The following is a 72,089-nucleotide window of genomic DNA, read 5'->3' as shown; positions in this document are numbered from 1 at the left end:
TCATAAACTAATGCTTCAGTAGATTTCCCATAAAAATGCACGAGTGGTTTTGATTTTCAACTGTAAGAACTTCCCCCACCATAGACAAGTTGCCTGTTTTCAGATACAATCTTAATTAAGTAATTAAAAAGAGGTTCCGTACTCTTATGCGGGCGACATAGTTTTTTACGTGTGTAGCACCATTTTGAATTAGATCTTTGGCAGAAATGAACTGCAAACAAATATGTACCAGGTGTCTCTGAGAGAAATTGTTATTTTTTTCACCCCCCCTCCCCCCCCCCCCCCCCCCCCCCCCAAAAAAAAAAATAAAAAAAAGGAAAAAAGAAAAAACCATGTATTGTTAAAGTTGCGGTTTGGAACAGATGACAGAGTTTCGGAACTTTTCGTTACATGATTTGAAAGGTTCAAGCGAATATTTATATATTTACACTGAACAAACAGGGCAAGCTTCTTGTTTTGGTCGACGTATCGGTTTATCAGGCCTTTATCAGGATGGTGGACTGACTCAGGCCGAAACGTCGTCTAATAAATATGTTTTAAAGCGCTTACCTCTTTTTTACGAAATATATATATATATATATATATATATATATATATATATATATATATGTGTGTGTGTGTGTGTGTGTGTGTGTGTGTGTGTGTGTGTGTGTGTGTGTGTGTGTGTGTGTTTGTGCGCGTGTGTGTGTGTGTTTGTGCGTGCGTGCGTGCGCCGTGGGCACAATGTCACGGAGACGGGTACACTTATTCAATCACGGGACGCTCTACTATGTATGTCCAAGACAGCTTGAACAAAATTCGTCAAATAAGAAGCACTTCCTAATTTCAGCAAAGCACAGGAGCGATATCTATCTGCGCTGCAGCGATGGCAATGGCAACAAGTGAGTCATATTGTGCGCCAGTCAGTGAAGTGTAGCCACTTCGTAATTGTGACCTTTCTTTTGATATATTTCTGTACGTAGTCTTCCACTTCCCGTTCTTGTGGAGCTGCCTTGCGATGGGTCTGACAGGAACTGTCTACACAACTCTTGTAAGTATGCCTATATTATTATTAAATGAAAGGATGTCTTTATTTTGATTTTTACTATAGATCAGGCGCAATTGGGAAATCGGCTTCTCCTCCCCAATTTTTTGTGGAGTGGGTGTTTTATCATATTTAGACATTTCTGCAATCCCAGCATGGTGTAAGAATCTCTCATCCCTAAATGGGTGGCATTGTCGTTTTGGCAAATGGGCAAAGCACAGCCCATGTCAGACATCTCGAAGGAGACGATCGATTGAAGCCCTTGATTGAATGTTCAACAAACCAAATCCACAATATATTTCGCCCTCGTCAGCAGGTCGGTTTAGTGATTTACGCCAAAATGCACCTCGGGATGGTCCATCAGATATAATCGCTGCACAGGCACCAGGGCGCTAGGACATGTGATTGTTTCAGATGGTTGCTCAGATGCACGACTACGAACCTCGTTGACAACATTCATGAACCAACTGTGGTTCACTGTGTCTAAACAAAGCTCTTTGCAGTGAGGCAATGAGGATATGCCAATACTTATGTGCTCTACGCAAGTCCTCGCAAAATAATCATGCGCCAACTTTGCGTAGAGTTAAAGCGGCTCAGATCACATATGCATGCTTCAGTCTTAATAGACATTATTCATTATTAGCACCATCTCTTGGGGGCCGCGAGAACTCTTGAGGCTCCTCGCCATCTTTAAGGCTTTCAGCCGTCCCCGAACTGCCTAAATAGCGTTCTCCGCGCTAGATCGTATGTTTATTGTTTTACTGCGAAAGCATTAACTGTCCCATGGAGCGAACCGACGTCATCAGCTTCGAAACCACGTCAAACGTTGGACAAAAGGCATCTAAAATCCCCTTTCAAAATGGAGCGAAGTGAAACCGATTTCCGGTGGATTATGCTCCCAGTGGTTGGCTCGCGTTGTCAAGGTACGAGGCTCCCAATGGCTCTCGTGCGGCGTAGTTCCAAAGAAAGCCACCAGAGAAGCTCTCTTCATGACGGCACAGCGCACGCAGCGGCCCCGCCGCCGGTAAAAGCCGTGCGGGCCTGTCGGCAGAGCCCGCTCGGGCAAGCTCCGGGGAGGGTGTACGGCCAAGCTCGGCACGGCGCGGCCACTTCACGAGAGCGCGCACTCGGCCGGCAGCCGGGGAAACGTGGCCGTTCACGCCACAACGCCGCAAACGAATTATGGGAACGGAAGAACGACATTTCCGCTTTCGCATTCACGACACATAAGAAGTGCTTAGATGTCCTCGGACTTTTCTTTTTTGGATATGGTGGTGGTGTATTTCTAAATTGATAATATCAGCAAGCCTGGTTCAAACAGTGGCATTGGTTTGTTTTTAAAGTGACCGAAACAACATCGACCCTATATTCGCCAGAAAAACTGCTTGTCACGAGAGTGACAAGCGACAAAGTGACGAGACAAAGTGACAAGCGAAGCAAGAAGAAAGAATTCAACTTTGGCTGGGTATAATTGGTTCATACCATTTAAAAGGTTGAAAGCGCGAACTACACGGATGAAATAAAAGACACATTAACGGCAAGGACAGGCGCTACTTGCAACTGATACTAGCGAAAACATATTCACTCAGCCCAGTCTGTCGTTTATCATACCGATAAAACATAAATTAAACCACATATCGGCAGTCTTATATGAAGCCATCTCAAAAAAATACATTTTCATATTCAGCAGAAAAATAAACGACATGATGTATACCGCGTAGGTAGACATAGAACCGCGTAGGTAGAGTGCAAACCTTGGGTAGAGTGACCCGACGCTGTACACTTTCCATTAAGGGATGCTCGGACTCCTCGCGTGAAGTTGGTTCGGAATGGCCATTTTCGACATCGCAAACATGACTTGCATTCTCGTACCGGCCTACATTGGCCCTTATTATCGCCCTTTCTATCAGCTAAACAAGAATTTTATAAAACATATCTTTTTAAACTTTAATGCGAGATCTTCATAATTTATTTCCTACCTTCAGCATTTAAATAACTCTGGGTGTTATAAACTCTCAACTTTTTTTTTTTCTTTTTTTTTTTTAGGGAGGACTGAGAGGCGTTGTCTGGACCGACTGCATGCAAGCCCTCGTTACAATATTTGTACCAACAACACTCGTCATCAAAGCCATGTACGGCTCCCAGAGTGAGGATTTCAAACGTCGCCCTCTCAGCGACTTCGATGTTGGTACCTACGCCCTGAAGTAAGATCGAGATATATTTATTTTGTTATTTAACTTCTATTTTAGGAAAAGAAGACTTCGAGCTATTTATTATTGCACGTTGGCATGAGTATTTCTGCGAACCGGCTCGTGTGTTATATAGAATGGTTTCCAGTCACGGAGATTATAAGAAACGGAGAGTGTGGCCATGTCCCGGGCATGTCATTATCATTCGGCAGCCAATGAGATTGCAAGATTAGCCGATCAGATGGCCGAAGGAGTAACTGTGAAGTAATAAACGTGAATAGAATAAGCGACGCCCTTCGTTTCATAAGTTGAGAGTGTCCATAGGCCAAGCCGTAAAAATTAAATCATTTCAAGAGACATTCGATCGTCGAGAAGCAATTCCTCAAATATGTCAGACGTCATGAAATAGGTCGTAGAAGGACAGTTCTTCATAAAAACGGCCCCCTTAAAACTTAAAAAAAAAAACATATAGTACGTATGCGGCCGTGACAGCTGACCTTTCAACCTGCAATTTTGCACGCGGAAGTAATAGCAACTTTTCAGCATACCCTACCAAATGCGCGTCAACACAAGGCGTAAAAAGAAGGCTTTAATTGTTTTTAACAGGGGGCCACATTGGCTGATACACTGCCAAATGCCCGACAGATCGTTCGACGTGCTGGAAAGGTGACGGACGCCGACCAGACGCAGGTCATTCACGTGAGGTCGTGATTGGCCGACGACCGGCCGGATTCGGGCATCCTCCTGACGCCTCGTACGACCTGTGGAGGGTTTCATAAAAAGAGTTTAATGCGTACTTCCCACCCACCTCCCCATCCCCCGAGTAATTGTCGCCTGTTCGTGGCCATGAAAAAACCCCATGCGAGGATACCATTTCGCGATCATTGATATTTTAATATGTATTTTTAAATACCTATTTTGGTCAACAAACAGAACTGTAAAATATGTTACATTTTATTGTATCTTTATTTTCGTATAATCATGTTTTTTTTTCCTCCTAGCACTACTTTGGACTTCACAAAAGACGAGAATATCTGGGCCTGCCTAATAGGAGCGTTCTCGCATCATATGTACCGATATTGTATGGATCAGATGGTCGTTCAAAGATACCTGGCATCGAGGACCCTCGAAGACGCCAAATGGTATTTCTAGGGGTTGAGAATTCCGAATAAACGGCCACTTGGCAACAACTAAGGTCAAGGCCCACACGCACATTCGCGTTTGAACGCGTTTTAGATTCTTTGCGGCGACCTTGCGGCCAGTAGCGGGCACTTGCGGTACGACGCGCGCCGTCCCGCAACGCTCGGTAGCGCGATGCAAGGAGGTAGAGACTCGCTCAACTTTCCAAAGTGTTACGGTGCGTTCGACCAATCAGAAGCCGAGGTAGGAGAGAAGGGTCACGTGGTCGCTCGCACCACTCGACGGTGCGTATCCGGTCCTCCGTTCGCTGAACCGACTTTTTCGTTTTGGGTAGCGGGGGGGGATGCGCGTTCAAGGTGTTCAAAGACTGCGACGGTCCAAGCCCGATAGAATGTCGGGAAAGTCAGCAGGATTGATCCAAGATAGACCACTTCGACGCTGTCGCCGGGCGCCGCCATGTTGCCGTGAACTTCGCTCGCTATTGGTGTGCCGCTAGCGACGATAACGCGTTTTCGTCGGCTCTTGACTGCGCTCGAATGCGCGTCAACGCACCTGCGTGTACAAGCTTGGCGCAAGCGCTCTCCGCAACGCAAGGCGTGCTCTTGCCGCTACGGAACGCACCCCGCTCAAACGGAAATATCAGTACGGATCTCCAGCCTTTCCACCCAGGGCTAACAAGCTAACGGTGCCATAGAAACACCATTAGACTGTCGGTCTTGTTCAGAAACCTTAATGTTCTTCCAACGCGGTGTAGACATTAGAATGAGAGGCATGACATTTTAGAACAAGAGGATGCACCCGAACCAAACTTCGATTATTGTTGTTTCGGTTAACTTGTTTTTGTGCGAATGCCACCTTTCTCAATCAAATTGCGAAGTAACAGGAGTTGAGGCAAATCATGGAATCTTTGAATATTGGCATCTGAGAAAGAGAGGACGCAACATACTGTAACACATTCCTCTCTAGATTTTTAATAAAGCATCGTGACATTCAGTTTCAATTATGCTCGCGTCGGAAGACAAAACTAATATTTCATGGGTTGTGTATGCAGGACTGCAGGAGTTGGATTAACACTCTTATCATTATTCCATCTGAGCCTAACAGGCATGGGAATATTGCTCATATACTGGTTCAGGGACTGTGACCCTCTGTTATCGGGTTCCATCAAGCAACTGGACCAGGTGGGTGGGGGTTAATGTATTTAATCATTCGCAAACTTTGCACGCGAGAGCCAACTTTTGCGTTGCCCCCTTTTTACGTGAAATGGCTGGCGAATGTTCGCACTTGGTTTCTGTGGTTGGGCTGGTCTTACATTGGGAAGACGAGCGTTGATATAACAAGCTTTCACTTAATTTGATATATATATATATATATATATATATATATATATATATATATGCATGTATAAAGTCGGCTTAACGTTCTTATTCTTCACTAAGCATGAAAGCTATATCAATCATAAAGTTCTTATATTGCAATGTTACTTTGAGTTTTAGCAGTAGTTACTAAAAACTTAAAAAGCGCAGGGCGCGGAAAATCATGTTCACACTCTCAGCTTCGTGGTGTGATTGGTTCTTTGGCGTGTCTATCGGCGAATGCCACGATCTCATTGGCTGCGGAGAGGTAATGAGGTGCACGGCACGCTCCGAGTTTCTTAAAGAGGCCATGAAATTATTTTTTAACTTCTTCCTTCTAAACTTTCCTCCTCAAACCAAAAGCGAAATGAGAAACCACGAGGTTGTGAGGTGCATGAGTACCAGTGCGATGACACCAAGCTTCGAGCGTGCTTTTTAAGCACACCGTGGAAATTGTCATTCGTGAAAAGAATGGGAGTACGCAGGCGAGCTGGTGGTAGCTAATCATCTCGTTTAACAGCTGAGACTGTGGTGCAGAAAAAAAAAAAAAAAAACTTGGATAACTATTAGATAACACTTTTCGAGATGGAAAGAGATTTTCATGTCATAACTGCTGCCGTGAGGAAACTAGAAAGGAGATCGCTTCAGTTGCTGCAAACGAACAAAAGTGGCATGTTCCGCATTCTTCCGGAGGTAGTGTTCCAAAAAACGCCAGAGCAGGCCCTCAACACGGTCTTTGTTGAGTGTAAAGGAAACATTAGGAACATTAGAGGGGAAATTGTTACAATCATCAAGGACGATGACATGAAATCTCTCGCAAAACAAGTATATAATGGGCCAAGCGAAATCTTCGTTAAGCCTAAACTTTTTTTTAAAGATCCTAAGCCGGATATGCCCTTTCGCAAGGTGATCAATGAACTTGGAAAGTGGCAATGTAGCGTCTCAAAGTTTCTACTAAGAGGGCTGAATGTAGTTCAGTTGGAAAAGAGCAATTCACTAAGAAATTTGGAAGCACCAATCAATGTTCTAGAGTGGTTTTGTAGAAAACAGTGTTCTGTATGGTCCATGGACATCAAGGATTTATACAATTCACTAGAGAAAGCCCGCCAGTTGCAAAGAGTTAGGCAAGTGGTAGACTTGAATTTGGTAAACTTCCAGTCTAGGATAGGTATCGCCGTAAACAGTTTCCTTTCTATTCTTGAAGTGTGCCTTCAGGACAAAGTTGTTGAATATAATGGTCTGAAATGTTTTCCGAGGTATGACGTGTGCATCAGATCCTCCATGGTTCCGAAGTTAGCAGAAATCTAACTAATTACCATAGATAGTGCCGTAACTGACCAGCTACACGAAAAAACAACCTAATGTCAGAAGGGAAAGAGTGCAGGCGAGCTGGTTAAACGACATAGTTGAAAACCCTGAGAAAAGGAGAAATGAAAAAAACGGACAAGACAACACAATGGTTGCTTAACAGGGATCATAAGAACAGCAGACACATTAAGTTTGCAACAGAACAACCTGAAGATGGGATCCTACAATTTCTTGATTTACGCATACATATAAAACAGGGTCTTTGCTGGGAGTATTGAAAATAAACGCCGAACCTGTGTTAAGTAGAAATAGTAGTCGTGCTAAATAAGTAAAGCCAGGGGTTGTAAAATACCTAAAAACAAACGCATAAGTGCATATTTTTGTGAGCAGTGCTGTGAAGGCACAATAGATGAGGCTGGAAGCTGCAGGATGTGAAGAGAAATTCATAAGGAGGCAATTGGATTTGAAGTTTAAAGATGGCCGTCTGCAAAAGGAACAAACAAGAAAGAGAATAGCAGTATTTCCTTGGGATTTCCGATAACTTAATGGCTTGCGACAAAAGGTTTGGAGTAGACGAATTATTCTCCTCAGATTTCAAAATGAGCAGGTTGACGCCATTTCAGTCAAACCATAAAGGTTGCCAGAAGGCTCATCGGGAATCTTCAGTTCCTTGCGTAGAGTGTGTGGTGCATGATACGTTAGCATGCAGGTTCAAGTACGTCGGACAAACCTCGAGGTACGTAAAGACAGGCTATTAGATATTAGAACATAAGATAAATGTAAGCACAAATGCGTCGAACTCAGAAATCGCAAAGCACATTCAGGAATGCAACAATTGTACTGCGGTCAGAGACGTAAGTTCTGAGGAGCGGAATGATATAAAAAGAGTCGTGAAAGAAACAATAGGGATAAGGTCTGTCGGAAACTGCGTAAGCCAAGCCTCGATGCAGCATGGAAGCCACGTTAAAAATTTCCTCAAATTAGAAACAACATTTTGGATATTTTTTTTAAAATAAAGATTCTTGAAGTGGTGCTAATATTTGCGAAGCTTTGCCCGGGTCCGTGTACAGAGCGCAGCAGTCGCCGTGTCCCTGAAGTGACCCAGATGTAGGTGTGCACTACATGTGCTGGAACCCTCTTTCGTCATCTTTGATTGTATCTACGACAGCGTCTCGTGTAAAATAGGTGCTTTATTCCAGGAAATCAGCGTTCATATAGATCTCGGAGGGGGGCGTAGTTTCTCGACTGATAAGTGCGTGTGCGTGACTGTGCACTACGTCACATCTTCCTTTTTTTCTTTGAGTTTAATTATTTCATGATTAGAACTCTGGCATCGGGTATCTTTTTGGTGGTTGACGCAATCGGTCACTTCTGCGTAGTTGTTGTTCTGGTCTCTCAGATCGTTCTGGGGGGTCTATGGTTGCCCTGGGAGGTGGTGGTGGTGCCGGCCTGAGGTGTTCTCTTGTCCACTGCAGCTGTTGTCCCTCCTCAGTTTCCACGATCTACGATCGCGGGGTGTCTGCCGTTTGTACGACCTTGACAAAGGACCACGTCCTTGTGGGCACGTTGTACACCATGACGGGAGAGCCAACAGGAAGCTCTTGAAGTGATTGTGTCCCTCTGTTGTAGAAGGAACGTTGTTTCTGTCTGATGTTTTGAAGACGCTGGCGTACCTCCTTGGGTGGCACGATCCTGGGCTGTAGGTGGCCGGCTGGCACAGGGAGCAGCGTTCTGGTCTGGCGGCCCATTAGTCGCTGTACAGGAGATTTCAGAGAGGAGTCACGAGGAGAGTTCCTCCATTCAAGCAATGCGGCACAGAACCCAATGGTACCGTAACGATACCTCCCTAGGAGCTTTTTAGCTCCTTGTACATTGCGTTCGGCCATTCCATTGGAGAGAGGATGGTACGGACTAGAACGGACGTGCTGCATGCCGATCTCACCGACAAAGTCCTCGAACTTGTGACTGCTGAATGGTGGGCTGTTGTCGGTGCATAGTTGCATCGGGAAGCCATGTGTTGCTAAGATGTCGGCCAAGGCTGCTATCACCTTGTCGGCTGATGTCGTCTGAACCGCTCTGATTTCAAAAAAGAACGAATAAAAGTCAACAACAATCAAGTAGTCGGTGCCTTCGTGATGCCAAAAGTCGGCTCCTACAAATTTCCAAAATAGAGATGGGACATCGTGGTTTACCAGTGGCAGCCTTGCATTTCTAGGCCTGTACGTTTGACAGGTTTGACTGCGTCGAGCTACTTCTTCGATGTCGCTGCTTATACTCGGCCAAAAGACTACGGTTCGAGCACGTGTCTTCATCTTTTTTGCTTCCGCGTGTGCGGAATGATGACAGCAGAGTACGTCGCTACGTACATCTGCCTTGTTGTCAGGCCACTGCGTGCTTGAACACTGGCGAAGTTGAAACATGACTGGATCTCGGTCTGTTTCTTGCCGGACTTGACCCAGGCGCCTGTCAGAAACTTGGAGAGGCGATGGCGTTAACATGAAAATGCGCACACTGCTCCTCCAGCTTGGCTGTATTCGGAAAACGCGATGATGCATCTGCAACGAGGAGCTGCTTTCCGGGAGTGTATTTGACGGTCATGGGATATTTATGCAGGTTCAGGCGCATGCGCTGCAGACGGAAAGGGCATTGACACAAGGGTTTTTTGAAAATCATGTCAAGAGGCTTGTGATCAGATTCTACAATGACCTCTGGTTGACCAAAAAGATAGTCCTGGAATTTCTCACAGCCATGTACAATTGCGAGCATCTCCTTCTCTATCTGTGCGTATCTTTGCTGAGCGTCTGTTAGCGATCGTGATGAATACGCCAGGGGGTGCCCGTCTTGCAGTATCACTGCGCCAATTCCAGCTTGGCTGGCGTCGACCGGTAGTGTGATCGCGGCTTGCCCTTATTGTAGTAGGCCAGTACCGGAGCTTTCGCGAGGGCTTCGCGCAATGCTTCGAAACTTGCCTGATGCCCGTCTTCCCAAACCCATGCGACATTCTTTTTCAAAAGGTCTCGAAGTGGAGCTGTTAGCGCTGACACATTCGGTCAAAAGCGGGACACAAAATTCGCCATACCTTCGAAGGTCTGTAGCTCTTTCCGGTTGTGCCTCCCTGGATGAAGGCTCAGCCCGTCCCGTGTCAGAATATGTCCGAAATACTTGACAGCTGTCTGAACAAAACGGCACTTCTTGCTGTTCAGCTGGAGGTTGTGCTCTTGACATCGTTGTAGTACCTTTACTAGATTTTCGTCGTGTTCGTCTTTAGATCGTCCCCAGACGAGGATATCATCCATGACTACTGGGACGCCTTCAAGACCCTCTAGTACTTTGTGTATTGCACGTTGAAATATCTCGGGTGATGAGGAAATACCGAATGGCATGCGTAGGAATCGGTAACGACCAGACTCATGGTGCAGATTTTGGAGCTTTCCTCGTCCAATTTTAACTGCCAGAAACCCGAGGAGGCATCTAAGGTCGAAAAATACTGTGATCCACTGAGTGAGGGAGCGATGTTTTCTAGCGCAGGCATCGGGTAATGTTCCTTTAGCAGTGCTTTACTCAATTCCGAAGGATCGAGACATATGCGTACCTTGTCGTTCTTAGTGACTACGACCATGTAGCTGGACCATTCCGTGGGCTCTGTCAGTTTCCAGTTCCACGGTCCAGTTCCGCCTTTACTTTCTCCTGGAGTGCAAATGGAACGCGGCGTGCTGGCTTGACCAACCCTTGAGAACCCGGCTTGAGCTTCAGGTGGTAGACGAACCCTTTGAGCTCGCCTAAGCCACTGAAAACGTCTTCGTAAGGGACGGCCGCGGCGTAAAGGTCTTTTTGCTCCACTGAAGCTATCCGACGAAGCGAACCCAGTTTTTCTGCAGCTGCGCCGCTCAAAGTTACAGGTACGTTGTTTTCTACTACGAAAAATTCTGCATCGAACGTTACGTCGGGACCGGTCACGCGTAGTTGAATACGTCGTGTTGCTTTCTTCTGAAAGCCAAAGAAAGTGTTCAAAACAACGGCACAGCTTTCTGGTATCTCCTTTGTTATCTCTTGCAGCTGAGCGCTTGACATGACTGAGCAGTTCGCGCCCGTGTCGAGCTTGGAAACAATGGGCGTTCCCTCGACTTTCACGATTGCTGTCCACTAACGCTTCTAACGAGAAATCGTCCGTCCGGGCTTCAAGTGACGCAACTTTTTTCTCGCTCGCGGGAAGCTTCGTGGTCTTAGTTTTGCATGCTGTCGCGAAATGATTGCGTTTGCCGCATTTCTTGCACGTCCGTCCTTTTGAGGGGCATGCTTCGCTGTTGTGATGCTCCCTCGCGCATTTACTACAGCGACGGCTTTTAACCTGTGAAAGTGCGTTGACTTCCGCGTGACTTTTCGTACGAGATTAGATTTCGTCGCTTTGCTCTTTGCCATGTTCGCGTGCGCGGCACGTCTCGACAGTTTTAGCGAACGACGCAGTCTCAGAAAGAAGCTTTTCTTAAAGTTTCTTGTCTCTTGGCCCGAGAATAATTCTGCTTCTAAGCATGCATCCTTCCAATTCGCCAAACTCGCAGCTTTTAGCGAGTACCCGCAGCTCCGTTAACCAGTCGTAAAAGCTTTCACCGTCTTTCTGGTCAAGCTTTGCGAAACGGAACTCGTGATAGGCTAGATTTAGCGCTGGCTTGTAGAAAGCTTCAAATTTTCCTTTAAGTACTTCGACGTCGCTTTTTTCCTCGTTAGCTTCAAACACTAAGGTGCTATACGTTTTGCGTGCGTCTTCTCCAATACTGATAAGAAACGTGGCTGCCTGTACCTCTTCGGCTGCTGGTCCAAGTAAGTTGCAGTTGCGAAGAGCTTGAACTCTTGCCTCCACGTCTTCCAACTCTGCCAGACGTCTCCTGTTGTATCCAGGGGTTTCAGGGGAGGCAGTAGACTGGCAGCTGGCGACGTTGTTGGTCTTCGAGCGCCATGTCTCTGGTCCGGTGACTGCTCCGCCCGGGCTAGCGTGCTACCCGGTGGCTCTTTCGGTGTCGGTTCCGTACATTGGCCGTGAACCGCCTACTTCTGACACCATGTATCTACGACAGCGTCTCGTGTGAAATAGGTGCTTTATTCCAGGAAATTGGCGTTGATACAGATCTCGGAGGTGGGCGTATAGTCCCTCGACTGATAAGTGCGTGTGCGTAACTGTGCACTACGTCACATTGATGATAAGGACATTGTTTTGTGGGTTTGACCACGTGTTCTCTTGTATATGTACTCTGCATTTGAAAATGCTTTCAACAAAGGAGATATCTGCGCAAAACGTCGTTGACAATGATGGTATTGGGGGTTTGAGCGCTCGGTCTCTTGTGAATGTGTATTGTCTTTGTATTTCAAAATGCTGTTAACAAGGGGGCTATCTATGTGTGTGGGTATAGTATATATAGGATGCTGGGTGGATATAGTATATTATGCACTATACCCACACACATGTATAGGATGCTAGTGAAATGAACCAGTTAGTTGTGTTTGAGACGTTCCCTTCTGTGTCTGTTCCTTCGACTAAAAGTCTTTCATTTTCTGCACCACAGTCCCAGGTGTTGAACGACATGATTGTAACTCGCTTTGATGATAAGCGCCTTCACGGCACTCATTGGCCACGAATGCGATCCCAAATATTCATCAACGGATTGATCGTTGGCGAGCACACACGTCTGAGTGACGCAGTGGTCGTTCCCAATGCGTGAGCTCGCTTCGGCTGACGTGCTTTGGGTACCGCGGATGTATCACAGTGAAAGGGCGGATAGTTTTCGAAGGAAAGAAGGTGCGAAGTAGTCCGCTATATCTTCAAATTTAGTACCGATAAAAAGGCTATGGCTATCTACCGTCTTCCTCTCGGCCCACTGAACGTTATACGATTAGTAAAATCCCAATCTAAAACTATTCATCCCAGCCATTGCCTGGCCTTGCTGTCAGTGGCCATAAGACAGCGCGTACAGCGAATCCAGGAGGAAAGCTCACTGGAGAAAAGATCGCCGGAGATAAGCTCAAAGGAGAAAATCTCACACTTTTCTGCGGGTCCGCAAAAAAGCTCACCAGTGATTTGACAGACACGGATAGAAGCTCACCTCGAATTATAATTATTATGTGAAGTGCTCGTTATCATTTATATGTAATATATATATAATAGCAGTAGTGCTGATAAGGTTTTACGCTTCTCTCACGCAGACGGTACACCGTGCCAGAGAGCTAACGCGAAGCGATATCTCGCATTGTACTTAAAGAAGGAGTTGATCAGCGTCAAGCGTTTATCGCCTAAGTTTGTGCTCCGAGTCAGCAATTTCCACCGCACTAATAGTTTTAATAGCAACCCCTAAAATGTAAGAAAAGAAGTTCATCGTTTGTTTATGTTAACGGGTCACGCAGCGTACAGACTTCACATCAGGTCGCTATGATTTGGACACAATATAAAATAATAAAAATTATTACAAATAAGAGTTCTCGTTTTAAATTAAGATCAGACTAATACCCCTGTTGCTAAAAATATTGATGATTTATCACACTATGCCTTTTTAAAACACAGAAGGTTTTTCGTAAATTTTTTTTAATCAGTGGAAACAATGCGGAAAGAAGAATTACCCCAAATATCACAACTTTTATTTTTGACATCGGCTCCGATTGGACTTGAACTGAAACTAAATATAGAACAAAATCAGCTTAATTGTTTATAGCAAAAGCTGTATCGACTTCTTTTTTCGAAATTTGATTTTCCAGCAATACAACATTACTTTCTAAGTTTTCGTTTCCATCCTTTCCGTTCTAAATTCATTGTAAAAAGATGTGACGTAATTGACGAAGCAAATTGGAGTTAAAAATAAAGCTCAACGCATTGATTTGCTCCAAACACCACTGCTTTTTGCTCGTGTTCAGTACGATATAAATCTTTCTTGTGTTCTATGATTTAAATAAAAAAAAAACATATGGCATTTAACAAAGCATCATATTATATATATATATAAAAAAAGAAGACAATTTTGAGATTGTTTTTGCGGCTAAAGTTTGATTTTAATCATCATAGTGAAGCCGATCTGTTTAAGTCATTTTATTTTCGTTCTTCACCCTGGCTCTCGCCCTTTTTCCACTTTTATGTCGACCCATTTTGCGTGTGTGCTAGCATATTTATTTTGACCTAGCCGCGATAGAGGAAGTACGATCTTTTGATTTTCCGTTGAATAAGGCAAGAATCAAAGCGTCTGCTTCATAAATGGCGAAATGTGGATATTTGGCAATGCGGTGTTATTATGCTACGAAAATTATCTCTACAGAAGAGAATATCTAGAAACTACTTAAGCTGCAGCCCTCTACATCGGTTATATTCCCAACCCCCTTAGTTTTTTGTTGTTTTTTTGTTTTTTAATTTGCGTGCTATTGAAATTATTTATTTTATTTTTGTCTGGCAATACCTGACCTGCAAAAGGATGTTTTTATATGTTAAAAATATATTCTGCTATACTCTGTTCAATCTTAAGTTGTAAGTAAAAGCTCCGCCTTCAGCGCGAGCTTGCTGGCTTCCGCAGCGCTTTAGTTGCGTGTACCTGCGCGTGCACGCTTCTGTTGGCAAAGGCAGAAAGCTCGCGCTGAAGGCGGAGCTTCAACATTCAGCTGAAGGGTGAAAGGAGCCTATTGAAGTGCAGAATGACCCTATGCGTATGATGCATTCCCGCATACTTCAGTTGAGTGAACGTATTTCACTTGAGTAAACGCTCGATTCTTAGATTTTGTAGGGGAGCTTTTCTCCGCATCCGTCAAAAGGCCGGTGAGCTTTTCTCCGCATCAGACAGTTTTGTGGTGAACTTTTTTCTTGTGAGCTTTCCTCCAGTGAGCCTATCTCCGGTGAGTTTTACTGCGGTCAGCTTTTATGCGCCGCCCCGTATAGTTTCGATAATAATTCAAGATTGGGTCCTCGAAAACTAACGGCATATTTGGTTTGGTTCTTACACTGACTTTAGATACTGCCCTTCTACGTGAAGGAGCATTTCGCTGAATTTCCTGGATTTTCCGGGCTCTTCCTCGCTGGAGTTGTTGCTGCGGCCACCAGGTATTAAGCACAGCACCGGAGGAATCGTATAAATCAAAATAAAACGTACTAGCGCACGATTAGAACAAGACACGCAATGAGGAGCAATTATAATAAAAGTCCTCTAAATTAAGATATTTTAGGTGCAATGGTACAATATAAATTGACATTGAACGTTGAAATTTACGCTGTATCGTACGAAATATCACTCAGCTTGGTGGGGCTTTGTGTGGCTTTATATGCGTGTCAGTTATCAAGTGCGATTTTTTTAAATACAAAGCGTGCATCTGTCCAGTGAACCTTGTTATCGCTCCATTAAGATTGCTGCATTATCAGATAATAATTCCATAGAGTGAATGGCTAACCAAGGACCGTGAACACATGTCACGCCTACTTTTTAAAGTGAGTGTATAGCAGAAATAATCTTCTGACTCTTGGAGTATCCGCACTACCGAGCAGCACTGACTAGTGTCTGCAAATCTTAAGATGTGTTGAACGTGCGTAGAATTTACTCCATTGTCCCCATGACCTCTTAAAACGTCAAACACTCTAGCTTTGTCGATGGTACACTATATCCCGATTGCAAATATTGCAGTTTCTACCCAAAAAATTGTATTGCGTAGAATTAGGGTTGCCGATACTGTTAGATGCTCATAAAGAAGTGTTATGTTTCTTTTCTTTTCCTCTAGCTCGTCGTACAACTTTTAGATACCATACATATAATTATTATAATCAAGCTAGTATAGGGCTATTTAATACGGTACAAGATAGACGAAGAAAAAACAATATCACCGGATATGAAGCCCAGCGCAGACACGTCGTATTGAAGCTCGTCGAATTGAGACAATTAAAAAATATATACAACATATTTAAACCTGGCACATGATTCAAATTTTTTTTAAACACAATGTAGCCATACTCCAGTATCAGATGTGTCAGAAGTATCAGGTAAACATGCAGGAATGTATAATTGGTAAAAATTACATAATTTTACAAGGTATGATACGTTTATTGGACAAAGCTTATGAGAAAATGTCCTCTTTTCAAAACTGTATAAGGCTCTACCGGAATGCCGCAAGTGATCAAAAGCTCGTTGAGGTTAAAGCCTGATATCCCAAGATGGTCGAACTATTTCATACGTATTTAGTTGATGCTCTTCAATTAGGCATATACATTTTCGAAGTTTCATTTTCCAATCAGAATTTGTAGTTCGTGTGATTCTACAGATGCAATTTCCGATTACCGCATTAGCCGACTGAACTATTTAAATTGCAGCACAATATCGTCCATCATCAATTCCCAAGCCGCTGTGCTGTATACTGACGTTGTGTCGCAGTATTTTACACTTACCGAACTTCAAGCCACGAGGGTAACGAGATGCCTGGGTACGAAGCTTTCTTGCACACATCAACTTGTGTGTCATTCCTTTGATAATGACTAGCTCTTGGTCTTTTTTGTTCAAACAGCGCTTGCAGCCGGCACCGTCATGACACTTTACAGTGCTGCTATACCTTACATGGGATCTGCAAGCAGGGTAAGTTGCATTTTCACTGTAGCTAAATATACAGAGAGCAAGGACAGAGTATCCTCTATCCGCAACAGAGCGTTTTTATTCAATTTTTTTTAAGGTAAAACATTTCTGCCTTATAGCGCGTAACGACGTTAAACATTGATCGAATAATATTTTATGTCAGATACAAATTACTCCTATATACCCACGTTCAGTTAATCTGCGTTTTTATAAAAGTGGAAAATGTTGACATGATTGATGCACTTAAAACATAAGCGTCTTAACAACGAAAAGGAATTTTAGGTCCTTGAATAGGCAGAATGACAATACAGCTTTATTAATATCGCCTCGGGCTTTTAGAATTTTGAGAACGCCACTAAATGTCGTTCAGGACATTTTTCGTTGTTGGCATTGCCAGTGAATGTAAGACAACACAACCAGAGTGAAAGCGAGGTTTTAATTCAGAAAACCATAATTTCTCACTGGGTGCACCTAAGGCAAGGGTGTAATGCTACCTCGCGCTGAAAATGTGATGTATAAGGTCGTTAAGTATAAAATACCCAATTTATCCCTTGCAATTTTAAATATTCAGCTAACGTTAACAGAACTAATATTTGTTAAAACAATTAAAGTTTGTTTGTTATTTTAATTTCGTTGTCCAGCAGGAAAGAGAGTATTTTCCTCATCTGGGGTTCGTAGTAGAAGAGGAGGATAAGGAAAACTCAGTTGTTATTCTAGCGGTCTGTATGGTATTCTCTTTGTGTGTAAGTTTATTTAAGTTCAGCTGGCCTTATCTGAAGTATGAACCAACTAGCTCAGCTTAATCCCGTCGCACCTTTTCGAAACACTGTTTGCGGTTATCTTTTTATAAGTACGAAGGAAACGACGACTTATCTTGTATATCGGATCATCATTTCAAAGATAGTGAGTATTCGTGGCGCTCAATCTGTTTTTCACCTGTCACCTCTAGAAACAGAGAAAATATTATATGCTGCTAACATTTTCAAGATTGTCATTTTCACACTCAAGCATCCTGGCCACATTTTATGAGAAATTCAACGCTAATACTGAGATCCAGTAAGATTTAAAGGCGTCCAATCGCACGGGGACACTTCGGCTTGTAGTGTTGTGGAAGACTCGTATAATATTATAGGGTGGCTTGGCATATTTTATGAACATCCGCGTTTTATTTACACGCATCCGCCGTGAGACTTAGTAAGTCAATCTACGTTGAGGTCAATACAATGATAATAGGCCCTTTTTATACACTATATAAAGTCACAACTAAAACAGGATATTTCTGAGGTCTTAACATATATGGCCCCTTTTCAAACAAGAACTCCATTCGAACCTTGTGAAGCCAACGGAGCTGAGAGTCCTCTGATTCCGGTGCGTTGTCTTCCAGCTTTTCAATAGAAACGAGCTTCTTTAGAGAACTACTGATCAATGATTGTATTACCACTTCAAATGTGTTAGGCACTGAAAGTTTTGTAATATTTAGAGCCAACGCCACAAAGTTTTTTGTTTGTTATTTTTTTGCAAGTGCACGTCTGGATATACAGTAACTCTATGCTGCTCATCTCTTTTCAACGGTGTGATCTCCAAGAGGAGCTTCTTGGCCTTACAACAGCGTAGAGGCTATAATTACATCCTTACCCCAATAGATAGCTCTCGCATAATTTCTGAAGAAAATATTATGTCTCTTCAGATATTTATGATGGTGTACAGCGCCGTTACTGGGCCTTTCGTCGGTCTCTTTCTGATGGCGCTCATTTTTCCATGCGTCAATAGCAAGGTAAGTGATAAAAGGCATGTAAGACATGCCATTTATTATCAGTATCATGATCATCATCACAATCATCATTGTCCATTATCCTTGAAGGCCGTTACGGGCATTCCCTAAGGAAATTGTACTTTTTTTTTTTAAACACAATATTTTGGCACGCAATTTTAACACAGTAGAAGAGGGACTTAGTAGGTTAAAACAGATATTAAAGAAGTGACAGAGGCAGCAAATGTATGCGTGTCAGTTATAGTAACAACGTCGTTTAATAGTTGGTTACAATCGTTGCTGGCCAAGGGTAAAGTTGAATCATTATATGAAGTAGCTGACGGGAAAAAATGGGCCTCAAATAGGAATGGTCAAAGCGAGGAAAAATCTGCCACAGGGGTAAAAGCGGCGATTCACAAAGAGGCATGATATGGTGAATGATAAGGTGAAGGAGAGAGAGAGACGGGACACTCGGGCCTTGATGAAGGTGTGTGAAGGTTAGCAGTTCCACGCAATCCAGATTTGCTATTGAATGATGAGTAATAAAAAAAAAATAAACGCAGAGCTCTGTTTTGGATGGATTCAAGTTTTATAAATAAGAAAGATTGTCACAAGCGAATTCAAGCATAGAAAGACCTTAAGGTAAGTATGCTAGTTGTTTTATCTTTGGTGTTGCGGGTTTCAGGTTTCGGCGCAAAAAGCCGAGGGAACAGTTTTCGTGTGCTACATATATCATTTAAGGTCATCTGCCATTGAATGCACCATCGAATAATTAGTTTAATATCTGTTTGCAAGCTATGGTGATCGTCGGGCGAGTGAATGGGCCGGTAAATTACGCAGTCGCCTGCAGTTACGCGAAATAATGACGATATGTGCTGATAAATTTCATTAATGTACATTTAAAAAAAATAAGGGCCCGAGTACACTGCCCTAAGGGCGAGGTTACCGCGCACGAGGGGGATTTATAATTATTAATGGCGGTACTCAATGCGGTTGGTAACGAATTTGGCCATTATACAATACCGGGTTCGATTTTAAATTCGTTAAGTATTATTATAAGACGTTGATAAGGGAGCCTATAAAATGCTTTGGAAAAATCGAGACTAATGGCGACAGTTTGAATTTTTGTATTAAAGCCTGCTTGAATATCATGAAGAAACGCCGTTAGTTGGGTTTCACAGGAGTATGCTTTCTGGAAACCATGTTGGTGATTAAAATAATGGTTCTTATCTTCTAAATAATTGATTATACTAGAGTAAAGTACGAGTTTCATTAGCTTAGACGATACGCTGCTTAGGTAGATGGGACGATAGCTTTTAATTAGTTGGCGGTCAGCAGATTTGAAAACAGGGGCTACGTTGCCAGATCCCCAATCCTGAGTAATTTAAAAAAAGAATAAGTGACGGGGAAATTGTGTCACAAACGCAAGCTACGGATGTGTGTTTTGTGTTTATTAGAATCTTAGAATTGATTTCTTCATCCCCTGAGCTGGATGAAAGCTTAAAGTTCTCGATTGCTTTTAGGACGCCGGAATATTCAATGGTGATGGACCCCATCAGAGTGTGCAAAAACTGGCGCGAGACGAGAGTATTCAGGAGGTTTTCATCTGTAAAGACAGAACTAAATAAATTATTACGTGAAACAGCACTTCGGTGATTGGACAGATTATGCCTGCTGTCGTCAGTGAATTGTAGGGAATAACAATCTTCAAAAAAATGTTGGCTTGTTAACCAAAATGTTAGAGAGGTCCCGAATATATAATTTTGTTTTTGCTTCATTTGTAGCTATTTTGTATCCTGTTGCACACGAGTGGTATTTGTCGCAGTCTTCCAGTGTGTCGCAGCACTTAACCCGTCTATAAAGCCTATTCTTTTTGTTGGAGTGCTTATGAAAATTTTGTTATACCACGGATTGTTGCTATCAGAGATAACACGAGTGAGTGGCAGAATACACTCAGTGATCTCAATTAGTTTGTGTTTGTACAGAGTCCAGTCAACGTTGACAGATCTTTCCTCAAACCATTCGAGAACGTGCCGTAAGAGTGTTTTAGCTGTGAGTTGACAGGGGTATAGCCGGCACTTGAGTAATCGCGAATCACTTTAGTGCAGCGTAATATATGAGTAGTGGTGAGGGAGAGTGTTAATTCAATAACAAAATGGTCACTAATGCAGGATACGTATATGACATTACAGGTAAGGGCTAGCTCATCAGTTAGGTGCAGGTCCAGCACATTGCTACAGTTTTTGGTAGTTCTGGTTTTTTTAGCGATAACGTGTGAAAGATTAAAGCCAAGGCAAAACTCAACAGAAGCACCGGAAGAAGCACTGCCGGAGGAAAGGGCAGTCGAAGCAATATCTGGGCAATAAGGCTCCATTAAGAACAAGTGTGGCACTAGGATAAAACGCTGTAAGTTGAAACAGGCATTTATGAAGCTCAGTAACTAAATCATTACTACCATCTGGCGGCCTGTAGCATGCTCCCGTTATAATACTTGGTTTAAAAACGAGGCATACTCCGATGGTTGCCAGCCTTGTTTCTACCGAGATAAGCTTTGATGGGATTCACTTATTGACGGCGAAAAGAACACTCCCTTCTCTCCTTCTGTCTCGGCCGGAAAAGTAGAGATGGAAACAAAAATCTGGAGGAAACAATTCTGAGTCAGCGATATCAGGGTTTAGCCACATTTCAGAAAGAAAAACAAAATCCGCTTTCGAATGTTTCAAACACAGAATGCGCATCTTCCCTTTAAGGTATAAGATTTCGAAGGTTTGTGAACAGTATAGAATGTTCAATGATCAGGTCCACTGATCTCTATTTTAGTAGGCTGGATCGCGGATCGGGAGCCCGTCAGTGTCGCCACCGGCGACCATTGCTTGACACCAGGCAATACACCGAAGTCTATGGGAGAAACGCACAAAAGCAAGAATATTGAAGCACGTACGCTGTGCTCGGAGGCGATTATTTTATGGTGCGCTGGGATCCTTATACCGGGTGTTTGGAGATTGAATCGGTATTTGTGAAACGTTCGGTCGCCGAATAAAAAAATCAAACGTATCGGAGCACCTACGGCTGAGCTGGCAAGCTTGCCATCGTAGTGGAGTAAACAAAGGAACTTGCCGTCAATGGACCGTCCTCGGGGAAGCCCAGACGTTGATGAATGACAAAGAAGTTCCATCTTGACAACGGCTTTCCGAGAGTGAGCGAATTCCGCGTACCAAAGCCTTTGGGCTTGTCGTCTGCTAAACCCAACTCAACGAAGCCGCCACCGACTCCGCCGTAACTCTAGGTAACTCGCACCATTGAGCTGCATTACTGCGGAGTCACTCTCGACCACAAAATATTTATTTATAAGAATTTTGAGGGCTGTCAGTTTTAATGTTTGTACGCAAGCTATTAGACGGGCTTATCGAAAAGCATCTAAAAAGTTTCAGTACCGAGAACAGCTTAGAAACAGGGGAAAACGGCACTTTTTCTCGTTTTCCCCGTAGGGTCCCATGCATTAGCTGGTGTCAATCAATGGCCGCCGGTGGCGACACTCGGCCCCAGCTGCCGAGGCTGCGGTCCGCGATCCAGCCTACTACAATAGAGATCAGTGATCACGTCACACATGCGTCCAACTCTGCACGACAAAACTTGATGAGGGCGTGGCGGGAAAGGGAAGTGCTGGACACGCCTGTTTCTTTTCTCAAACCAAACTTTGTACAGAGTCAAATATAAAGCACCTGCCATCCATCAGCAGCTGGTGAAGTCTAAACAGCAAACCTTTTAATCCGGAAAATTCGAGCAGTTTGCGGCGAGCGGGTCGGACAGATACCGGGAAATCCTCACTTAAATCAAAATGCGTGTTGTATAGTTTGTATACTGATGACATAAGACTTTCTTTTTATTTAAATGAGGAGAACTTAGGAGCAATGGGGCGACACGCTGGTTCATTGTGAAAGCCCAAACAACACGCTCTTTCAATTCTGATAGGGTCAACACGTATGCAGAGTTTTTCGGAACACAGTTCGACCACCTAACCTTCCGATTGATACCAAATTTCCTTACCTTTATCATGGAGACTGAAAAATAACAGGAGTGATTGACGGAATATCTCCTCCGCGTCATCCCACCGGTTTTTTAGATTAGTCAGATCTCGTAGAGCGGCCGAAAACTAAGGATTTTCACCTTTGCCAGTGTCCCTGTCCTTCAACTTCATTGAAGCTACGTCATTATCTACCTGAGGGTTTTGTCCTGTAGCTGTTAAAAGAGTCCCATTGGTCTGTTTTAGCCTTAGAATACCCTGTTCGGAAACCGATAAGAGGATTTAATCAATTTGGTTTAGCTTCGTCTTGAGTTCGACTACTTCTTATCGATGTGTGGTTCAAATTTTTGAGTTTTAGGACTTTGTCTTTCATATCTTTCACAAATAAATCTTATGCGAAATTGCTAGGCGGTCTGACAACACTGAGAGCGTCGCCATTTTAATGTTGGCAAACGTTGCCGGTACCAAAGCACGGTGGAGGCATCGGAGACAACCGTACGGACAGTGTGCGATGGCGTGGAAGAGTATATAGGCCTCCGAGAGCTTTGTCAGACAGTTGCGGTAGGTTGTTTGAACTGTTCGTCCACATTCCATGGTCGAAAGGCGGAAAACACAGCTGCCGCATCATCGCACACTGCCCTTACGGTTGTCTCCGACGCCTCCACCGTACTTCAGTACGGACGATGCTTGCCAACATTAAAATGGCGATGCTCTCAGTGCTGTCACATCACCAAGCAACTTCGCATAAGGTCTATTCAACGTCAACCTCCGACACAGGGCCTGAGCTTGTCTCTACATCACCGCACAAAAGAAGCTACAAAATTTAAAATCAATCGAAGCACGCTTATAGCCATGGAAGCTTAAAAAGCCCAACATTATTCGACCGGAATAATTTTTCTAACCTGCAATACGAAGACGAAAAACTCGCCGAGGACACTTAAGACTACTTACGTATAGGAATGCTACACGCAGCGCATTCTTACAAGCAGCGCGCCACCTCTTCCTTTCGCACACGGCACTCCGGCGGTGACATCACACTCGCCCACAACGCGGGTGCGGTGAACACCGCCGGCCTCACGACGGCATCCGTGACAAAGCATCTGCGGTGCTGTGCTTTTATTTGTGTTCTATTCCTGAGGCGCGTGCTTGATGACGTAGTTTTATTACCATCTTTCGGGGACAACGCCGACGGCTTTTCGCGTAATGGGACAAGTAAGGCTTTTGCTTTAAAAAGTTCAAGCACTTGATAACTGGAAAGCTTTCATGCCCGCTGCTGAGAAGCGCGTCGAATTCGGCTCTTATACGATGATGAATGAATGGATGGATGATAACGGCTGTACCTTTTGTAAAAGGCGGTACACTCTAAGAAAAAACGGGTGTAGTCGGGTGTATCAGCAGCACATGCACCCCTTTCCTGAAAGATGCACCCTCAGTTGCTCAGCCAGTGTATTTGCGCACCGACAATGAGCATCCTCCTCTCCCTTAAAAACCTCTAGGTGTATCAGTGCACCGCCACGCTAGCCACGCGCCCCGACCAGCGTGTGCTTGGATGCCCTCTTGGGGGTCACTTTTGGGTTGGTCAGTTTCTTAGGAAGTATGGAACTGTTTTGTTCACTCGGTATTGACAGTAGAGTAGACGCTATGCTTGTTTTAGGCCAATCGGGTCTCCGGGTAGGATCACGTGACTACAGTCTCCAAGCTAGAGATAAGGCAGAGCACGGCACCTGCCTGAAGGCCAAGGCCGCGGGTAGTATTTACTGCACTATTAACTTTGGGTCGAACTTTCAAGAGGATATAGGGGACAAATCCTCTAGCTGCGTTCATTGTTGGGATAACCCTGAAGGTAAGCCTTCGCGAGTGCGACCACTTTTGGCCTTGAAGGAGCTGCTATTTTCGTATACTCCTCTCTTTTCTTTCTCTCCCTAAGCTGAAAGCGTGGAATAGGCTACGCAGTCGTCGGACCGATGAACCGGAGGCTTTTTGTATGCCTTGAGTCCGCTGTCTGGGCGCGGGTAATGGCAGGAGCGTGATCATCTGGCAAAGGTTTCACGGGTGACGTAGTAGCTCTTTCCGATCCGGGAATGATTCCCGGCCTAGTTTCTTGTGTGCTGTGCTGCGACCAGCGGGGCTGCCAGAGATTTCGTCCGTGACAACATATTCGAGTGTACCAACGCTTCCAGTTTTTAAAAAGTCCAACGTACATCGGCAACAAGCGATTTCTTCAAAAAAGCCCAAGGAATTCATGTGATGCGTTTAGTGTTCGGTTTGGCAAATTACTTCTTCTGCCACATCGTGTTGAATCTTCACAGACCCCTTTCTTTCCGTGTTTGTGTTTGTGTGGTTCTGCAGTGCCCGTGTCAACGTCTATCTCTGATTACATATATGAAGTCCGATATTTTCATCGTAAGTGCGCTGCAACCTACTCCTTTGCAGCAGTTGACCATTCCGTTCCTGATTACGTCTAAAATTAGGCAGTGTCTATTTCCTAGCAGCTGGGAGAATAATTTCCCCGAAATTCTATCGGCAGTCGCTTGCCATTAGCTGTCTACAATCATGTGATAACTGCAGGTGACTTTTTTATTCTCCCGGCGTTTTGTGAACAGGCGTTTCATGGACACCTTTTCGTTGATACACGTTTTCTAGACACGTTTCGTCGACACTAACGTTTCACCGTTACTCGTTACGCGAAATACACGCTGTAGGGGCATTTCGTCGTGCGTGATACCCGTATATATCATGTGATACCCGTATATATCACCTCGCGCATATAGCCTGGGGCGGCTCATTACAAAAGAAAAAAAGAGATGTTTATAGAGGAGAGCTAACCTGAGCTGTCGATGACACGTCGTTCGATGAAGTGATTATATCACCAATGAGTGACGACTGCCGGCACGATTTCGGGTAAATAATTCTGCCGGCTGCTGAGAGAATAGACACTACCTAAGAATCACCCCGGTTCTTGTTCGCTCAGTAATCTCCTCAGTTGTGTAACAGCTTCGTTGTACATCTTCACATATCACAGATTGCTTGCACGTTTGTACTTGTTTACGGAATAGGCTGTCTAATAAACTTAGAGGAGATTTGAAAACATTTCGTTGTGTCTGTTTACCTGCCTTTTTGCAACCACCTGGGCGCGTACATTTTTTACAGGTTTCCTTGAGGTGGGTGCACAAAGAGGTGTAATGGTACATCACTGAATGAGGTGTATATATGTTTCATATGAGCGGGGTGGGTGTAAAAACGGTGTAATAGTAAACCCTGTTGGCGGGTATATCTCTGTTCCCTATGAGCGGGGTGGGTGTAAACAACGGTGTAATAGCAAACCCTGTTGGTGGCTGTAGAGAAGGGGATACTTCTACACCTTAAATTGGGGTGTACCTGCACACCGAAACGACAGTGAGGGTGTAGGAAAGGAGTAGTGACACACCCCAGTATGGGGTGTATCTGTGCATCCCTTAATGCTGAAGGTGTATAAAAGGGTGCACACATGCACCCCTAAAGAGGGTGTATATATGCACATCGTTTTGAGGTGTACTTTTACACCTTTATGGGTGTAGTATGTGGCAGCACTTACACCCCCTGTGGGTGTACCCACTACACCCTTTTTTAAAGTGTAGCTTGCTCCACCTTCCTTAAACACAATCACAAAACCTGATCTCCCCTTTCAAGACAATGCGTTTCTTTAACTATCACCAGGTCATGAAGATGATCGCCAGGCAGACCTTTGGGGGATCGGGCAAAGGAACTAAAAACATCACCCCTCGCCTCCTCCCCCGGCGAGGGAATCGCCAATTTTCCTCTGGTCGAACCTTGTTTGTGGCAGCTAATAGCCGACCCGCTGGGGGACAGGTTCGAGACTTTGGCCCGGAGCCATGCGGGAGGGAGTCTCAATTTTTCTCTGTCCCGCCTGTCCCCCAGCTGTGCTGGTTGAGGGGTATGCAAACTGGCGCAGCGGTCCATGAACGTTTCAACGCTCCGTCAAGAAAGCTAGACTCCCTCTCCGTTCTTCAGTTTGAACAGAAATGCGAGCCGTTGCTAGCCGTGGTGAGTCAGAGGCGGGGACACGATGTGACTGGCCCACCCTCTGTCCACGTGGTCGGTGCGGTTATGACCGCATCCAGGATTCCGGCCTGTCGACCCGCCGTTACGCCTTTTATCACGCAAGCCTTGCCGAACGAAACCTTGACCTCCTCTCCTCCAGATTGTGACTATCGTGATCTTGATTGGTGGCATCCTGTGGTTTCGTTGTGGAACACGTCACGGGGTGGGGTGGGGTGCCGTGGCTTGCCGTGATGTGTCGTGGCGAGGAGTGAAGTTTTCCTGGCTTATTTGAAGGAGCGATGAAACGTTTACGGACCTCGGCGCCAGCTTGCGTACCCCATCTTTTAATAAGGTTAATTTTTCCTTGCTGATTTCTACTTGCACCTTGATCTCCTCTTCGTTGCCTCCACTCTTTTATAAACCATTCTTCCATCTTCTCTAGCGAAACCGAGGGCCGCTGGTACGTCTGTCGTTAAAGCCCGTTCGCGCACTTGCAACACAGTGGAACCGACTGAGATAAGGCCGGTTTTTATTCCTCTTGCGACGGCTTCCCTTTTAAAAAAATGTTATGTATAAGAAATTTCTTGATTCAGTAAACGCATATAATTAAATAAGATGATTTAAGAACATACGAGAACCTTAGAAGAACATATAAGATCAATATAAGATAATATGGGAAGTTATAAGAAACTTCTTATCAGTTTCATATAACTGCTTATTTAATATTATACGTTCTTTCATGTTCTTATACGGTTCCTGTATTCTCTTATATGATCGTATTTAATCATATGCGTTTATTGGAGCAAAAATGTCTTATACATGACTTTTTTTTAGGGTTAGGACTAGCTCCGGCAGCAGCGCATCCGGTCCTAAGCCGTCGCAAGAGGCTTAAAAACCGGTCATGTCTCAGCCGGCCCCAGTGGGTTGTATGTGTGTTAACGTGCCTTTACATTTTAGATGGATAGACGGATGGTCGAGGATGGTAATGTATATGCCATTTGTAACGGGCGGCAGTTGAGCGACCTAGCCTAACATTTCGTCTTCTCATCTTTTTTTAAAACTTGGATAAAGTTTCTAACACTACACTACCTCCCCCCATTTAAAGTGTTCCCATTGCTTATTTTTATCTGCATTTTCACCCCTCCCTAGATCTTTTCCACCAATCTTTGAATCTTCTCTTAGTTTCCGCCAATTCTTTTCCTATCTATTCGTCGATGCATGCCTGAAAATTCCATAGTAACCTCCACATTTCTAGTTTTTTTTAAGGTGCACGGGCCTTCGTCGTACCCTCTTGGGGGGCCAAGAGGGTACGACGAAGCCCCGTGCACCTTAAAATTACATGTTCTATAGTTTCCCTTTCGCGGTTGGATACTTCGTATACAGTGTCTATTTCTTGGAATTTTGCCCCTTTATGTTTTCGTTCTTAGCAGCACTGTTCTAGCTTCAAATAGCAATGAGCTTCCCAATAAATAATCATGCAACTGTTCCCTCTTTATTGTTTTTGTTTCCTGTATATTGTTAATGCTAATTTCCCTGCATTCGCTCTTCCCGCAATTTCAGTTTCCTTTACTCCTTTTTCTACTGATATGCTCTGATCGACTCCATCTCGTTGAATATATTTAGATCTCAGCTTGCGGGTGCAGCTTGCCCACTTAGTGTTTAGACTTTTCGTCTAAAGATACTTGAACACCCCTTTCCCTGCCCATCGTGCATTCAAAATTTCAGCTAGTGTTTGTTTTAAGTTTAATTTACTGATCGCTTTTCTACTCTCGAAAGATGCTCAACGCATATCCCCCTGTACTCCCTCATTTGGTGTCTTCCCATGTGCCCCCAATGCCAACCTACCCACACTCCTTTGCTGTATCTCCAAACCCGCCTGGATTTCTGACCTCATATACAATATCGCATACCCAAATGACAGTCCTGGCACCATAACTTCCTTCCCTACACCCCTAACGACTTCATATATATTATAGCTCTAGCACGTCCTGTGTTTCATAATAGCTGAATTTCGTTTCCCTTTCTTTATTGCAATATCTTCATGTTCTTTCAGACTCCCATTCTTCCCTCATTTCATCAGACTCCCGGATATGTTTACTATTCTACGTGTTCTATCACTGTGTCATGTATCTCCAGGTGTTCCCCCTTCTCGTCGTTGAAAACTATTATACCAGACTTGTGCATACTGAAATTCAGGCCTAAACTATCCCCTTCCCTGCTGCAAATCATAATTAGTTCTTGTATTGTCTCACGACTTTCTAATACGAATACAATGTCGTCTGCATACATTAACCCTGGCAATACCTGATTTTCTTTATGTCCTTCCTTCATGTTACTCAGGTCAAAACTTAGGCTGCACTGCTCTAATCTTTTTTCCATCTTACTGAGATATATCATAAAGAGCAGGGGAGACAATGGGCAACCCAGTCTAAGTCCTCTTTTTATTGTTGCTAGTTTTGTAGCTTCGGCTTCCCATGTTATAACCACCCTATACTAGAAACTTGACCATGTTTCCCCTAGCCCATATTCCTTTAGTTGGTGCCAGTGTTTTTCCTGATTTACAATTGTCATATGCTCCTTTGATGTCCAAAAATGCTACCCATAATTGCCTTTGACTTGTCATTGCTATCTCTATGCACTGAAAGTTTACGAATAAGTTACCATCTAGTCGTCTATGCCTCCTGAAACAGTTTTCAAGCTCCCTTAGGATCTCTTTCTTTCTGCCCACTCTTTCATTCTTCATTTTACAATCTGCATAGCTAGTCTGTATATTAGTGAAGTTACGTGATTGGTCGGTATGATTTGATACTGGCTTCGCCTCCCTTTCTCTTACATTACAATCTCATCCTGCTTCATTTCCAGTCACTGGGTACCTCTATTGCCATATTTATCTGGTCAATCACCTTCCTCAGATTCAGTTTGCTCGGTTTGCCTAGAAATTTTTTCAGTCTCATTGTTATGCTGTTTGGACCTGTCGCAGTTCCAGCCTGAGCGTTTCCTTCTGCTTTTTCCCATTCCCCGTGGTCATTTCCTCTGCTTCACTGTGGTCCTCCTCTTGTGTTTTCCCTATTGGCAAACCCCAAAATAAACAGCGCATTATGGATATTGGTAAACAATATCTTTTTATTGTATTGCAATACAATATAGACAGTGTATTGGAAAACATTACATTTATAGTATTGTATTACAATAAGGATTTGTTATGGGATTCCAATATCCATAATACGCTGAAAATATTGGAATCCAATACCGTATAAACCCTTATTGGATCCCCATGTGTCGTATGGGGATCCAATAAGGGTTTACGATTCCAATATACTCAGCGTATTATGGATATGGGAATCCAATATATTATATCGGCTACCAATAAAACTATATACGAGTTGGAATATCACGTTCAGCGCAACATTTCTCTGCAACGCAGTCTCTTCTTGTGTGTATTTCTGAGTGATAAATTAAAAAAATGTTGCTGTTGTGAAATTGTGAATAAAGAAGCAAAACACTGGACTTATCCATACCAAATATATTTAACATATTCCTGAACTGGAGGATCTGGCATTTACTGCAAAAGAAAGTTAATTGTTTAGGACTCTCATTCAAAAACTTGATGTTTGAAAACAGAATGTGAAATCCTCACCTTAATGAAAACAGCACCTGCTAGCTGTAGTTATATAGAAACTGCAAAATAAAAATGTGTGATTAGTTCGCGACAAGTAGCAATCCTTCACCAAGCGGGTAGATTCAAAATTATGTCTGCGTTTGTGGAAAAATAAGCTTCAATGCCACTGCCACAGGTCATTCTGAGCTCAGTCAATTAAATATATGTATCCCCTCTTCTGGCTTCACTATTCCTACTTCGCACCTAACTAGAGTATCTGGAATGCTCACCTTTGAGGAAAAACGAACTGGTGCTTGCTTGCTTGTAGGCCGTGGAAACTGGAAGAGAGATTTGCGGTTAGTTGCGTCCAAGTAGCAGTTACTTTGAGTAGCCACGTAAAGTACACTAAGTCTGAAAGATTCAAAATTACATGCGCGGGACATAGATATCCTCTTGCGACGTAACTGGGCACGTGTCAATGTCGCCCGCTTGTATTACAGAAAAATAAGCTTCAATGCAGGAGCTCCCAGTCGTTCTGAGCTCCGTCAATTAAAAATGCTGTACCGGTCATATGGCTTCAGTATTCCTCCTTCGGGAATCTGGAATTCTCACCTTTGAAGAAAAGCAAACTGGGACCTGCTGGCTCTTAGGCTGTGGAAACTGCCAGAAAGATTTGCGATTAGCTGCGTCCAAGTATCAATTTCTTTGACCAGCCACCTACAGCACACTAAGCCCGATAAATTCAAAATTACATGTGCGTGACATAATATGCCTCTTGTGACAAAACTGGGCACACGTTTTGTCGCCTACAGCAACACTGAAGCCAGACAGACAAGCGGTACGGCACCTTTAATTGACGCGGTACGGCACCTTTAATTGACGGAGCTCAGAACGAGTAGGGACGCTTTCACTGAAGCTTGTTTTGCTGCAATACACCCGTGTATTGTAGCAAAACATGCTTTAGTGAAAGCGTCCCCAGTCGTTCTGTCAATTAAATATGCCGTACCGCTTCTCTGGCTTCAGTATTGCTGCTTCAGAGCAATCTAGAAAATCTAGAATCCTCACCTTTGAACGAGAACGAACTGGCGCCGGCTGGCTTGTGGGCCATGGAAACTGCAAGAGAGGTTTGCGATTAGTTACGTCCAAGTAACAATTTTTTTGGGCAGCCACCTACAGCACACCCAAAATTACATGCACGGGACACATATGCCTCATGCGACAGAACTCCCTTCATCCTTGTTTTCTGTTAACTCTGCTCACCTTCACCACTCGCCTCCAATTTCTGCGCTACTTCTTTAATCTCAATTCCCTGGTTCCCAAAGGCCATGCCATGGCTTGCGCCAGTCACGGATCTGTCAGCCCTGCGACTGGCGCTATTGTGGCAAAGGCGCCACAGCACCTGACGCTTGATGTGCTCTTTCAATATTTTGAGCATGGCTCAAAACAGGTGGATGGGTGTCTGGTATGCCCTTTGCTTATTTGCGGATCGTTCCGAATCAGAGGGTAGGCGCTTCTGCGACCTGGGCGCATGCTCGGTATTTTACAATAGTTGAAACCAAACTCTGCAGGAATCTTGAAACATAACAAACATAATGTGCACGCCAAAAGATATAGCAAATGAAACACCCACCATCTATCTATTTTCGTTTCTTGTCCGCAAGAAGCTGTCGTATATGTAGCCTCCCTTGCTTAAGCCGTTCCTCCCTAGTGTCCCGGTCGGGTCTCGTCCTGATGAATCTTCGGTGGAGACCTGAGGAGCGGTCAACATCAGATTAGACCTTTTTGAGACAGAACCATATACTTGCTGAAAGGAAGTACACCCAAACGAATCTCAGGCATGTCATTTATAGTGCGTTTTAAATTGAGACGAATGATGTAAAATGAGACGTCAATACTGATGCACCCCTTTTGCGAACCCAAAATTTTGAAGGCCTTGTCCCCCTCGCTAGGGGGACAAGGCACATGAATCCCGGCATGTGGATGAAATTTTTACCTTAACATCCTGACTCAATGCCCATCCCTCAATATTCGACCACCACACTTTTAGAAAAAAAAATATTTTTTTTAGAAAACACCGAATCATCTACCATCCCTACAAACGCCTGAACCAAGCATACTCGTACCGTGGCTTGTTTGCTCAGTGCCGCCCCCGAGTTAATTCGGGCTGACAATGTTGTTTTGTTTTTTTTCGAATGGAACCCACATTTTTAGTTTTGGTTTGTCTTGTAGAAGCAGGTGGATACTTTTATAAAGCTTCCTCCCTATGCGCTTCCGAGTCAACATTTTTGCAATGGCAAACCCCCGGGCTTTGATTTTGCGTTCCTTGATGAATGCTGAAACTCATATAGGTGGGCAATAGCTCGCCTTGAAAATACTTGCTTTTGGTGGCCGAGAACAAACTCGTGTTCCTGATTGGCAGCCACTTGCTGCCAAGAATTGCTGCACATATCCTAAAGATTAGTCTAACACAGATGCTTTGGCCGGACAGAGACACAATAGCCTGAAACAAGGCCACTATACAGACAGGAAATAGAGTGTCTGTGAGGAATGAAACGCACAACTCAGATAGGCGTGAATCACTCACCTTGAAAACACTTGCCATGCGCGGCAAAGAGCAAACTTCTGGCCTTGATTGGCTGGTGCTTGCCACCAAGACCTGCATGTATAAGAAAGAACCTGGTTTTAGTCAAACCTGGGTGTTTTTGCAGAAGAGAGACAACAAAATACTAATGCAAGACCACTACACATAAGTTATGGCATTCAAGAGGAATGAAATACAAAACTCATAGGCGGGCAATAGCTCACCTTGAAAATACTTGCTCTCGGTGGCCGAGAACGAACTCGTGTTCCTGATTGGAAGCCATTTGCTGCGAAGAATACCTGTAGATATCCTAAAGAACCCAGTCTCAGTGTAACACAGATGCTTTGGCCGGACAGAATACAAAAGTCTGATACAAACCACAAAAAGCAGGAAATAGTGTCTGCGAGAGATGAAAAAAGAGCCAAGTGAAGAGGCTCGTTCTGTTTCACGTTAGTCAAATAGTGTAGCTCATTTTGCTAAAACGATGCATATTTGCTAAAAAAAGTATCTATATTTTGCCCCATTTAGCAGAGTTTACTGCCAAGGGTACCTGCACACCAGAATAAGTCAGAATTAGTCAGTTTTTTTTTCTTCTTTTGATGAGCGACAACAGAATCCTAAACAGATGATGAAACAAAATATGAACACAGCAAGACAGGCTAGTTTGCCTTCATGCACGCACAGTGCCTCGGCCAACCAAATGAGGTTCTATTCTTTATCACTTGTCATATTTGGTGGGAATAGTAAAGTAAATGAAAATAAGGCAATCTCTCTTGCAGCAGAGAGCTGCAAACAAAATTCATATAACCTCAATGAACGACCTGGAAATAAAATTGGGTGGTGGCCAAGTGGTTTAAGGTGTTGAATTTCAAACTTACAGACTGTAGTTTTGGTTTAAGTCCTCCTGGTGTATATTTTTATCCTTATAACTATATTTACATTGTTTTTTTTTGTATTTTTGAGGCACAAGTACTTAATTTATACGCTAATTCACCTTTAGAAGCGTTTTAATTACACTCCATGCCTTTCTAGTGCTCGTAATTGATTCTTGGTGAAAGCGGTCTTAAATTTTTCTTTTCTTGCTGTCGCTGCTGCTTGCTTTCTCACCTTTAGAATGCTGACAACTCGACACAAAAGTAATGAAAAATGTGTTTAAAATGTCATGAAGATCAGCATTTCCAAGCTGTACCCCTGCTTCATGCCCCGACCATGCCACCATACCATAGCTGAGTGCAATGACAAATGGTCCCAGGTTTGTCACCCAACCGTTTTTTGGGGCTTACGGTGTGGCGCGACTCATGAAGCACCTATGCTTCGCGATGGAGCCAGTGAGCGAGGTGTGACACACTAGAGCTGTGCAAGCCACAGCTTTACAGCCTGCAAAGCGTGGGAAGATCCCTCTCCCTTTGCAGAGCTGGCATTAGCTCACCGAGAAGCTATTGCAAGCACTAGAAAGCCACAGAGTGTGAATAAAAGCGCTTCTGAAAATGAATTAGTGTGTAAATTATGCATCTATATGTTAAAACTTAAAAAAGTATATATGTATATATATATATATATCTATTTAAATACTAAAAAAGGCAAAAAAGAAAAAAAATGTTTCCAGGTGGGCTTGCCCCCAGAGCTCCACGGCCCTTGAATTCAGTTCCCTAAAGCCCGCTTCAGACGGAACAATTTCGCCCAGCAACTTCATGTCGCAACACCAGCAACACGGGCCACCCGCGTTCACATGCAGCAACCGAATTGCTACGACTTGCCATCATCATCATGAAATTTTATTTTTCTTACAGTATTTAGACACACAGTTATATCCTAAAAACATGTTTTTATATCTTTAGATTGGGCTGAGAATACTAACTCGTCTTTTTGAAACAGTTTATTTTCAAAAATGATCCATTTCACACCAGAACTAAGTCCTCAGTTCTCATCATCACGTCCTCAGGGGTGTCACGTGAAAATATTGCATTCCTGATTGGCTGCTGCCGCTTCAAACATCTCCGAGTAGTCAGAGTTGCTCGTCCGCTTCGAGCCGGACCCAATCTCAGCAATTCGTGTCGATCTAGGGAAAACTAGGGAACAACCCGCCAGCAGCCCCAAAATTGCTGGAAAGGTTGCCCCGTCTGAAGCGATCCTATACTCTGTTTCATACATAAAGTGCAACGCAGTCAAAGCTAGCGCACCGGTTTGCATTGCTGACCGTGCCTACGTTCGCCCATAAGATAGTGCGTCCCCTGCAGAAAAATTTTAAAAAGTCGGAAAATGTGCCTCCTCGGGGCTAGTAACTGATATTGGCGTTATGATTTCAACGGAGCACAAATGTTTTTCAAGAAAAAGGAAAAGATAATGTAAACCACCTTAAATTGTTTTCGTGTTCATCCGTGTGGCAGCCGCTGGTTTTGAGAAGATGGCGTCTTACGCAGCAAGCTCAAGTACCTTTCCTGCTCGGATGTTTTCGAAGATTCGTTGTGCAAAAATCTTGAAAGAGTGCAAGCAGATGATCGCCAATGTGTACGGGAGTATAAGAACACATTCCCCGGAGAATTCGGTCGTGAAGTCCTGGAGACGGCCAGTAACGACACTGGAGTGTGCCCTGTACTGTCGCGAAGTGCAAGGCACAGTGCCTATCTGGCAAGGTGGCGTCCCCGAAGCAAAGACCTCGCAACAAGAAAGTTTCGAGCACGGGGACCGTCAAGCATGACGAGTTCACACAGAACGCCATTCGCCTGAAGGTGCATTGCAAGTGCTCCGAGAGGGAGATTCCTACCCTTGACAGCTATTTCAAAATAAACTGTACAGACCACAACTATTGTCGTTAATGTTTTATTATAAATTTTGGGACAAGGCCGCTATCAGGGCGATTCCTCATTCCACGCTGCACGAAAGAAAAATATAACTCGGTGCTGGAGGCAAATAACACTTGCAAAGCGGCAGACCAGATGGTAGAAATCTGGCCTCTCGGCGACTTATAAATAAAAATCAAGAAGGAGGAACTGAAATATGCACTTCGTCAATGCGCACAATCTTGCAGAAAAAAAAAGTCTAAAAAAGAAAGAAAAAAAAAAAAAAAAAGCTTTGCGCGTAAAATGGGTTTGAACCACGGCCACCGAGACGTCAATATCGCCAGAGCAGCGCCTTCTACCACTCATCCACGAAAATCGCGGAGTAACACTTTTTCTATTTTTTCATGCGCACCACTTTAGTACCTTTGACAGCGTTGCACGCTAAGTATGAAACAGAGTATAAGACACCCTATTGTCTGGTACAGAGACCATTTATGAACGCTTGGGTTTTTAAACGATGTACTACACATATTACAAAAAGAAAAAAAAACTGGGTGTTTAAACGTTGTACTACCCTTTTTTCAATAGAAAAAAAACAACAATAAAAAAAATAACACATTTCAGAAGAAAAAGTTAAGGAAACGGAATGTACCATTATGTTCAGTGAAGTTTGGTGACAAGACTCGGGACTCGAGCAGGAATGCAGTCATCCTTGGTGTGACCCCATGAGACGGTCTTGCTGCCTTTGCTGGGGTTTATCTAACTGAAGTACCTGTACGAAAAGTAGAACACATGTGCATAACACTCATTATTCACAAGAAAATTTGTCAATGTCCAAAATGACCCATGAAGAAAATTATGCGAGGAATTTTCAGGCTGCGTTGGCCGAGTCACCTCTCGTGGCCAATGTTTCATAGCAACTTTAATTGTTGTGAACAGTTATAGGGTATATTACGAACAAAGTGCAATTTGGTTTTGTAGAAAACTATAACACACAAAACGACACTTGTATACAGTATGTTGAGGTGCCTCTAAACAAACTCCAGGGTTTCATGGCGCCTCCTTCAGATACCCGATGTTGAACATGAAATATGTGCACCAAGGAGTGAGCAAACAGCGACTTCAGATTTGTCTCTAACACCAGCGACATGTCGACAAGGAGTGCAACGTGTAGAAGGTCGTCTAGAAGTGTGCCAAGATGAAAAAGCAAGATGTAACGATATCAGAATAAGATCACACCAACGAGGCACCAGTGTGGTGAGACAATCTACGATGTAGAGACAGTAATCGGGAGTCAACCGACGTACGGCCGCGATTTACTTTGCAGCGACTAAAATGAAACATGGCAAAAAAAATATTTGAAAATAAAAAGACGCGTTTTTTTTTTTTTACTTTATTTGTTGAGCGCAGCCGGTAGCAGAGCAGTTGGGCGGCGTCACGAAAATTTGACAGACTCGCTAGCTTTTCTCAACTTCGTACGGCGCCAGTCGGCACCACAGATGAATGGTCGGCACTCTTAGTCTACCAGGGAAGAAAAAAGTACGAGCTCAGAGCCCAGCGTCGATCGCGACTTTCGTAAAGAGAAGCTCCGGTAACACTTCGGCGACTCGTGAGCGTTAAACAACGCCTCTTCGAACGAGCCCACGAATCCAACACGTCGAACGGTTTGCGCCGGTAAGCACGCTGGGAGCCAGGCGGCTGGAGGTTGAATATCCGAAAGAGACGAGGCGCTGGTTTCTACGTCTATTACGCACATGAGATAACAAGCCGAGTGATAGCTAGCCGAGTGTAAACAATGACTGACGTTACATCAAAGTACACGCAGTCGAAATGACGTCTGCAACAGAGCACAGCCAGACGCTTTCAGCAGGGGACGCATGCGTTCAAATAAGCTGCGATTTCAAAACATCTCCCTTCTGTCCTTCAGTGTTCACTTTGATCTGTGTATACCAAAGCACTCAATGCTGCAAGTAATAAAGTCGTCTATACGTACCTTTCGAAGCGATTGAAAGTGCGTTGGTTTCACTTGGAACCCACAAGCAAAGTGCGCGACGAACTTGACGAGCTGTTATCCGTCGGTCCCGCCGGGTTGTCGCGGTCGCGGTCGTTGCGCAATGGCGGCGCAATCTCGGCGGCTCGCTCAACCGCTCGTCTGGCAGCGCATGCGCGCAGGCGCGCCGGCTCGCTGGGCTCGCCTCCCTTCGGAGTTCGAACTGCCTCCGAAGCTCGAGCGCTCGAGCTTTCGTGCGCGCGGGTTGACGATGGAAACTTTTCTCATAAAACGAGTCTGTAACGTATCGTTTGATGGCGCAAATGCACGTATTTTTCCCGTCGTTTTTTACAGTGTGTGAATCTTGCGAAACAGGCGACGAAGAGTGGTGGGTGAAATGTGCTCGTGTGTGGTTGTGGATTTTGTGTACGACGTAGGATTACCCAGAAAGGTGGGTCAATAACGATAAATCTGCGGGTAAGAAGCTCGTGACCTGTCAAGCCCATTAATCCTCATTATTTTATCGTGCGAACTGACATTGTCACGTATCGCGTTCGATTTGGGTTCCAACATCGGTAACCTAACTTTTGTTGCATTAAAACTGCAATAAACATTTGTTTGAAAACGATCACTCCAATGAGCACGTCGTTATTGGGCTTTCTCATTGAAAGGTAGGTCGCGGGTGTCCCAGCTAGTTATTCTGAATGGTTTGGTGGTTGTCTAGCATTTCAAGCGCTCGAGGCTGTGTGTACTGTGTGCCGTACGTACACTTGCGCTTTCGATCAATGTGAATGTGTTTGCAACGCGGAACGTTTGTGTTCTGTGTGTATCCACCTCCAATATCGTTCTCTCTCGTATTGCCGTATGGTAACTCCTGCTGTTCTACGATATCATTCACGCGATGTCGTATATGTGGGCGTACCGATATCCACATGTTGCTGCACGGGCGATCAATACTGTGTTACGTATCATCTTAGTCCGCGCTATATGCCGACGTAATTCATGTTGGTAACTTGGAATTCGTTCTGAGATTTATCCACTCGATATTGTATTCTCCTTTGGGCCCGTGATCGACGACCGATATTTATATATCGTGTGGCCGCACAGTATGTCCATGTCGGTCACCAATATGCACGCGGTGTCGTATTCTATTCCAATAACCGTAAGTTCTGTCGGGATATTGTGCTTCGATATCGTGTTGTATACCAATAACCGCAAGTTATATCAGGATATTGTGCTCCAATATCCTGTTGTATACCAATAACCGCATACAATATCGGGATATTGTGCTCCGATATGAATTCCCATCGTGCGTATTGGGTTAATCGGATAACAATAAGTTTTTATTGGTTTCCATCAACTTCATTGGAATACAATATTTCCAATAAGCCGAGTTTATATTGGCCTTTTTCAATAGGGTTGTAGACGCTTCCCTAAGGCCTTACCCGGTTCAAACTCCGAAAATGCTGCTTCGATTGTATGTCTAATGTATGCTCTTAATCTTCCCCCTCTACCTTTGTCCCCACCTATGTGGTTAGTGACTGCTGGTATCCATTGGTCTTTTTTCCCTGTGCACTGATGCATTCCAATCATTCTGGTTTATCTATATCATCCACTAGACCTCTGCCTTCCCAATTTTGGCCTGTATCAATGCTGATGCTTCCGGCTTTCTTTTCTGAGAGGCTTCCCATTTTGATGCTACTTTGGCTGGTGTGGCCCCCTTTTTCTTTGCCCATTTGTGTTCTCTAGATACCGCTCGGCGTCTCGATATTGCTGCCTTAACCTCTTTATCCCACCAGCTTTTGAGCTTCAGTTTTTGGCTTTCTTCCTCCTTGTTTGATTCGATATTTCAGTCTCTGTTGAAAACACCAACTGAGTCTTCATCTCTCCATTCTCTTTCCGGTTCCTGGGATACTATGTTCTCGATTCGTTTAGATACCACCTGTAATTGTTTGTCATTTAAGTTATTTCTAACCCTCTTGTTTTTGATTTTGCATTTCTGGTTTTACTGTGCCAAATCTAATCTTGATTCTCTTATGGTCGCTCCCCAGGTGTTTTTTGCCTTCCTCATCTATTTCCATTCCTCGTAATCTGTTGTATAGCTTCCGCGACATCAAAGAGCAGTCAATAGTCGAGTGCGAGTTATTTCTTTCACACTTTATTTTTTCCATCACATTTTATTTGAGCGGTAAACAATTCCAAATCAACAGCTTCGCAGAACTCCTCTAACATCCTTCGTGTTGTATCCGTATGTCCATCAATGTCTTCAAAATGCGCATTCATGTCCCCCAAGATAACTATTTCCCTGTTAGTGTTCATTTCCCTAACTTCTCCAGATATGCATACTAAGTGTTCTGCGTTTTCCTCCCCTGCATCACTCCCTGTTTCTAGATACACAAAACATAGGATTGTGTCCAAACCCCCCCAAGAGGCTGCACGGGCGGTGTCGATGCCGTAGATGCAGTTGCTGATCGAGCGAGTCTTTCAATGGAGGGGCAGATCAAGCCCGTGGATGACACCGAAGCAGGGGCGGGGCACACGCGTCGATTGGCGGCACGCTGACTTGCATTGTCTTAGACATTTAAAATTCTTCCCGCTAAAAAAGGGGAAATATTAAACAATCGAATGAATCTTGAACCCCAAGCGTAAGAATGGATACTTCCATGAAATAACTCTTAAGAAGTGTGAAAGCCAGGCAAGCTATTTTATATTTTTTGAGGACTTGCCACGGGCATAACGAGCCCGTGAAGATGAGTTACGATTTTCCTAGAAGCTTTGCAAGCCTTATTGCCTAAAGATTTTAAATTTAAAACGGTCACAATACAATATCATATACACGAGTTTCTGTATTTTTATGTCGGTTTTTTTCTGTAATTGTTAATAATGTTCCTTTTTTTTGGACTAGTGAGGGGTTTAATAAAATGTTTGATTGTGTCTTTGAGTCCATGGAGAGTTTTATGAATCACGTCATTTCCGAAAATTGAAAACTGCAGGATATTGTCATTTAGATATTCGTCTTATCTCGAATTAAGTACAAATTCAAATTCTAGGGTGCCGGAACAGCAACAGTGCTGGCGATCACCTTCGAATCCTGGCTCATGTACAATAAGTTTCACATGGACGTTCGGCCTCAACGGATTCCGGTTACACTTGACAACTGCCCAGGAAACCACACTACATTACTAACGGAAACAAGCAACGCAACTTTCGTTTCAACGCCAAATGTGTAAGACCCGCGATGAACACACGCATATAAATCTGGGCAATTAAAAGCTGTGTGGTGTCACGAAATGATTTGCTGTAAAACCTCACGCGGAACAAATTAACCTAAATTCTTATATTCAAAGATCACCAAGAAAATCGAGAGAGTGAAGGTGCTAATAGAAGCTAAAGGAATATCAAAATATAACTGATCCGGCTAATTGACTTTACAATCAACCTCCTTCAGGCTATGAGCTACAGGATTCTTCGCTATGATTTTAGGCATGTCTTCAAGTTCTAATTTTTAATATGTTTCTGTTTGTGTATCTTGTAACCAACACCTTTATTTTACCACGCTAGTTATAGGAACTAACAAGCAATAAGCAATAACTGCACTTTTGTTGCCAGAGGTAAAACCTAGTGTTACTGGGCAGTTGAAGACGTAGTCGTAAATTGGCATCAATAACGGCTTAAACATTTATATCACTTGCACCAAATAGCTGCAACATTACTATTTTCTCACGTCGAACTAAGTGTAAATTACTATTTTATTATCGCATTTATTACAGAGTTGATGTTCCACAGAAATGTCTACAGTTTGGATCCACTTTTCTAATGTCCTTTTTCAATTTGTTATGGAATTTTTTTTATCATACTAACGCACGAATAAACCAAACTCTAAAAAAATATTCAATTTTGTTTCAATTGTACATGATGAAGGGGCATCTTAACTCTCTTAGGGGAATAACCATTTATGAATATGCCCTACAGTCCACAGAATCTCTTCTTCCTTTTGAGGTTGTCATCCTACTGGAGTAACTCAATCAGCACGATTCTCACCATTTTATTGGGACTGACAATCAGTGCCTTAACAGGTATGATATTCCTACGTGTGTACTAAGGCGAAGCGCGTGCGTTTTTATTCACACATCTGAAAATCAAAACATACACGAGAATTAAAGAAAGTATTTTTAAGTCTGTTTTTTTAGCAATTATATATTTCCTAACAGCTGTAAAACATGTTTCGTGAAGCCAGAAAATTACTGTTTTGCTTCATTTTAGCCGGTCTATTTTTTTTACTCTACCTAAAATGAAAAGTAATCAATATAATCTTAGCAAAACGTGAGCAATGCTTAAATTACATTAGAAAAAGGCCGCAGCATTGCACTGTGCTGCTGAGTATCAAACTGCTTTGATATTTCAATAAATCACTGAAAGTTGTTTTATTAATTTAATAATTATAGCTTTGAATATAGCTATTATAGCTAAAAATAATTAGCTTTGAGCTAACATCATTGGTTCAATTAACAATTGCATCTAGTTTTTTTTGGAAATAAAGCGAGACTTAAACAAATACGCTGAGTTGAAATAATTTTATTTATATTTCTAAAACGGTTTTTACGGCTTCCGTCAGGTTTTATTGTCTTTATCGTATAATTTTGATGTTCGCGTTCTTTTTTTATTAATTCGATAAGGTGGTCTAAAATCTTCCTCGAACATGGAGCACTTGACTAGTGATGTTTTCCTGCGCCTGTGGCGATGGATGAAACTAATCTCACCGGCAGACGTCGCAGCGGTATGTGGTAACGGTTTTTTCATTAAAACAATTCTTCTCGCGGTATTGTAATCTATCGGGAGAGACGCAAATGAGCTATAATGAGGCCTTGATTCGTTTATGCAATAAAACAAATGGCACTACAATTCGTGCCAATTTATTAATCAGTGTGATACATCATCTTAACTATTGTATTGAACCACATATGGTGGAGGTAAATGAATATGTATCGGTATAAACCGAGCTGTCGTACTTCAGTTAAAATATTATTTCGTGTTGCACATAGTAATACAGATCAAGGAATCATAGATATACTAATCCAAGTTCTACAGGAATTAAAAATAATTCTAAGAAGGCACTTCAAATAAAAGAACTATTCCTTTGGGATAATGTTATCGACCGCGGTTGACTTGAGGTTACGAGGATAATTAGCAAATTAATTACCTCAAATGCACAAAAAACTCTTTGAAATATTCGCCTTAATTGGCACAGTCCAGCAGGGAGTTTCTTACCAGTTGTTAAAGTATCCCATAACTTTCGTTGGAATTGGGGGAAGCTCACGCTAGCAAAACAAAAAAGGAATGCTCAAAACGCTATGTTTCTTAGAGTGCCTGCTCGACTAGCAAATATACAAGGTGTGTCGTCACCCTGCTGTACAGCGTAGGAAAATTTAAATGTTTGTTATGTCATAACCTTAATTTGCCGTTTTAATTGTGTTTCTCTATAAAGGCTATTCTGAATTTAAAAATAATAAATAGCATACCGGGAATTCGAAGAGTGCGTTTCGGTAGCTCAACTATCCGCCATAGCCTTGAATGCGACAGCTGTCCCGTTTTCTATTTCAGCAAGTTTCATCAGATCGTCACTTGCAAGAGAAGTCGACTGACTTCAACCCTGAAGAAACGTTGGAGCTGACAAGAGAAACAAAAGTTTAAATAAAATCGCATAACAGGTTTAAATATCTGTACTGAATTCTGCCGTAAAGTCACATGCGCATTTCATACAAATTTATGGAAACGAATATGAACTTGCTCCGGAGAATGACCGTTGTAGAGGCAAACGGCTGTATAACACCAGAGCGTATGACACTAGAGCGCCGACGGGAGAGCGACGCGACATGAGAGCGCGTGTGCGCGCTTTAGGAGTGATCGATATTAGGGTCCTCAAATACATCTTTTCACATAGATTAAATTTTGACACCAAATGGAGTCGCATTTCGAACGCTTGATGTCATTTAATTGACTGAGCACATCTTTCGGAAGTCTAAAAAATACAATTGTCACAAATTTGAAATGAAGAAGCAATATACAGGGAGTTTCGGAGAAATAGTTGTTTATTGATTACCGTTCCGCAATATTTAAAAAAAAAATCATTCAAAAACTGAATGACTGTGAAACACCGCGGAGGTAGTCTAGCATGAACCTTTGGTCATACATTTCAAATAGCTTCCTCGGATTCTTCGCTACACGAACGTACGTGGCCTTGCTGCTCCTTTTAGGCTTTTCACGAAATACATGGGCCAGCTCTGTCAAGCTCGGCTTTCTTGGAAGGCGGCCGCTAGCTTGTACGTGTCCGGATGATGCAGCCCAATAGGCTTCTGGAACGCATTGCGCCAGACTCGACGTGATTATTGGTACTCGGCACAACTTCGGAGATTAGTACGTAAAAGCTCCAGAAGTCATGCCAGAAAAGTGGTGGCCTCCGTGAGTGACTCCTTCCGATGCTGGCAGCCACGTTTACCTTCTTGAAGTACTGGAACATTTGATTGAGCGGAGCTCTTCGAGTCCTCGACAAAAACAAACGCAAAATGCGATTAATGACAAAAGCACGAAAGAGCCAAGCCACACAAGTAACGGAAATCAATCTCGCGAGAAGTTTATCTGAGGTTCACTTAATAAAATAAGTAATCAAAATTCACTTTACCTTGCGCAATGTCTCCAGTTCGAACCAACGCCAGTGCCCGTACCATGCAAGCTTACTTTTCTTCGAAAGTCACCACCCCCCGACATCTGCGTAAAACATTTAGGACTTGAAAGCTCCTAATATTTATCCTATGTTTTGACTTCTGTACCTGACGATGAGGTTCTCCGCCTGCATCCGGCGAACAAAGGACATACTAAGTTAAAGAAGCACCCCGTCACTCTGATTGTCGGGAACACTAACTTAAATGCTCGCTCGCCGCCACTTCAAAATCGATCATCAACATTTGAGGTGCCAGTCGGTGGCAAAGATCCTTAAGTGTCCTGCAAACCGGCCCATAGGCTTCCTGGCTCCATTTGATGATGAGGCAGTAGACTAGAGGCAGCATTTTTCCATGAACTAGTCCATGGATCGTATACACCTGCAAAGTAAGAACTTACTATGTCTTAAGCGACATGATGAGATGAAAGTAACACGCTGTAGCTAAATAAAAATCTTTAAAATGTATAAAACCGCCAGATATGATACATGTAAAGGTATAGTCACATAGGCGTGCGTCGCATTTGATGGAAGAGCGACGGCGAGACTTGAGAAATGCCTTCGGCGAACCAGTCAGTATACTGGCTAAGGAGTAAAAAGTTCTCGTCGGTCTCAAACATGAAGAGACGATCTTTGTCTTGGGCACCGGAGTAATATAGCAAAAAAAATCGCCCGTCTGGAAATGATGCAAGCCAGCTGAGGAGGTTGGTTTCTTGAAGGTGCTGTGAAGCTGGCAGCGGCATGTGGAAGGCGCGGCGTGCCCTCTGTGCTGAACGGGTCAAGGCGCTTACCGAGGCAAGCTTCAGCCGCTCAGAACCTAAAATCAAAATCGACAATTCCATGCAGTTAAAAACACACACAAAAAAAGAAAAGAATTTGAGGTTGTTGGAGGGAGAGCGAAAGAGAGAGATTAAAAATTTATTTTATACTATTCAGTCCAGGTCGTCATCAATAAATTCATAGCGTTTCTTGTGATGAGCAAATGACCGCGAATATCTAAAGCACATCCGAAGAATCGTGATGTTTATTTAGTATTCTGGTCGGATAGCTCTTTTTACATCTTAGTTCGCTTTTATGTCCCGCAATCATCATTCGCGGTTGATAATCGGTTGTCCTTGCTTTCTCCTTGACGGCAGCAATCACCTGCTCTGCCCGACAGACATCGGGATTTGACAGGTGACCCTGGTGCTTGCCAGTGGTCTCCAAAAATGTACAAATAGAATATAAGTATGTTAAAATTATTAAACAAATGGCACACTGAAGGCGACTTGGTGCGAGCGGTAGTACAATAAGCTATATACGTAGTAGCTCAATTGTATAATCAAGTTGTGACAAATGCAAAATTCCTGAGGCAGAAGGTAATTTGTAATGTACAATAACTGTTTGCTTACCTTGACGACGGTCAGTGCAATGTCGCATCCGGCGGTTGTGGCTGGATCCTCGAAATCTTTCTTAAAGCACTTCCATATCCTCTGTGAGGTGTCCCTGTTCAGTCTATTCAGACGATAGCATAACCGTTGTGTTGCAAAATCAGATGATTTTTTTCTTGGACTTCGGGACTCATAGCATTTCAAAGGCCTGAAGAGCGCTCCGGTGGAAGACCCGACTTGGTCGTCATGAACGCCCGCAGTGATCAACTGCCCTTCTATGTTCACCTTCACTACGCGATCGACGGTTGACCCAAACTTAGATTTCTTTATTAGGGGGCTTAAAGAGACATAGGAAAGAAGTTCAGATCGCAGGCTTTTCAACCAATAACGACCTGTGTTCTTGGTGGATATGTCCACTGTTACGTATGAAGAAAAGCCGACCTACATGGAACCTATTCATTGCGTTTGTGTCAGCCCTTTAGGTCCCTCGGGGTTCAACTTCCAATGTCAGCATTTTTTTGTGCGATTCTGGGGATCTTGCCGCGTTTCAGAGCTACGTTCCCGGAAGCGACTGCTTGAAAGTTGGCCAGTATTAGAGTAAAAATTGTGAAACTGCCCATTCGTTGTATTCTTTGATATAACCACAAACGGTACAGTTTGCGGTTTCGAAACAAAAAGCACGACGTGACTCTTGAATATAAGGCTCCAGACGATACTCATAAAAAGAACCCCGAACAAGGGTGATTCACTGTATCTTTAGAATCTCGTTCAACATTGTGTGTGCGTCATTCAGAAATTCGGGTTAAATGTGAATGTCTAACCCGTATTCCAGGGAAGCGTCACAAGGGTGTCCTTTCAAACAGTTTTTTTTTTTTTTTGGTTCAAGTTCTGTGCAACAAAGGGGTCGTCGCTCCATTTTTCATTTCAGTTATTTTCAAGTTTTGCTGTGAAAATAAGTATTCACTTGTTCAGAGATAAGCGGGAAGAGAAAAGGGGCTTAGGGTTCACGTTCCCAAGTACTGCGTTACGTTTTTTAGTGGCAGGCTTTATTCAGACTTTTTCACATTATCGTCCGAATTCATCGTTGTGATAGTAACTCAAGTTTTTCGTAATTTAGTTGACGATTTTACATTACCAGCCAGACCTATCTCATTAACTTGTTCTGTCTGTAAACTCCTCGAACACATTATTAAGAATCACAATTTTGTGTTTCTCGAAACACATAACGTACTATCGAGCAGCCAGCATGGCTTCAAACGAATATTTTCTACAACGACTCAATTGCTTGAGGGAGTTCATGATCTTACTTTGCCCTGAACAAGAAAAATCAGGTAGATGTCATCTTTATGGATTTCGCGAAAGCGTTCGATAAGTAGCGGCATGCAGAGCTCCTAGGAATCACGCTATTGGTTGGATACAAGCTTACCTAACAAACCGCTACCAATGTGTAGAATTTAATGATGAGGGTTCTTCCCTTCTTTCAGTGGACTCCGGCGTCCCCCAGAAATCGGTACTTGCGCATTTGTTCTTGCTATTTATCAACGATATTCTCGACGAGATTTCTGTCAAAATACGTCTTTGTGCCGACGATTTTGTGCGGTATAACGATGTCAAGTGTTGATGACCAAAATAAGCTTAATGATTTGAAGAATATTTTGAAATGCTGTAAAACATGGCAAATGTGTATAAATTATGACAAAAGTGTTTGTATGTCCGTCACTAATAGAAAGAAGCCACTTTCATTCTCCTATCACATGGACGAACATATCCTAAGAGAAATTACTGAATTCAAATATCTGGGTCTCTGGATCAGTTCCGATCCTAGATGGGATAAACCGATCAATTTAATTTCCTCTAACGCCCTTCATAAATTATTTGTTTTTCTTAGACGAATACTAAAATCAGCCATTTTAGATACTGGACTCCCGGCGTACTAGACTCTTATCCGACCGACCCTATAGAGTATGCAAACATTATTGGGATCCATTTAGACAGGAAGGAATTAATCGCATACAACGAATACAAAATAAGGCTGTCAGGTTCATTTTTTAACGCCTATTCGAAGGCGTCCATTTCCGAGCATCGCGACGATACGCGTCGTCGTCGCAAAGCAGTCGCTGGATTCGGCGAGGAGGTCTCTGAGCTGTCGTCATTCCGTGGCACTGAACGTGGGGTAAACGTCAAGATGTGGCGGTGGTTTACTGTACAGCTGAGATGGCGAGGGCTCATAGGAAATCGCGGCGATTTCGGCGGCCTTCCTGAATTTTTGAACGTGGCCTACAGCAGGACCTTTCGTAAGGTACTGCGCCTCCTGTCGGAAGTTCATCACGAGGACCACAGTGCGTCAATCCTGCAGCTACGTTACGCCCCTTGCGACGCCTGTTTCTCTTCTGAGAAGCAGTTAGACGTTGACTTCCAGAAAAATTTTCCCGCAGGCGACTGCATCGGTTCACAAGGGGCACAAGAACACTCGACCGCGGCGGCGGGCTCACGTGGTCCACACGGACTCGAACCGCGGCTGGCGTTGTTTTTTATCCCTCCGGAGGTAGGATGGGCTTTTGCAGCGTCAACCTTCGCTCCAAGGTCAATCACGGTACTGTATTCGCACAGAAAGTACGTGAAAATGATGACGTTTCTTGCACAGTCCTGAAGGACTACGAACTTGACTGAAATTGACCCAGTGAAAACCAACGCGAGCAGTGCACCTCCCAACATGCGTGATGAGGTGTCCTCCAGCGGTGCGTATTTTCGGGCCATCCCACGCACGGCGTCATTACTTTTTGAAGGCGGCGAGAGAGCTTCCCACTCAAAACTGAGTATTCTGTTCCGATGACCACGACTCGAGGTCCGATGCGTCGTGATCGTCTATAACAATGTTTAGTTTGTTGGGCACCGTAGCAGGAGCGCCGTTTCAGTGCGTGGCGTAGTGGGAGCGCTCCGGCGTTCCTGGAGGCTCTTTACTTCAATCGTCTTCGGCAACGCCACCTCCACGCGTTGCCGCACTTAGTTCTCCCGGCGACGCAGAGGAGACAGGCTCTCTCGGCAGGGTCGTGGCGCTGGAGACGCTGAACGTCATAGCGATGGTGAGCGGGATTCTCGGGGGATGAGGTTGCGCAAGGGATGGTGGCTGGCGCAGAAGCTCTTCAATGTCTCTCGGTCGTTCTCCGCCTCCGCTCCTTGGGCTGGGGGCGTTCGGTGCAAACTCAGGAAGCTCGAGCTGCTGGTAGGGACATCGCCGGTACACGTGGTCGGCTTTCCTGCCGTTATAACACAGCGGGCGTCGGTCGGCCGTTCTCCAGACGTTCTTCTTCCTTGGTGAAGGTTGGTCTGGGTGGACGTACTGCGGCGCCGGAGGTTGACGTCGGGGTGGCGCCGTATACGGGCTAGCAATGGGCGGTGATCGTCGGGCGATTGCGTCGTAGCTCAGCGTCGGTTTCTGGGGGACTGGCACGTCGACGGGAGCTTCCGGTTGAAAAGCTCGCTGCACTTCTTCCCGCACCACTTCGTCTATCCAGAGGGTAGCCGGCAGTAGCTTCTTAAAGGGCAACTCCGGTCCATACTTTCGATTTTGGGATTATGACTGTTTTTAGTGCAGTCAGCGTCTCTGAATTGAAAGGTGTAATTTTTTTTCTCGTTATTGTGCGTAGTTTTAAAGATATCGACGTCTCAAAGTTGTGTTTGGGGCGCGGCCGACAAAACTGAAACTAGCCGCTCGAGGTTCCGGCAACATTGGAAATCAGCCGCTATGTGGACGTGACGTCATGGTCATTCTCGTTCAACGAGCACGCAGGCCAAGCGACACCTACGGCAACCTCTGTTGCGCTAGCGGTGTAAAAATAGAAGGTATGCTGATTTTGTTTTAATTCTGCATACGTGGTAAGTTATCCAGCACATGTAGCAAGAGTTAGTGAGTATACCCAAAAGCTAGCGACTGGAACACCCGTCAACTCGTTCGGTGCCGTGCTCGGCAGCTGCCGCCGTGCGTGCGCTATGCCGTGCCGTACTCGTCGCTTGTATACCCAAAAGCTAGCGACTGGAAAACGAGTGAACTCGTTCGGTGCGTACTCGGCAGCTGTCGGCGTGCGTGCGGTCTCGTATTCGTCGCGAGGCCTAAATTGTCATCGGGAGTCCGTGGAAGGAGCGGCATTGATCTACGCCGCGCTGCCAGTCACGTACAGTACAGGGGGCCCTCTTGCTTTCGCGCTGCGGGTCAGTCCCAGACACAAAGCTTTGACGCTCTCCGGCGCGGGCCGCGACGCTTGAACAGACGTGTGCTAAGTTGTAGACGTCTGTTTTTTCGTTCTTTTTTCCTCAGGCGCGTAAAAGCCGAATTTTTAAGCTATGACACTAATTCACCACGTAAGTTCGTCTAGGTAGCAGTGGCGTCACAAGGGGGAAGGGGGGGGGGGGGGGGGGGGGGAGGGGGGGACTCGTGGCAGGCCACGCGAGAGCGGGGGGGTGTCGCGGCGGGCTACCGCCCCGGGTGCCGCTGACCCTCGTGACGCCACTGCTAGGTAGTGAATCTAATTTGTAAAAATAAAATAACTTGCCGCACTAAAAAAAGGAGAAATGAAAAGGAAGTTCTTTGGGCAGTCATTTTCTTCTCAAAGGTAGCGAAAGTTTTTGTGGGTGATAGAGGAAAACAGAGAACGTTAGCAAGGTGAGAACACTTTCTTCCCCCCCCCCCCCCACAATAACAATTTTTTTATTGGAATACATAGGATCTTAAAAGTTTTCCTTCGTAACTTTTTGACTATGGCAAGTGTTTTTTTTTTTTCATTTCTAAATATTATATTTACCTCCAGCCAAACTCGGGCAATTAAATTAGAGTTGTAACTTACAAATCCGAACTTTCGCGATTTTTTGAAAGTCCTTTGTGGTATCCACAAGCCCATTGTTAATTAATACTGCTGCGTAACGGGTTCGAACGATTGGGAGGCGAATGTTTACCGCGCATGAGCTTCACGCGCCGGCAGTTCGCTAGTAGTCGTTACGGACCTTTGTATTACTCACGAGATAGCGTAGTAAACAAGCAGTGGCACAAAGCAAAACATTCTGTTTTCCTTTTCATTATAAGCCACAAGCAACCAACACCTGTGGGTTTCGTTCGTAACTCTCCGGCGAAAAATGATCGGAGCAGAACTTCGATCTGGGGGTCGGTGTCCAAGGCTTTTCAAAGTCCACTCGTCGAACGGCGTTCACCCACAGCTTCTCCAATTTCCGATCCGTTGGAAACTTGTGAAAAAGCACCTCCGGGTTGCGCATCGGGTTGTTTGAGCAGCCCACAGCGCTACAAGCTGCACTCGGCATCTTTCGAGGAACAGCTGGGCAGTCTTGGGCGCACCGAGTTGCTCGCTAAAACGAGTCTTGGAGTCCTCACAAGCAAATAAACAAAAGGCTATACCGAAGCTACACGGGCTACAAATAAAAGCAACGTAATCACAAGCCGAAGTAGCGGTGGTAGCGGCACAAAGAAGCGCGCGCAACGGGTGCGCCGTGCCCCCGTCCGGAACGGAGAAAAAAAAAAAAAAAGAGAACGACTATGACGTCACGGTCCAATGTTGCTTGAGCGATCGGCAACCCGCTGCCCGCCCGCTAAGGAGCAGCGGCTCGCGGCGGGTCGCATTTTTAATATCGGCATTAGTTGAAAATGCGGCGTCCCACGGGCGTAATATTTTGGCTGGGGTCGTGTTTTGTGTCACTAAAGCGATACCAGTAATTTAATTCATTTTGAGTTTTGGCCGGAGTTGCCCTTTAAGCTGGTACCGTACTACGTCGCGGATGAACCGGCGTAGGTTTTCGATACCGACACCGTCGACATAGAGACAAGATGTTGAGGTGTCGGAAACAGTCGAGACACCGGCGAGCCTCTGGTAATGGCCCGCCCTGGCCGACAGCGCTCGCTCGATGTTGGTTGCCTCGCTTACAAATTCTTCTTGGTCGGGGGGTTTCGGACAGGTCTACCGAAGATTTCGCCCTTCACGCCTTTTATGAGGGAGCGCAACTTCTTTTCTTCAGTAGCTTGCGGGTCGCCGCGTGCACTTAGCCGTAGCACATCTTCAGCGAAGCTGGCTACACTTTCTTTGGGGTCTGAATCCGTGTTTCAAGCAGATCCTCCACTCGCTGTCAACGGTGTTGGCTGGTTAAGGTACGCTTCAACTCGGCCACGCAAATGTCCCACAACGTGAGCGAAGCCCCGTGGTTCTCGAACCAGTGCGTCACAATACCCTTTATCGAAAAATATAGGTTCTGAATGTACTGCTCAGCATTCCATCCGTTGTTGCGTGCTTTGTAGTGCTGAATCCAGTCCTCGACGTCCTCATGGATGTCACCGTGAAAGTGCGTTGGCGTACGGGGAGCAATGGACATGTAGATGATAAGAGCGGCGGCAGGGGTCCGCGACAATTGGATTCATCGTCACCTGGAATATAAGGTAAGGCACCTCGTCCTGAGGAGCACCCATCCTTTGAGCAAAGCAAAGAGCGGATTAGCATCCTCACTTGCTCCGAAATGGGAAGAGCCCTAGGTGGCAAAATCACGACTGTCACGTCTTACCTAAGGACTCGCTCGTCAAGATACGAGCGAGGAGTCTGGCCCGGTCCACATCACAGACCTGAAAAAGTATCATCTTCGTGATCGGGATGACGATCAACGAGAACCTACCGGACAAAACGAGGAATCCTCCGTTCCGCGTGACTCTCGCGCGTTACCGGAAACGCGGCCTAAGCGCGGTAGCCGAAGAGTACGCGAACCCGTCGGTGAGAGATCCGACAAGGGCTCTGCGCTGCTCTATTATCTGTGGCCTAGAGTTTGATCTACTCATTTTAACATGTTAATAGAGCTTGTCCTCTCCAGAGATGCACCGCCGGAGGAACCAGAATGGACGGCACCATACAGGAGGGCGATTGGGGTGGCAGAATGATTTGCATTTTAACAATAAAATTAACAATGTTTGAATCAAGCAACAGCTCAAACCGCCTAATTACATTTCTTTTGTATGCTTGTCTCTGCATTATAAAAGGCCGTAGCCGCGAACGAGCTCTTCAGAGTCTGCCATCATCTTTCTGGTCTACCTTGGCAAAAACAGACTCGTGTAAAAAAACATATTGAGCTTCTTGAAGGCAACTTCGCAGTCCTCCTTGTCAGAGCTTCTATGAAACCATCGGAAAGAAGGGTACCTGTCGTTTCATCGACACATGTTTCATAAACTTTGTACGACTGTCGTTTCATTGACACTGATTGTTTCATCGAAACTACCACACCGTGCTGTGAAGTTTCATTGACACACAAATTGCTACGCTGTAGGAAAATTTTGTTGCGCGTTTATCACTGGAGCTCATGTTCAACAATCCAACCCACCCAGTTCACGACGCTTTGCGGCGGCAGTCTCCAGCAGTTCATTACGAAAATGTGAACCCACCCAGCCCACCCCTCCGTGCCGCTTCGCAGCAGCGTGTAAGGGTGGTCCTGCCCCCGTGCATCTACCCGTACCCACACTCTAAAAAAAGGGTGTCATGGGGTACACCCATAGGGGGTGTAAGTACTTGTCACATATACTACGCCCTTTGCGGTAACACTTGTACACCCCAAATATGGGAGTATGTGTACACCCGTTGGTGTGGTGCACATGTACACCTTTTTCTACAGAAATCTCACTCGAAGGGAACACAGGTGCACCCCATTCAATGGTGTACGGCAGGCACGTAGCCAGGATTTTGGTTTGGGGGAGGGGGGGGGCACCCATGACCAAATGCTGTATGAGGGGGAGGGAGGAGAGGAGGTTCCAGCAAAATGACAGATTTCGGGGAAGGGGGGGGGGGGGGGGCCGGGCCCCATGGGCCTCCCCCCTGGCTACGTGCCTGGTGTACGGCTACACCTCTTCTTACACCCAATGAAATGAAAGGGAACACAAATGCACCCCGTTCGAAGGTGTAATATTGCACCGCTTCATAATCTCGCCTCACTCGAAGGGAACACAGATGCACCCCGCTCAATAGTGTACCATTACCCCCCTTTCTACACCTACTGCTCTCAAAGGGAACGCAGGGGCACCCCGTTCAGTAGTGTACTGTTACACCTCTTTCTACACCCTTTGAATTCGAAGATAACACAGATGCACCCAATTCAAAGGTGCTTGGTCACACCACTTTATGCACCCGCTTGATAACTAACTTCATAAACCTATTTAGGACGTCAAGGAAACCGTTAAAAAATGTATGCGCCTCGATGATTGCAAAAAGGCAGGTAAACGGAAACACAGGATTGTTTTCAAATCTCATAGAAGTTTATTAGACAACTTATTTCATAAACAAGAACAAACTTGCAAGCAATCCGAGATATGGGAAGAGGTACGAAGAAGCTGTTACACAACCGAGAAGATTACTAAGCAAACAAGAACCGGGAGTGAGTCTCGGTAGCGTCTATTCTCCAAGCAGCCGGCAGAATTATTTCCACTAAATTCCACCGGCAGTCACCCTTCATTCACCGAACGACGTTTCATGGACACCTCAGACTAGCTTCTCTTTTGTTTTCTTGTAATGAGCCGCCCCAGAATGTATCCGCGAAGTGACGTGTATGGGTGGGACAGGTGGGTTAACATTTTCGTAATGAGCCGCCGCATATTGTCGCCATGAAGCGACTGGGATGGTGAGCACGCGCCCTCAGAGATACACGCGCTGCAAAATGTCTCTACAGCGTGCATTTCGCGTAACGAGTGACGATGAAACGTTAGTGTCGATGAAACGTGCCTACGAAACGTGTATTAACGAAAACGTGTTTTCACAAAACGCCAGGAGAACAAGAAACTCATAATTCTACCTGCGGTTGTCACGTGATTGTAGTCAGCTAATGGCAGGCGACTGCCAATAGAATTTTGGGGAAATTATTCTCCGGCTGCTAGAAAATAGACACTGCCTAATTCTAGAGATAATCCGGAACGGAACGGTCAATTGTTGCAAAGGAGTAGGTTACAGAGCACTTACGATGAAAACACCGGGCTCGAAATATGTAATCCGAAATATATGCCGACGCGGACACTGCAGAACAACACAAACACAAAAACGAAAGGAAAGGGGTCCGTGAAGATTCAACACAATGTAGCAGAAGCGGTAGTTTGCCGAACACTAAACTCATCACATCAATTCCTTCGGCTTTTCTAAAGAACTCGCTTGTTGCCGATATACGCGTAGGATTTTTCAAACACTGGAAATTTTGGTACACTCGAATACGTCGTTGCGGACGAAATCTACAGCAGCCCCGCTGGTCGCGGCACAGCACACAGGAAACTAGGCCGGCAAGCACCTAGATCGAGAAAAGCTACTACGTCATCCGTGAAACCTTCACCTTCTTCCATGCTTTCAGCTTAGGGGGAGAAAGAAAAATGAAGGAGTATGAAAATTGCAGCTCCTTCAAGGCCAAAAGGGGTGCGCCCTCATAAAAGCTTATCTTCAGGGGCAACCCAACAATGAACACTACGAGAGCATTTGTCATTTATATCCTCTTGAAAGTTCGACCCAAAGCTAATAGTGCAGTGGATGCTATCCGTGGCCTTGGCCTTCATGCAGGTGCCGTACTCTGCCTTATCTCGAGCTTAGAGACTGTAGTCACGTGATCCTACCCGGAGACCCGATTGGCCTAAAACAAGCATAGCGTCCACTCTACTGTCAATACCGAGTGAACAGGATAGCTCCATACTTCCTAAGAAACAGCCCAACCTAACAAGCGACCCCCAAGGGGGAATCCAAGCACAAATTGATCGGGACGCGTGGCTTGCGTGGGGGTGCACTGATACACCTAGAGGTTTTTAAGGGAGAGGAGGATGCTCATTGTCGGTGCACAAGTACACTGGCTGGGCAGCGCAGGGTGCATCTTTCAGGAAAAGGGTACATGAGCGCCCGATGCACCCGACACCCCTAACCAAACAAAAATGTTGTCGACGAAAAATAGCAAGATATGTCAATGAGCGAGTGTCGATGATGAAACGTCGCAGCGTTCATGCAACGAACTGTCAGGGAAATGTCATTTGATGAAATGAGTGGCACCGCACAAAAAGCCTGTTTCCGAGCGGTATTACTTAAACACTATCGCAGGCATCATTTTTAGATACCCATAGCCAGACAAAATGCACTCCAAACAAAAAAAAAAAAAAAGAAGAAAATGAATTCAGGTCCCTCTGCTGTTAAAGTTCACAACCTGGAATTGGATAAGGAGCCATCAGGCAAACTCGAAATGGTTCTGGACTGAACAAGATGGACTCTTTGTCAGCGCCATTGGTGCAAAATTATACGAGTACAGCTGACTCGGGCCTGAGTTCAGGCGAGTGCACACCGACAGTGGGAAGCGACCACCTACGTATCTGATCTCGTTGCAAGCCATAGACCTCATCCTTCAAAGGGCTCTGCATGATACGTCGTATGGGATAACTTCTTAGCAGCCCATGAGACTGATCATACAATTCTGCTCCACCAGTATATCCCCTGCCCTTCCAGGAGGCGACCCACTTAATCCGGGTGCGAGAAGGGACCCAAGGTCGTGACGTGTACTATATATTTGACCTCTGGGCCAGCTGATGGGGGCACTACAGCAGCACCAACGGAAAAGGGGATTACGCCTGTTACAGACTATAGCATCACAAAACCCAGAAATACCTCCACTCAATCTAAACCAGCTTTAGGAGCCACCCAAGCACTCAAAAACGACCTTTCAGTACTTCACAACTCTGTCCTCGGCAACAGGTCTGGCAGCAATTTGTGCATTGTTCTTATCGGCTAAAAAAAGGTTTGATTTATTCCTCTACATTACACTAGTCCGGGAGGCTCAAAACTGAGGTCTCTATGGAAGACCGCTTCACTTCATCACACCGTTTCTGCAAGACGGACGATATCAAGCTTGAGTCGAACTGAACTGGGCCCAGTTATTGGCATTGGCATTCCCCCGATCTCCATCCTCTCACCAATCCTTCATCAATGTTGTAGCCGACTTTTCCTCGCGTCAAGCAATCGGTGCTGTTTTTACAATATATTTCAAGGGATTACAATGGCACCTCTGAAATTCAGAAAATCTATGCCACACCCCTTCAGACCGCACTTCGGCGCACAGGGCAGCCTGTTCCTCATCCACCACCAGGTGTTAGCCAACTCGCCGAAGTGCGACCCAAGAGTCATAATGGCCGTCGACTTCAAGGGAACTTTCGACGTCCCTATCATGCTTCGAAATGGAGCACAAGCACTGGGATTTTGCTCTCCAATGTGCTAACAAAAGGTATTGTTCTTCCCAGGGTGGCCTCAGTCGTGTGAATAGCCACAGACGTCCCGTTTATGTTTCGAAACAGATCACTAGCAGTTAGAGTTAGCTCCCCACAGTGCCGTCGCACGTTATTGTTATTCTCAGGGTGGCCTCGGTGGTGTGAATGGCCACCGACGTCCAGTTAAGGCTTTGAAACAGATCATTGGCCGTCAGAGTTAGCTGCCCGCAGTGCTGACGCACGTTATTGTTATTCTCAGAGTGGCCTCGGTCATGTGAATGGCCACCGACGTCCAGTTTATGCTTCGAAACAGATCATTGGCAGTTAGAGTTGGCTGCGCACAGTGCTGACGCACGTTATTGTTATTCTCAGAGTGGCCTCGGTCGTCTGAATGGCCACCGACGTCCAGTCTATGCTTCGAAACAGATTATTGGCAGTTAGAGTTAGCTGCCCACAGTGCTGACGCGCGTCAATGTTATTTTCAGAGTGGCCTCGGTCGTGTGAATGGCCACTGACGTCCAGTTTATGCTTCGAAACAGATCATTGGCAGTAAGAGTTAGGTGCCCACAGTGCTGACGCACGTTATTGTTGTTTTCAGAGGGGCCTCGGTCGTGTGAACGACCACAGGCGTCTCCTTTACACTTCAAAACAGAGCACTGATACAGTTATTTCGCTCTCCGCTGTGCTAACATACGGTTTTGTTATTCCCATAAGCCTCAGTCTTGTGAATGGTCACAGACGTCCAATTTATGCTTTAAAGCTGAGCGCTGGCAGTGATCTGTTGTGTCGTTTTTTTTAAACAAAAAAGATCTTATTTGCAAGCAAAATTCTATTTGTTACGTAGCAAAGATGTTTAGACAGCGGGAAGGGCCAATATGGCATCTGATGTCTTTGCCGTAGATGCGCTGCACACTTTTGTTTTCACGAAGTTGAAATCTATACTGGTGATTCATGGCACAGTGCAATGTATAGACCAGCTGAGACATTATCGCAACAAAAATAAAAAGTTTGTCTGGTGGCTGCATATCAAAATGCTATACGGCAACGAGCAGAGAAGCATGACAACATGAGACACGGGAAGTCAGTGGTGGACAAGAGCAACAATCCGATTTTAAAGGATATGAGTGGTCCTTACCATTTTGTGTTCCGAAATGTTCCACGCTTTCTCCACAATGGTGGCGTTAAGCTTGGTCAAGGGGCTCGACACCAGACAGGTCACTCTCGGATGGGGTGTCCTCTCCATCCAGCTGGATGACGATGGGCTGGATGTGGGCACTTGTGGCACAGCCTCGTCGGAACCTTGCTTCAATGTCAGTAAGGTGCCCGACAGCATTAATCCAGTTGTCAGTGGTGACCTTGTCAAATTCTTCCTTGAGGAGTGTCCCCACGTCGATAATCTTGAACGTCGTATTTCGGGCAGCAACGCCGTTCTTGATCTGCGCCCATATCAGTTCAATAGGGCTGAACTCGCAGTGATACAGTGGGATCCTCACCACAGTGCAGCCAGCCGTCTCGGCAGCAGTGTCCACACGATACTTTAGGTGCTGTAGCTTCACCAAGGTCACAATTTTGAGCAGCTGCTTCTGCAGCATCTCGGGATCCCATGACATTTTTATAGACGTCAGCCACTGTCGGATGTCATCCTTGCGGGAACTCGTCGTCGGCACTGCTTCCAACCGCTGTGAATGGTAAGAAGCGCTGTCCATGACGATAAAGCTTCCTGTCGGCAGTTTGTCGAGGACACCGTCGAACCACTTCTCGAAGCGGGCGCCATTCATTTCCTCGTGGTAATCGCCGGTCTTTTGTCCATGGAACACGTCCAGGCAGCCGTCGACGAAGTCTTCATCGCTGCCGATCTGGGTGACAATAAGACGCTGGCCCTTCCCCGATGGCTGCTTGAGGCCAGTCGAGAGACCACGCATGAAGGTGTCGTCAGGCGAGGTCACGGTCGCGTCTACCCACAACCTTGAGACAATGTGCCCTGCCGTCACCCACGTCTGGTCCATGTATACGATATTCCGACAATCTTGTCGGTGACGTGCGATCTCATGCAGGTACCTCTGCTGCCAGGCGACGATGTCCTCTCGTTCAATCAGCCGCGAGTTTCGTACCCTCTTGTCATGCTCGAATCCGATGTCGTGGAGAAGGCGACTCACAGTCCAAGCCTTCAACAAGGGAAGTTCAGTGCTCGTACAGAATTCGGCCGTTATCTTCTTAACCGTAAAGACCTTCCGTCGAAAGAAAAGGTGGACGCACGATCTCAGCGCGCACAACGTGAATTCGCCGTACCTTACTTTGCGCCGCCTCTTGCCTTCACTTGCTGGGCGCTTCCGAGAAGGTCTCACCACTTGTCCCTCGGTTTCTTTCGCCTGCTTCCTAATCTCGAGGATGGTGCGTACACCAACGCCAAGTAGGTTGCTGACTTTAATGCAGGACTCCTCCACAGTGGTCCCGGGCTGGCAGGCTTGGCGGGTGGTTCGTGTCGCACCTCAACGTACTCGTTCATTATCAGCTGCCGTGCAACTCGGTTGAGGACATCGCCGCTCTTATGCTTCGTGCAGAGGCGCCTTTCCGTAGACGCCGATACTGCACCAGACCCTCTTGACGAAGAAGAATCGGAGGAATCGCATTCCGCCTTCTCCACGTTTGGATTCATAGTGGAAAAGAAATTACGATGTCGGATTTGTCAATATGCGAATCGCAGGGGCTTTCAAAACCCGAGAAGCAGTTTTTCTTTTTTTTTAAGGGTAACTGCAAAGAAAAAAGTGTTTTTTTAAACAGCCTAATTGGGACAAGCATGTCACAAAACAAATCTTCACCGAAAAAACAATTTTTTTTAGCAATATTTACGCCACAGGACGTAATTTAGTCGGAGTCACAACCTCTCCACATTTGAAACTCCCGCTCTTTCGACGCACGCGGAGTGGCTGGAATGCGTCACTCCGTGACGTAGAGCAGCCACTCCGTCACGTATAATCCCAACTTTGTGGCGCGCGATCTAAAAAAATAGCCGCAAACTAAAATGAGTCCCGCGCGATAAATGTCGCTGTATAAATTTTTATTTTTGTTAGAAACATTGTTTTGTGACATGCTTGTCCCAATTAGGCTGTTAAAATAGTTTTTTTTCTTTGCAGTTAGCCTTTAACAAACGTAGCAAATGCACGGAACGTACCTAATTCGGGTAGGAAGGTTATCAAACTAAAACCAACACCATATATGCATTACTTATAAAAGTTACCATTTTCGTTGCACTGAAGCCTTCTTTTTACTTCAACCTTTCGGAGCGAGTAATGTAGAAGCCTAAAATACATAATTTGCCTCGGCTAGGTGGCGCAAGCTGCCGCCCGCTACAAGGTCTGTCTGTAGTCAATATCTATCCATTGAAGCTAAAGGGGCGCTTTCAGCGAACTAATATCTCGACTGCGGAGGCGTCTGAAGCGGGCGCATCACGCTTATGGGGAGGAGCTTCTACTACCTTCTTAACTTGTAACCGTCAGCAAGCAGTGGTGTCTGACGCGTTCGCGAAGCAGGTGGTGCATTGTGCTTTGCACTTCCCTTAATGTGACATTTCGCCACCTACTCGGGCTGCCTAAGCGAAACCTCGGGGTATTCGTGTTTCCGAGTTCGCAGATTGTAGCGAGACGCCTGTTGTTCATCGTCGGCGTTGTCTCGCGTTTTGCGTGTATATTGCCGCGGGGGCTGCGTTTGTTCGTCCCCTTCTTCCCTTTTATTGTAGGGTTTGATATAGCAGACATGCACAGGCCCGCTGATTTTCCTTGAGTCTTTCTCACACAGCTTGTATACGAGTTGTGAAAATACTACGTGCACTCGGTACGGGCTCGACCACATTGGTGCCAGTGAAGCAGGAAAGCCTTTGCTGGCATCGCTTAGAACATGGTTTCGTCTGAGCACGAGATCGCCTACTTTGTAGTGGAGAACTCGGCGAGAGCGGTCGTACTAAACCTTTTGTTTAGCTCGGGATACCCCGAGATTGCGACGGGCCTCTGAGAAGGCTTTCGTGATCCGCGTTTGTAGCGTGCGCGCATGTTCAGTCTGTTTTGACTGTGCGTCGCTTACCCCAGCGTTTGCCCCGAGGACGCGTTTCACTGGATTCGGCAATTCTCTTCCAAATGTGAGGAAGGCGGGGTGGAGTCTCTCGAACTATTGAAAGTAGAACGGAGAGCAAGCCCAGTCTCGGGAATGTATGCATCCCAGTTGCGGCGCTTTTCGGCAAATGCTGCCACCAAGGGCTCGATGTTTCTGTTACATCGGTCCGTGATGTTCGCCTGTGGGTGGTATGGTGTGGTTGTTTTGTGCTTGATGCCCAGCGCTTTGCAAGCGTCCATTCAAGCGTGACCATTCTCGCAGCCAATGCCTGCACTGGCAATGCCGGGGCCATAGGAACCAGGGAAACCAACAGGGCCCACGACGCTGCACTTGGAGATTTCGCTGCCGCCGGCCCAAGCTGGCGGCAGCAAGTTCCAACCTCGGGGTGAGCGAGTTGCCAGCACTTCTCTCGTCTGTGTCGCATACGACTTACAGATCAATGCATCGAGCCTCACATGACACTTTGTCTACTTGCTATTTCCTTTGCCGCGCTTCTTAATAAGGGAGCAGACAGTTTGCTTATTGGAGACTTTTTTTGAGCTGAGCAAAACAATAAAAGAACCGCTTTGTTCCTAAAATGCACTTCTGTAGTGCTCTGCAAGGCTCGGCATTCTATTCGATGAAGAGGCACGCTAGCATTTTTTTTATCTGCCAGGATTGAACGTGCCAATTAGCTTTTGGTAGAGATTTTATTGCAGGCGAAAACCCTTTGCTCAACTTTGCTGCTGGTGGCTATTGGCTGGATGGACATTCAGCTAAATGTAACTCCCTTCACCAGGCGAGAGGATTGCATTACCGGCGCAACTCTCCCGGCTCTCTGTACAACAAGGCCTGCTGCAGCCTCTCCTGCCGGTGTCTGAGACGCCCTGCAGGTGCGTCCAGCGTCCAGCAAACAAAAGCAACAGCTGGAGAGAATCTTGCAGCAGTTTAAACCAATGTACTACACAGAAGTTCCAGGAAAGACTGATGTGCTGCTGCATCGAATCGAGACAGGCGACGCTCGACCAACTGCGGTGCAACCCAAAGCCCCTCATCGTCCATGTACAAGCTCTCCTGAATGCAGCACAATAGGGGTGGATCAACACTGGAGCTGTTTGCAACTCCCAAAGCCATTGGGCTTCTCCCGTCGCAGCCTCAACGCTTCAACGGTAAGAGATTTATATTAGTTTCCCTTGATCGACTCGATTATGTACGGGAACGACAACACAAAATTGTTCACAACGCTTAACTGCAGTCTAGGATAATCGAGATAGACCCAGAGGAAGTTTCGACAACCGCTTTCACCTATCCCAACGGAGTGTTCCAGCCTTTCAAATTCGCCCGATACCTTTCAACATCGAACGGACATTGGTGTCGATGATACAAGGAGCAAGTTTGTGATGGCGTACATGAATGACGAAATTTTCCCCAATCTTTCAAGAAATACCTCCAACATCTTAAGATTGTCCTCCAGCAAATGTAATCTGCCAACTTGACAGTTCCCGCTGAAAAGAAGAAAAAAAAAACCTCCTTGTCTTTGCTGTTGTTAACCCGAGTTTTTCACCCCAACCGGGACAAGATGTGCGCCATAACCGATTGCCCGCAGCCGCGAGACGTCAAGAGCTTGCAATGCTTTCTATGATCAATTGGATTTTATTGCCAACTCGCAACACACTGTGCCAAGATAGCTAACCCTTTGCATTTGCTTTTGTGCAAAGAAGAAAATTGGCATTGGAGACGAAAGCAACAAGACGCTTTCCCTTGGCTCTCGAAGGCAATCACCGACTTCGCTCCGTTAGTTTCCGGGTCTCTTTAAACTGTTTGTTGTTCAGACTGATGCCAGCGACTCCGGCCTTGGTGCAGTCCTGCTTCAGGAACACAACGGTGTTCGTCGGCCAGTTGCCTTCACCAACCGCATGCTGACAGCGGCCAAACACTAGTATTACGCAATGGAAAAGGAGTGTTTCGCCATTATTTTTGCTCTAAACAAATTAAACATGTATTTCAATGGCACATACTTTCAGATCCAGACTAATCAAGTGTTTTTCTGGTCGAATAATTTGCGGAATCCAGTCGGACATATCGCACAATGAGCTCCGGCGTTACAGGCATACCACTAAGCCATTACATACAAGAAGGGAGTTTTGTTGCGGCAGATGTGCTCTTGTGTGCTCCTCTGCAGGTCCTTCCCACTCAGGACGAACATGCATTGGTGGGAATAACTGGCATTGTGGCTGACACAGCAGTCAGAATGGGGGACGTTGGTGATCAAAGAACTTCAAAAGACACAGTGGGAGGGGAAACTCCGTCTACGGGTGTGCGAGAAGCTTGCAGAACAAAGGGTAGGCAGCACCTAGAGCGACGGTAGGTACGGCTCATACATTCTGAGAGAGAATGGACTTCTCAGCTACATTTTTCAAGCAGACGATGCCGCCCATGGCTTGCCTTTCAGGATTGTGAAACTTTGAACGCCGTTCATCAGTCACTTCCATGATTCAGCCTCATCAGGTCGCAGCAGCGGCAGTATGACTTGCAATAAGTTACGCCATGTCGAGACTTGGTCAGGAATCAGGCAGGATATACTGAAGTATGCCCACACTTGTCCAGGATTTCAGAAGTCAAAGCCACGCGAAGGTCACCTACCAGGATTTATGCAACCAATTGTAAGCCCTCCTTGGCAGATTGTTGCCTGCGACCCGTAATGGGATCGTCTGCTCATAATTCGTACAGTAATCAGTATATTCCTGTCGTGACTGATCACTTCACGAAATTGGTTGAATTGTGCCCTTTACAGAAGCTTCTTTCGCAAAAAATCTGATATTGCCTTCTCGCCGTCCTTACCAGATTCGGCTTTCTGGCAGAGCTCATGGTGGATCATAATTCCGGAACAAGGTTGTCTGGACATCTGTGCTGTGCTTGGCATACAGTACAAGCTCACTTCTCCGCAGTGTCTATACTCTGTTGTGCCGACTAGCTGTTCGTTGGCAGATGCATCACACGCACAGCCCAAGGGAACATAAAAGAAGCATAATATATTATTGGTTTCCCAGGGAAACGAACACGAGACGTATACACTTGAGTTAGAGTATTGCTTCTTACATCTGATCAGTGTGGTCATTGCTTCAGTTACTGTGGTTAATTAATGTGCTGTTTTTTTCTTACATTCAATCAATGGATATTGTTTCAGGTGCTTCTGGTACGCTGCCTATAGGCAGTGGATGCTGTGGTTCTGACTGCGACTGGGGCGCAGCAATAGGCGACCACTGCTTTCCTGCATGGTGAAAACAATTGGGGACCGATCGCCAGCGACAGATTTTCCGGGTTCCTGTGCCCTGATTGCTGCGACTGAATAAAAGTGTTTTTGTTATACTGATTATAGAACCATGTTTTTCTCACCACAAAAGTAAACAATGCATCGTCTAATGGTCGGTCTTCACACAAATGTATTGTTAGCCGTTAGAGCCAAGTGACAACTTACTATTTCTCAATTCAAAGTTGTAATCGATTTGCATAACTTTTCACCAAGAACACTCGAGGTTTTGTTGGCTGCCAATTTCGCGGCGCTTCTGTGCAAATATTTCCAAACTCCATTTTACCTTACAACTGACTGCAGCGGACGCTACGAGCTATTGGAGCCAATGGACAATAAGTAAAATAGCAGCGCCCTTAGCGGTTCAGGTGCACTCTTAGAACAGGAGACTGTCAATAAGTAGTTTCGGTTTCGCCGGGTTGTGAATCTGTCGTCTGCTATCGTCTCCACATTGCCATTTCTCACGTCGTCGTGGATTGCTCCACACTTGTGAACGATGCACTAAGTGCCCCTTTCTTCTCGTCGCTACAAATCTGACACAGCGAATAATAAAACAATTAATTTTGCTGGCACGGGTTTTGAGCGAGAACGTTCCAACGCCAAGCTGAACGTAGAGCGACGTACGCCGAATGCCGTGCCAGCTCGCTGGGTGCATTTGCGGGCCACCTCGAAAAGATCCACTGAGTCTAGCACTCATTTTATAACACCCTTGCTTCGCCAATCGCGATTTGCAATTCGGCTAACACAATACATGACGAAGCTCGCTGTACGAGAACGTTCAAACACAAACTTGCACCCTTCGCCACGTTGCTGTGTGAAAATCGGCCGCGGAAACAAGGGTGTTATAGAAACAGAATACTAGTCTCAGCGGCTGTTCTCAAGGTTGCAAACAAATGCACGCAGTGAGCTGGCACGGCGCTCGGCATCAGTCGGTCTGAATTCACTTGACTTCACCGTTATGGAGTTTTTGCTCGTCCCCCCTGTCAGAAAAAATCCTAATTGTTTCGTTATTCGCTTCAACCGACATGTAGCAACGAGAAGAAAAGGGTACTTACTGCATCGTGCGCAAGTCTGGAGCATCCACAACAACCTTGACCAATGGTTGTGCGGGGACGATAGCACAACAGATGCCCAACCCAATGAAACCGAAACTACCCGTTGACAGTCTCCTGCTCCCAGTGTGTACCTGAACCATTGGGGACACTGCTATTTTGCATATTGCCCATTCATAGCTGTTCGAGTTTCCCATGACCTCCAAGAGGAAGCACATTTTTTTAAGATGGTTTGCTTTGGGTGACTTGATGAGAATTGCAGATTATCTTGAAAACAGCGAGACTAGATACTAGTGAGGGGCCAAACTTTTGCCAAATCGAAAATTCGGTGCCAAATCTTAGGATTTAACACAGCCGAATTTTCGCCGATCTTTTTTAAACATTCGGTAACAATATTTTGTTGCCAAACCTAAAAGTTGATATTTTGTATTTCAGGCAAAAAAGGTTTAGGTTTCTTATTTTTAAATGCATATTGACACTATTATTACTAAATAAGGTAATATTCTGCAAGATAATTGTATAGGTGTAATGTTTGCAAGTTTACTGGCAATTTTACAGGGACTTTTTGCAGAAGTGGTGTGACACCGAGGTTTGGTAGTAGCGATCACAGCACTATATAGCTCCTAAGAGCAGAACAAAGCAATCCTTTGAATCCGCGTGTTTTATTTATTTTTTTATTACATGTACCCCACAGCGCCCGTGAAGGCATTATAGTGGGGGAGGGGCAAAAAGAAGAAAAACAAAGGGCGTCACAGAACATTAAGTAAAAGCACTCGCAGCCTGCAGCAAGGCATAGAACAACATGAAACCAGCCCTGCGAAAATGTAACGTAGAGAAACGCGCTCATTGTTGCAGCAATATACACGTAACAAGGAATAACACATAACGAAGACAGCATACATTGAGTGCTGAAGGCCTAGCAGAGCTTGAAAAATGTTTGATTTGTTTTTCTCTAACACTAATTCCTCCGGTAATTCATTCCAGCTCTAAATAGTGCTCGGGAAGAAAGAATGTTTAAAAATGTCAGTTTTGGATGAGAAAGGTCTAATTTTCCTCGAGTGATCACGTCTTTGGGAAATGAAATGTGGTTCAAGTAAGTATGTTCCTTTATCAATTCCAGAGAGTTCGTAATGGATCGCGTGTAGTAGTTTTAATCGAAGGCATTTACGGCGAGTTTGGAGAAGCTCCCACTTGAGCTCCTTTTTTAAGGCGGTCACGCTTTGACGCCAATTATAGGAGTTAAGAACGAACCTGGCAGACCTATTCTGAATACTTTCTATGTCGTTGATGAGGTACTGTTGGTAAGGGTCCCATAGCTCGGAGGCATATTCAAGAATCGGCCTGATGTTCGTGAGGTAAAGGGTATTTTTTACTTCGCGTGGGCAATCTTTAAAGTTACGCCTGATGAAACCTAACATCCGGTTTGCCTTAGCTGTCATATATTCTATGTGGTGATTCCACGAAAGATTATGAGAGAAGTAGACGCCCAGGTATTTTACTTTGAGTGACAAGTTGATTACAATGTTGTTTATATTGTACGTGGTAATTACAGGTTTTTGTTTCTTCGTGAACCTCACAAAGTGACATTTCGCTACATTCAATTCCATTCCCCAAGCGAAGCACCAGGTCGCTATACGATCGATGTCCTCCTAGAGGGCAGCACATTCATCGGAATCTCTTACCGCGCGATAAATAACACAGTCATCTGCATACAACCGTATAGAAGATGAAACGTTTTCAACAATGTCATTAATAAATATCAAAAATAGAAGCGGTCCCAACACGGAGCCCTGGGGCACACCGGAGGTAACTGGGGTAGAATCGGACAATTTCCCGTTAATTACCACTGCTTGAGTCCTAGATCTAAGATAGTCAACGAGCCATCCATAAACGTTAGGAGATATTTTGAGGGCTGATAATTTATGAAGAATAAATTTGTGTGGTACAAGATCAAAGGCCTTCCGAAAGTCAAGAAAAATACAGTCTGCCTGAAGGCCCTTGTCATATGCTTGTGCCAATTCGTGAAAAAATTCTACCATCTGGGTTGTGCAAGACAATCCCGGGCGAAATCCATGTTGGAAAGGGGTGAAGAAATTGTTAGCGTTTAAATGCTGTACAATGCTGGTGTAAATGACGTGCTCCATCAGTTTGGAGGACGTGCTAAGGAGCGAGATAGGCCTATAATTTTCTACTTTGTTTCTGGGACCATTTTTATGTACGGGCACTACATATGCTTCTTTCCAAGCGCTAGGCAAAGTACAATCAGAGAGTGATTTAGTGAACAAGACATATAAAAACATTGCAATCACACCTGAACATTCTCTGAGAACCCTATTTGGTATGCCATCAGGACCAGTTGATTTATTGGGGTTAAGTAATTGTAGAAGTTTAACTAGACCATCAGAGTTAAGCACAAGTTCCTTCATATCGTGTAACGGGTTGGCGGTAGGGGCCATAACGGGACAATCATTTGAGCCAGGAGATGGAGAAAATACCGACTGGAAGTAACTACTGAAACAAGTTGCCTTCTCCTGGCCATCGTGCAGGGTCTGACCAGATACATCAATCGGCGGGATACCAACTTGGTCCTTCTTGTTGCTCTCTACCAACTTCCAGAATTCCTTGGGACTTCTCTTTAGGCGGTCACTTAGAGTGCTATGAAAAATCCTCTTAGCGATTTTTAGTTTGACTTTAAATAGTTTCCCTAGGTTACGTAACCTTGCCAGTGATGCTGCATTAGACATTCTGCGATGTGTTTGATATGCACGTTGCTTCTTATGTAATAAACGGCGCAGATTTTTATCTATCCATGGTTTGTGGTTTCGCTTCTTGGGTCTAATTACTTTGTTCGGAATATAAGTGTCCATTAGAGCTATGAGCTTAAACCTAAAGAGTTTCCACAAATTGTCAACATCCATCTCGTAGGAGCTCATTTCAAATTCGGCAAAAAAGTCGAACAATTCATCTGCAAGATCAGCATAGTTGCCCTGGTTATAAAATGTACTTTCCGTGGGCATGGTCGTACCGCCATAGCACGCTTGCACTTCACTCTTGCAGTTACTATGTCATGATCACTGATTCCTGGAAGGTGGGTGAGTGAGGATATAGCTGTCTGGGAATTACAAAAAAGAAGGTCAAGCGTGCTCGAGCGCCTCGAGTCAGCTCGGGTCGGTTCCGTAACGTGTTGAATCAGTCCAAAGCTTGAAACAAGATGGGAAAATGTGGAGTACAATACTGAAGAGTTGCAGTCACTAACTTGGCCATCACGCCAGGTAACATCAGGGAGGTTAAAATCGCACCCCAATACTAGGTAATCACTTGCAATAGAGGATAGTATTTCGGATAAGTACATTAGTGACTCATTGTTTGATCCAGGTGGCCGGTAATATGAACCAACAGCTAGAGTCTCTCCAGAGGACAGATAAATTTTACACCAGACAGATTCACAAATTGGGCGGGATACATTTAATTCAGAGCAGCTCGGCGCGAGTCACGTGGTACTGGCGGTTCCAGGAGGCGCCCGATTTATGGGAGAACACATGAAGATCGACGCAGCACAGTTGATTAAAAAATAAACACAGACTTCACACTTTTCGAAACTAGTCTGTTGTGAGGTTCGTAAAGCACTAAACACTTTATCAAATTTTTCATAATTATGAATGCGTGTAAACATTTTGAGAAGGCAATTTCCAAGGCAATGGCATTTGAAGCAGACCATTTTTTTACACAGCAGAGATAAACGTTTTGGGTTGACCGGAGCGGGTCACGTAAACGGTGCAACAATTTTTGTACTCGTTTTTTGAACAGCGTAAGAGACCGTCAACGCATGTAACTGGTTCTGAAGGATCGTCCTCCACTGCGCCACGTTGTCTGCTGCATAATGCTGCTCTGGCAATTTTGTTTTTTAATTACGTTCTTATGTGGCTTGCAGCTTATCGCAAATTATTGTTGTTATTCTTGAGGCAAAAAAATATTCAAAAGAACCACGCTCACAAAGGCTGACAAACTCACAATTACCATGTCGTATACTGCACACCTTGCTGTAACCACCAGTAGTAGTAACTGCCCGATGGTAACCACACGGCGTCCATTTGCAATCCATGGCTCCGTCGCATCTCGCGCGCGCGCAGACATTTGCCAAATTTTTAACGAATTTTCGCTAAACTTTCTTTAACAGTTTGGAATATCTGAATCTGAAGTTCGGAAGATTCGGTCCATCACTACTAGATACAGACAGAGAGAACGACTGGCCAAAACACGAGTGCCGACAGATTATGTTGCATGTAAATGCTAGTCAAGGGCTTTGTTCGCAGAGCCATATTGGCTGGGAAGGCTCGTACACTACGCCGTTTAGGAACAAGGCTTGCTTTTGCTCCTTCAATGCACATTCGAGTAACCCAGTAAATGAATAACTGGCATTCCTTTCAGTGGTTAAATTCAATCCTTTTTGCCAAGGTAAAAAGAAGAATGGTGGGGACATAGGCAAATGCTGAGTGTGCATGTCTTGGCATCTGCAACAGTTACTCTTGCAGATGCCGTGTGTAAATGCGCTTCCAGCATGCTCCTTTGTGCTTGGCAAAAGTTCTACTGTCCAAAACAAACCGGTGCATAATCAATCGAATTTGGCTAAAACTATTTTCATTTGTTTCCTCAAAGGTTAGCAAGGCATAATATATATGTTATTATAATAGGTTGTATCTTTGTGAACCAGTGAATAATAGAGAAGAGACAATGTTGCAAATGGGAGGGGAAACCGTAGTGTAGACTGGAAAATATGTTTAGCTCTGTAAGTCTGAACGGTATTGAACTTGTGTTAAATGTTCGTGCTGTCATGCACAGTTGCCGAGGTTTGGTTTATACAGTTCCAGTCTACCTCCTCGATGAAAGCCCCATTTATTGAAAACCATCAAGAGAGCTGCTTTGCCAAGGTGTAGCCTCTTCAGGACGTTTGTGGCAGCACATGAAAAGAAAAGTCAATGCAGTATTACCTGTGAGGGACATTAAAAAAAATATGCGGAGAGCATGTATTCCAATACTCGTCTGTGGCGCATCGGAACACAAGGAGGGGCACGCAGGCAATGGATAGCATAAAAAGCACGAGGAACGCACGATGACGAAGCAAGCAAGCACTGTCACTGGGCAAAATTAAGGGGGGCACAAGCATGTGGACGCATGCGGAGGGAGGGTAAACAAATACACAAGGCCTGCAAAGATCAGACAAACTTGTAAGTTCTAGGCGCACATACGCATTGCTTACCTCTCGAAGCCTTTGGTAGAGTGGGATGGAGAGTATGTCGCATCGGAGTCTGGCATGCTGCTGGGAGCAGGAAATATGGAATTGTATGGCACCTCGCTGCTGCAGTAGGGGACGGAAGAGTCAAAAGCATCCAACGGTAATGGCTTATTCATGACCAGGGAGATTCGTCTCGACAGTGCAGTCCCTCAGGATCCTTTCTGCCTTGCAGGATGCAGCAGTCCAGCTGCTGAGACTCGGGCCTGCAAATAGCACTTTTATACTACAATGTTTTTCACAATGCCTGAAAGATGCAATTTGGGCGATCGATAGTTTCTAACACTTAGAAGAATGGAGAGTTGGGCGAGTTGGTGGGAATTCATCGTAGGAAACAGCAAAAACAGACGAGGACGTAGAAAAATCATACGGGACGAGCGCTGCGCTCGTCCCGTGTTGCTCGCGCACTGGCCGTTCAGTGCGCGAGGCACTCGTGGGAACCGGCACGACAGGCACAGGCACAACACTGGGCGTCCACATTCGCTCGTTTCGCCGTGCTTTGGCTGCGCATACACGCTCCAAGCTCACGAACGAAGCGTGTTCTCAGTTATGAAGCTTGAACCGGGAGGCCTGGTGTAAGGATCGACGAGAGCTCCGCGGGTGGGCCGTTAGCACCAGGGAGATTTGACTGGGGGGAAAGCGCTGTTGTAAACACTTCCCTTGGCGGGCGACCTCGAGAGACAGGCGTACTTTACGACGCGGGGTTCGGGGCGCGCGTTTTCTGCCGAGAGAATCGGAGCGTGCGTTCCGGGCCGGAAAAGTAAAGTTACACCACCACCGCCACCAGAGCGCAGTGGCTCTGGCCGGCGCTGTTTACACGGCGCGTTTACATCGGTTTATTCTTTCTCGCCCTAGTGTGGGGGGTCGCGACAGAACGGCAACGTCAGACCGCCTCTGACAGAATGAATTGCAGGATGGCTCACTTAGTCGGCGCTATCCACACTGGGGTCGGTTGTCCGCTTTGCCATGCGAGAAATGGCTTTGCTTGCATCCGAACCAGCCCGACCTTTGACCGTGAGATGTACGCAGACCGCGGGTTCCCACCCGGGAATACAAGCAGTTCCCACGTGGCGAGAAAGTGAGCCGATTGGTTGGCGGTGGGAAACGCCTGTCTCACAACGCGTCGAGGATTCGCCGGTCCACTAAAAGGGGACGGACCAACGAGTAACTTGGATTAGAAACTCAGCGAGTGAGTTTAGTTCGTGCTGGGGCTTGAGAGCTGTCGCTCCGTAATCGAGTCAGGTCGTGGGATTCCGAGGGACTTCTGTCCCCGTAATCGGGACGTAATCCCACGAGCCAGCCAACTCCCGAGCTTGGATAAGCTAACACCCGACCACCTCCTTCCCAACCCCGTACAGGGGAAGTTATCATTTCGCAGTATCATTTATCTTTGTATTTTCATTCACTACAAAAGTATTAAATTGTTTATTGAAAATTAATCCCCAAATTCAACTGGATTAGTCGTCGACGGCCAAGGGAAGCAACTTCGTCTCCGGCAAGACCCGCCCAGCTTCCCACAACGAAGCCCGTCACCCATCCGGACCTGGCAGTCCGGACAGCGCAAGGTGACCAGAGGAACGAAAGAACACGTAGTGGCGCAGTCGACAGGATTGGCTTCGACGACATTAAAATTCAAGAAACATTATCGAGCGGCAACAGAACGACTACC

General features: G+C 45.1%; 2 protein-coding genes and 1 pseudogene across 2 annotated transcripts in view; 2 read left to right on the top strand and 1 right to left on the bottom strand.

Annotated features, from left to right (window-relative positions):
• Positions 1-4,365, top strand: part of LOC121836452 — a 25,049-nt gene extending 20,684 nt beyond the window's left edge. Inside the window, exons 2-3 of the mRNA XM_042291351.1 lie at positions 3,071-3,228; positions 4,215-4,365. Coding sequence (XP_042147285.1) covers positions 3,071-3,228; positions 4,215-4,365 — 309 coding nt within the window. The remainder of the gene's footprint in view (positions 1-3,070; positions 3,229-4,214) is intronic.
• Positions 4,366-16,546: 12,181 nt separating this feature from the next.
• LOC115320701 (sodium-dependent multivitamin transporter-like) lies at positions 16,547-43,048 on the top strand. The gene is made up of 6 exons (XM_040504987.2): positions 16,547-16,594; positions 18,279-18,365; positions 40,406-40,581; positions 41,328-41,431; positions 42,032-42,132; positions 42,957-43,048. Exons 1-6 carry the CDS (start codon positions 16,547-16,549, stop codon positions 43,044-43,046), a joined length of 606 nt encoding a protein of 201 aa, XP_040360921.2. The 3' UTR covers positions 43,047-43,048.
• A 620-nt stretch (positions 43,049-43,668) lies between these two features.
• LOC121836451 lies at positions 43,669-58,292 on the bottom strand (annotated as a pseudogene).
• Between the last annotated feature and the right edge of the window lie 13,797 nt (positions 58,293-72,089).

This window comes from Ixodes scapularis, unplaced genomic scaffold (assembly GCF_016920785.2).
Source record: "Ixodes scapularis isolate PalLabHiFi unplaced genomic scaffold, ASM1692078v2 PGA_scaffold2__306_contigs__length_199485367, whole genome shotgun sequence".
NCBI classification, from domain to species: Eukaryota; Metazoa; Arthropoda; class Arachnida; order Ixodida; family Ixodidae; genus Ixodes; species Ixodes scapularis.
The sequence above is the reverse complement of the archived record's forward strand: the minus strand, read 5'-3'. Positions and strand labels throughout refer to the sequence as shown.

Coding starts and splice junctions, on each gene's coding strand:
- LOC115320701 (XM_040504987.2), top strand. CDS start 16,547: ATGACACTTTACAGTGCTGCTATACCTTACATGGGATCTGCAAGCAGG. Junction 16,595..18,278: donor ACATGGGATCTGCAAGCAGG/GTAAGTTGCATT, acceptor ATGTCTCTTCAG/ATATTTATGATGGTGTACAG. Junction 42,133..42,956: donor CACCGGCAGACGTCGCAGCG/GTATGTGGTAAC, acceptor TTTCTATTTCAG/CAAGTTTCATCAGATCGTCA.